At 46.2% G+C, this 72,089-nt stretch overlaps 1 protein-coding gene across 6 annotated transcripts; it reads right to left on the minus strand.

Moving 5' to 3' along the window:
• Positions 1–12,625: 12,625 nt before the first annotated feature.
• Positions 12,626–58,026, minus strand: TNFAIP2 (TNF alpha induced protein 2). Of its 6 annotated transcripts, none has more exons than XM_074996453.1 (12): positions 57,672–58,026; positions 35,116–35,480; positions 30,746–31,385; positions 24,461–24,575; positions 22,631–22,753; positions 21,338–21,438; positions 21,137–21,235; positions 19,505–19,631; positions 18,101–18,223; positions 16,547–16,702; positions 15,317–15,438; positions 12,626–14,532 (listed from the first exon to the last, which is right to left on the minus strand). In XM_074996453.1, the coding sequence occupies exons 2-12, from the start codon at positions 35,465–35,467 to the stop codon at positions 14,391–14,393; spliced, it is 2,100 nt and encodes a 699-aa protein (XP_074852554.1). In that variant the 5' UTR covers positions 35,468–35,480; positions 57,672–58,026; the 3' UTR covers positions 12,626–14,390. The 6 variants fall into 6 exon arrangements, with proteins under 6 accessions (XP_074852554.1, XP_074852552.1, XP_074852553.1 ...); XM_074996451.1 differs by having other exon boundaries at positions 35,116–35,522; positions 57,672–57,691; XM_074996452.1 differs by lacking the exon at positions 57,672–58,026 and adding an exon at positions 46,229–46,274.
• Between the last annotated feature and the right edge of the window lie 14,063 nt (positions 58,027–72,089).

Here is a 72,089-nt window from a genome sequence, read left to right on the forward strand (position 1 = left end):
TTTAATCCTACCCTTAAAAGCATTTATAACCACTCCCAGCTTGGTACTGTCTGTAAACTTAAGTGTCCTCTCTATGCCATTGCCTAAATCACCGATGGAAAATAATGAACAGAACCAGTCCCGGAAATGACCCCTGTGATACTTCAACTTGTTATGCTGCTCCATTTTGATAGGCAACCGGTGATAGCAGTTCTCTGTGAATGTTTTTTGCTCTCAGTTATGCATCCACTTACCATAAATAGCTCCCTAGTTTGTTTATGAGGAGGTCACGGCAATACTGTACCAAAAGCCTTAGGAAAAAAAAGTCAAGATCCACCACAGGTATCAGCAACGCCCATCACTGGTGCCAAGAGTAGCATGCCAGGTGGGAGCTCAGCCCTGCCTCTCTGCCACCATGCGGCTGGGCGTTTGCTCAAAGCCATGCCACCTGTGGGTTAACGAAAGACCAGCTAATGCTACCAGCCACCACCTAAATGGTAAAGTTCTGCATCTTAATTTATTTGTTAATGAGGCTGTTGTAAGTAGGACTATTAGGCTATGTTTAGGCAGTGTCCTAACCTCAAAATATGCTATGCAATTTGCACTCCATAGATTTTGAGTAGATTTCGAAATAGGCTATCTTGGCACGTGATGTTGTTTAAATAAAGCCCTATCCCAACGCATCCCTGCATGCCTCATATGATCAGGCAAACCGGGATGCCGGAAGAGTGTGCCTGTTACCTTGAAAACTGTTTCGAGACAACAGGTGCATTGCACAGACACAGGCAGCTATTCTGGGATACCTTTGTATCCCAAAATAGTGCCCGCTGTGTAAACATAAGCCTTAGTGACTTCAAAACGTATCTCCATTACTTGGACTGTACACAGCGGTCAAAAGGTCAAATTTTGGCACTCTGCCTCGGAAGGGTTGCGGACCCCTTTGCTACCACATCTACCTGTTCAAAAGATTTCTTACCCAGCCAAAGAAAGCTATTAGTGACATTATTTGTTCTTCCCAACTCCATGCTGACTGTTACTTAATACCTTAAAATTTTCCCTGTTAGGGCTCTTTAGCTCCCTGCAGCCCCACTCTGGGTGCTTGCAGTTGCCAGTTCAACTATCGGGAGGAATTTAGTTGCATGTCTGCTCTTGGGTGAGGGGGCTGAGAGGAGCAATTGACAGTCTTTTGTTCCTCGATGTTCCACAATAATTCATCTGTGTCAGAGAGGTAGCTGTGTTAGTCTGTATCTTCGAGAACAAGAAGAAGTCATGCGGCACCTTATAGACTAACAGATATTTTGGAGCATAAGTTTTTGTGGGCAAAGACCTGCTTGCACACAAAAGCTTATGCTCCAAAATATCTGTTAGTCTCTAAGGTGCCACAGGATGACTTCTTGTTCTCGAATAATTCATCATGTTTGATAGGTTTTCATGTCAGACAGGACATAACACCTTCGGTTGGAGACTGGTGTTTCACACTGGTTAATTCTTCTCTCCTGTCTGGTGACTTACAGCCTCAGAGCTTGCCTGTACTGGAGGTTTTTGTGGGAAATCCCCTTTTTGCGGGGAAAACCCTCTTGCGTTCACACTGCAAAGCTTGTTGTTCTGAAATAAAAGGACATTTAACTCAAACAAAACTCACCAAAACAAACAACTTTCTCCAACTTTTGAAATTGACTCTGTGTACTAAGCAGATGTAATTACAACTTGATTGGCCTCCAGGGAGGCATCACATCATTGCTCTTATTTTGAACTTGGGCTCTCTAGATGCCTTAGAGGTTAGGGACAGAAGAGAGCAATGATTCAGTGATCCATCCCCTGTCATCCGTTTCCAGCATCTGGCAGTCAGAAACTAGGAATACCCTGAGCATGGGGTTTCATCCTTGAGCATCTTAACTAACCTCCACTGAGGGACCAACCCTTGTGAATTTCTCTAGTTTTTTCTTTTTTTCAGTTAACCAGTTAATACTTTTGGCCTACCTAATATCCCTTGGCAACCTGTTCCACAGGTTAACTGTTTGTTGTGAGAAGAAATACTTACTTGTTTTAAACCTGCTGCCTTTTAATTTCATGGGGTGAGCCCTGGTTCTTGTGTCATGTGAAAGTGTAAATACCACTTCCTTAATCATTTCCTCTGCATCAGTCATGATTTATAGATTGCTGTTAGATCCCCCCTTCTGTCATCTCTTTTTCAAGCTTCCAAGCTGGAAAGTCAGTCTTTATAATCTCTCTGAATATGGAAGTGGTTCATATACTTAGTCATTTTTCTAGCCCTTCTTTCTATCTTTTCCAGTTCTAATTTTAGACCCCATCAGTTGGTATATGTATAGAGTTTGGTTTATATTTTCCAATCTACATTATTTTGCACTTATCAACATTAAATTTCAGCTACCACTTTGCTGCCCATTCACCCTGTTTTGTAAGGTCTCTTTATATCTGTGTAGTTGGCTTTAGACTATCTTGAGTAACTTAGTATAGTCTGCAAACTTTGTCCACCTCACAGTTTGCCCCCTTTTCCAGGTCATTCATAAATATGTTGAACAGTGTTGATTCCCATATAGATCACTGAGGGCCTCCCCCCACTACTTAACCTCTCTCCATTCTGAAAATGGATCACTCCTACCCTTTATTTTTCATTTTTAACCAATTACTGATTCATAAGAAGACCATTCTTGTGACCCCAGGAACACTTACTTTGCTTAAGAGGCTTTTAAGAGGCAACATGTGGAAGGTTTCCTGAAAGTGATATCAATTGGGTCACCACTGGCCACTGCTCGTTGGCACTGTCAAAGAATTCTGATAGATGGGTGAGATGTGACTTCCTTTTGCAATAACTGTGACTCTTCTCCTAGCGTTTCAGTCAGTTCATCTGGTAGTAAAGTTAGAGTTATGTCCCAATAAATTAGTAGTAGGGTAGTCTGTCGTGTCCGATGCTGTCTTGAGCTTGCACAGGCTCATCGGTTGTGAACTCGCATGTGGCTGAGGAGCCCAAGCTTTGAATGGCATGGGCGTTCACAGTGGGGGCAACGGAATTGTCCTGGCTCTTTTGGTGCGGCTGCTGCTGTTGCTTTCTTCCTCTCACAAGCGTCAATGAGGCGTACACGCCGCGGCTCTTCAAATGCGTCATACGTGTCGTACGAGAGCACGCCAGCCTGTTCGGTCTTTTGCATGCTGCTCTGTCTGATCTGGTTTTAAACCAGCATGAGCAATGTTGGCCTTCACACAGTTTTTGTATCTCTTGCGAGGCCTACTTTGATTCCTTTTGCCCTGGGAGAGCACACTGTAGAGGAGTTGCTGAGGGATGCTTGACTCCTCCATTCTTAAATAGTTTTAAATCAGGCAAGAGAGAATCCTACCAAGGTATAAGGAAGCTTGACAAGATAGTCTGGTCTGGTGATGGAAGAATTCAAAGGTTGACTTCTAACCCTTATTTCTAGGTTCCAGAGTCCATAAGTGCCTTGTCTGGAGCTGACACAGGATTCTTTATTTTCATGCTTTCCCATCAGAAACATATTGCAACAACTCATTATTCATCTGTCCAGGAATCACACACAACAAAATCTTTGATTTCATCACAAACTTCTTAAATTGGGAAGTGACTCCAGCATGCTTGCTGTCTTTCCTTAGCATTGGGGACTTTCTAAGAGTCTGGGACCAACTGGGGCCACAGTCTTTGTGTTAGCAGAATGCCCATTGACTTCACTGAATTCAACTGGTACGTATTTGAAATGTTTCTGCCTATCCTAGTCTCAGCAAGATTGAATTAGGAAGCCATTAGGCTCTGGATGAAGCTTGGTGTTTATAGCTCACTGCTCAGCACCTCCAGAGAACAGGCAGTGGTGTTCACCTCAATCATCCGCACATGATGTATGCTTTTTAACCAGAAATCATTGTAAATGATGCTGTTAACAATGTGGAACAATAAAACTGGCAGTTTCTTTGCCCTCGAGTGTGTCTCAGTGTCTGTCCCCATTTCCCACAAAAGTTGAGGTCTCTCCTTCCCACTCCTCAGTCACTGTGGTGGTATCAGGCACCATGTTTATATGACAATAATGTCTTCCCTCAGCTTTAGCAGACTCTGTGGTATGGGACTACAGTGCCATGTGGCAAGGAACATACTTCTCTCACCCTCGCCTGCCACTCAGGTTTTCTGAAGAGAAATGCCGCTTTAGTTGATCTTAATGATCACTGATGTGCGTAAGTGTGGGCAGGCCGCTGATAGGAGGGTGTAATGCAGTGGGGGGTGGGGGCGTGTCGGGAGTTGCATCAGGGCCTGGAGCTCCCAGCCAGAGCTCCTAGTCACGGTGGTGGCCAAACCTTGGACCCATTGAACTGTCTCCAGAGTGCTGCTTGGTGTTGCTCTGAGCGCTGGCGGGGAGACGGGGGGAAGGCAGGGGTGTGGTCTGGGCAGTGCGAAGGGCTGAGCTCCCCTCCCCATCCTCACACAACTTGCCTCAGGGCTGGCAGCAGTTGTTGTCCCCTCTGAACGTGGGCAGAAGCCAGCATCAATCAAAATCCTATAGCAATTAAACAAGCTACATCACTGGTGACAGAAGCTGATTTTATTCAGTTTATAGGCACACTGGTATTTGTGTTAATCAGGCCATTTATGCCTCCTCATAAGTGGCTTGGCAACGCATATGAAGTATGCCTACATATGAACAACGTCATCCTAAGTGACCGATCAGACAATAAGATTACTAGACTTTTTTTTTGTTCCTCAGCTCACTGAAGCTGAAAAGGAAGGTTTTATAACGGGCTTTGTACAAGTTAATTGCTCATGCCATGTGAAGTGGGTGCAAGAAATCATTGGATCCTTCCCCTCATTTATTTAGATTTGACGCTTTCCTTCAAGCACGTATTTAAGTGGAATAAGGCCAACGTAACAACTGACCTGAACTTTTTCAACATTCTAACAGATTTGTAAATCAGAACGTAGCTTCAAGCGCTGCAAAAATTGCTTACATCAAGTAAAACATAAGTGCGGTATAAACTTTCTTATAATGGCTAATAGATGCGATGAACATTCATGCTTGAATGCTGAAAATACAGTACTGTATCCAGTTTTTAATTTCCAAATACGTAAAGAGAGGTAGGTACACTGGGAATATGATCTCGCTTGCAACCTTAATTTATCTAGCATTTGTGACACACAGATATCTGTCTTGGCAAAGGTTTCTTCTGTTCTTTGCAAATAACTCATCTCAGACCTGATAAACTCATTACACCAAACATATCTTACAAGATATTTATGCCTGAAGAGTAAAATGAAAAGTATTTAAAGGGATCTACATAACTTGTAAAGATTTGTGAATGCATGTATGAGTCATATTTTAAAGAATAATATGTTACATTGAAAGAATGCTTTATGCACTTGGAGTAAAAATTAGTCATCAGAGGATAGCAAGTCTTTGGGTGCGTCTGCAATATGGGGAAGATCACCCCTGTCACAGTCGGTCTTCTGAAGTTTGATTTTTCTCATGTGTGGTGGGGACTCTGAGAACATGAAAGAAAAGGTCCCAGCATGAGACAAAACTGCCTCAATGACCGGACAGAGCAACAACAAGGGAAAGATAACGAATATCAACCAGTCCAACAACATCACCATCACACAGAGAGGGGATGACTTGGAAGATGTGGAGCAGCTCATCTACTTGGGGAGTACTGTGGGCATAGATGGCAGAACAGATATCAGTGCCAGGATAGGGATTCAAGATGCTTTGTCCCATATGGAGTTCACAAATAATATCTGTGAAGATGAAACTGCAGATCTTCAACACAAATGTGAAGTGTGCTCTTGTATGGATACAAGACCTGGTATACTAAAAAGTCTTCTAATCACAAGCTATGGACATTCATAAACAGTTGCCTGAGGTACATCCTTCACATCAAATGGCAAGCCTTTGTCACAAATGAGGAGCTTTGGAACACAGCAGGACAAGAACCAATTGACACTGAAATCAAGAGAAGGAAGTGGGGATGCCTGGGCCACACTCTCAGAAAACCATCATCCAGTATAGTCCGTCAAGCTCTCACATGGAACCCACAGGGAAAACGCAAAAGAGGAAGACCTCATACAATGTGAAGCAGGTCTACTGAGACTGAAGGACAACAACTGGGGTATTGCTGGAGCTGGCTAGAAGTTTTGTCCCAAGACAGTATGAAGTGGAGGAGACTTGTGAATGACCTATGCTCCACGTGGAGTACAAAGGTTAAGTAGTAGTAGTGGGGACACACTAAACCAAATCTACAGGGTGCCTCTGTCATCTGCAGTACTCCTGCTTCCCCCCACCCCAGTAAGGAGAAAGGGAATTTGACGGGCGTGCAGGCTACCATCTACCTCCTCTAGTGGCAATGCCACGGAAGTCCAAATTAAGGTATGTTGACTCTAGCTGCATAATTAACATAGCTGAAACTACATTCCTTAATTTGACCCTTCCTAGTAGTCTAGACATGCCCATTCCAGCAGGGCTTGAGTAATCACCCCTGGTTGGTTAGGGATGCAGTGCCAGGCACAATGATTCACCTTGCACAGTACTAGAACGCTCAGTGGGAGACTACTAGATCAGTGTTTCCCAATTTTATTTCACCACAGAAGCCTCTTAAACTCGAAACAGCAACGAAGGGTCCCGTGGCACTTTATAGACTAACAAAAAAGTTTTGAGCATGAGCTTTCGTGAGCACAGACTCACTTCATCAGATGCTGGTCTTCATCAGAGTCTGTGCTCACAAAAGCTCATGCTCAAAACTTTTCTGTTAGTCTGTAAGGTGCCACAGGACCCTTCGTTGCTGTTACAGATCCAGATTAACATGGCTACCCCTCTGATATTAAACTCGAAAGAATTTTGCAGAACCCTTAATAAGTCTTATATATGGAGCTGAGATAGTAGACCACAAATAAGTAAGAATAATAAATAAATGCTAAACAAGGTCATGAAATCTTCATTTAGTTTAATTGCATATACATTAAAAAATTATATTTAATGTGTACCAAAAAATAATGCTCAAAAACTAACATGCAGTATATTGACAGTTTTCAGTGCAGAGAGTAGCTTCTCTTCTTTTCTTGGCAAATTCTTTTTTCTATTTGGTTTAATACTGGAAAGTTGGATTTGCATATCTGGCGTGGCATTCAGTTGATTTCTGTATTTTGTTTTTGTTGCTGCATGATTCAAGAACCCAGTTTCACACAAGCATGTGCTGGCAAAGCGTAACAACTGAAAAATGTCATGTTTTGATAAAGGTGAATGTCCTTGACATAAGCTGCCCCCAAATGTAATCATAGAAACTTCTTTAAATTTTTGTATTGATTGGTTGTCTGACGTGATTTCAATCAGGTTTCATAATCTTGCGTAGAAAAAATGACTGGCTTTCCTGTTACACTTAATGGATTTTGAATCCAGTTATGGGCGTCATGTATGGCTGGAAAATACTTCATGATGTTTGTGTATAAATTGCGAGGACGATCTGAAATGTCACTGCAAATATCTTCATCAAGTTTACATTAATTTTCTTCAAGGAAATCATTTATGGTTGGGAAACAATCCAAATTATATTGTAGTACAGATGAGGTCCAAAACCAAAGCTTATGTGACAAGGACGAAATTTTATCGTTCACATTAAGAATATTTACATTCTTTCCTTGCAGCGACAGATTTATTTCATTTAGTTTTGTAATGATGTCTGCAAGATATATGCAACTCTTGATAACCACAAAAAGTTTGTTAAATGATCAGACAGGGCATTTGTGATCCATCAAATATGCAGCGAGCTCTTGATGCAACTCAAATAACCTAACAAGCACTTTGCCTTGCAATAGCCACCTGACTTCTATCTGCAGAAGCAGGGCTGTGTGCTGACTACTCATATCTTCAAACATAATTTTGAACAGTTTTGGTAGTAATGATTGAGTTTTGTATAATTAATAATCTGTACTGCTTTATCCAACACATTGTTAAGAGAGGGAGAAATATTCTTAACTACCAGTGTGTGCCTGTGGACAATGCAGTGGCTGCTGGTGCAGTTTGTTGCTACATTTTTTATTCACGTTATCGAGCCAGCCACTGTTCCTACCATTACTTTGGTGCCACCACTACAAATGTCAACACGTTTTTCCCAGCCTGTTCCATGTGTTTTCATAAAGCTATCAATACAATTGAATATATTCTCACCAGTTGTACTGGTCTGCAAAAATTCTCATAAAAGCACGTCTTCTTCAATAGATTTATCAAACACGTAATGGACAAATACAAGCAAAACTGCAAGACCTGCAACCTCAGTGGGCTTGTCTAATTGTAATAAGTATGCACCACATAAATAAGCTCCTTCTCCATGTCAGCAGCAAGATCAAGAATACGACACGACAGTATTGTTTGATAGCAGCACAGCCTCAACTTTTTGACAAGACTTCTCATCCCACATACACATTATAATATCTTTTGAGCATGGTTTTGAGTGATTCTCCAATTGTGTGCATTTCTCCAGCGAGCGATATACAATAGCTAAGTTTGTAAGACGCCTCTATTGTGTTTTTTATTATCTCTTTTGGCAATTTCTGACACGAAAAGTTTACTTTTTTTCAAGTGAGTCAAGCTTCTGCTTAAAAAAACTAATATTTTTATCTTTGTATTCCGAGTGATTTGTTTCAAAATGTCTTTACAATTTAGCAGGTACTAAAGAATGATTTAGAAAATATTTTATTGCATAGTGCACACTGGGCATCTGGAACATCTTTAGTTCCATAGCTTGTGAATCTAAATGACAAATAATCCTTGGCATACCTGTGTTTCTTCTTACTTGATGATAAGTGAGTGAAATTGGGGGGTGCTTGCTTTATTTTGGGGGAAATCACTCCTCCTTTCCATACCTGTGACAACAAAAGGCTGTAATTCTTCTTAATTAGCTTGAGCTGTCTTGGTATCTTCCTGGCTGGTTTCAGTAACAACAGGAGTGTTTAAAGTACTTGCTTTGTTCTTGAAAGCTCTTTATTTTAACCAATGATCCATGGGGGAATTTTGGGATAAAAAATTGTTGGCACAGCCATTTGTGGTGTGACCACGACAGTGTTGCAAGCTGCAGCCTGCACGCACCCTGAGCATGATCAAGGCTTCGCTACCCAATCAGAACTTGGCATTCCAGTGTGCATTCACACCCCCGCCCCGAGGAGCTAAGGGCTTAGCCACATATGAGAAAGCAGGGCCAGCTAAGGGCTTAGTCACATATGCGGAAGCAAGACCACCGCCTCACCAAGCATTAAAAGCTCCTGCAAAGGAAAAACTCCTAAAAAGGGCAAAAGGGCACAATGCACTGACATTGGCCCAGGGGTTGCTTCTGTGTCCAGACCCCGATAAAAAGTTAAACTTCCCCTCTCCCAAATTGGAGATGCATGTACCTTGACAAGCCCATCAGCCAGCCTGAGTCGCATGTTCCTCCTGCCAAAAATCTGGACCCTTTCAGTGAGATATTGGCATGGGCTCTGCTTGCCATCTGCCATTTGTTAACCGCACCATAAGTACAGGCTTTCCCCTGTCCATCACCTGACATTGCTCTGAGATAGATAGCTAGAGCGCGCTAGGTATTCCCCCTTAATTCCCCGCCCCATAACATTGATTAAGCCATTGTTAATAAAGCCTTTTTACGCTCACTGCTTGTCTCGTCTCCGTCCACCGCTTGTCCAGCAAACCCTTTTTACTCCTGGGACAATAATTTAAATTCTCTGTGTAAACACTATTAACTTTTATTTTATTATTATTATTATTATTATTATTATTATTATTGACCAAAGTATTATTAGATATTGTAGCTATGTAGATTAATATATCATAGTTGGGGGTCTGCAACCAAAATAGCAAGAGTTACAGAATCAATACTTCAAGAGCTGCAGAGAATGCGAATATGAGACAGCCCTTAATAAATAACAGCAAACCATACTTTTCGTAACCCCGATTTTAAGATCAGTGCACACAATGAGGTGTAGCTGTTAGAAAGTCTAAATTAGCTTCACCCTTGGATTGGAGAGCAAATGAGGACAAGGAAAACATCACTTGGGGATAGGCTCTTAAACAGGAAGAAACAACATTCACATCATCCCTCCACAACCCCCAGCCCCAGGCTTAATCCCTCTCAGTCCCAAATCCACACACATGCCTCACCTGACATGGCAGATGAACTTACCTATGCTCCTCTGACTCTCTAGTCCTGAGGGCCCGATGCAGGACCTATCTGACTCCCCTACCCATGGCAGCAGGGCGGTGAGCAGCAGGGAGCCACAGAGGAGTCAGCAGTGGCACAGTAGTGAGGGGCACTGAGCTGTGGAAAAGCAGCAGCGGCAGCAGGACAGGGAGCTGCAAATGACTCCTGACCATGGACCCTTTACTTTCACTTTGTGGAGCCCTGGGGTTCTGCAGAACAGCAACTGAGGAAACACGGCATTAGCTGCAAAGGCAACTAACCGAAACCACCTGAAGGAACTTTACAGGAAGAGAAGAGTTTGCCCTGTCTGTACTAAAAACAGCCTTTTGTTTCTAGTCACAGAGCTGGGCGAAGCACTCTTTTTTTTTTTTTGAGAAAACCCCTTTTGAAGGGGTGGTGGTTCACGAATATTTGGCTGCTGTGCTTAGGAAACCAGTCAACTCTGAAAAACGCCTGGCTTTTTTTTTGGGGCGGGGGGCAGCGAGAAGCCCTCTATGAGATAGGAAATAACTTTTGGTAAGAGTAGATCCAGTCTGCACTCTGATTGTTTTCTTGTATTGTAATCATTTGTTTCCATGCTTTTCTCTCATTTCTAGTTTAAGCTTTATGCTGTCTTAAAGAACCATACTTTTGATTTTGTTATGAGTATTTGGTTTACAAGCGTGGAGGTGGTAGGTAAAGATAAAACTGTAAACTGGGCTAAACTGCACCTTTGGGAGTGGAGGAGAGGGTACTTCTGTAAGTAGCTAGGTTCAGGGGCTGGAATTCACAGGGCCATGATTCAAAGAGGTTGAGGGACTCGAGGCAGTTATTGTTAACTTGCAAGATGAAGACAGGATTGGTGTAGCCCAGAGAAGACTGCTTGGGTATCTGAAAGGGTGATGGTGGTAGGTAGCTGACACCCACAGAGGAACATGCCAGATTTCCCCCTCACTGAAGCTAGATAAGACAGTCTGAGCTGGCCTACAAACTAACATTTGAGGGGTTTTTTTGGGTAGTTTTTTCAACCATATTAATGCCATTCAATTATGGTTGGCCGTCCTCTATTGGGCCTGATGCTTCTTAAAATGGATATAATTCTGCACACTTTCAGTTGGACTTGCCTGTGTTCCTGAGAGCACAACTGAGCTGTGGTATTTTCATCCTTTAGGACCAATGAGGCTCTGACCACCAAGTTCCTACATCCTTGGGAGGGGAAGGTTGTAAATTGTGTCTGTGAGATGGTGGCTGATCCCTCCGGCCAAAGTTCTCATCGTTCACTGTCTCTTGTGACAGGAACAACTAGATCCTGCATCCATGGAAATTTTGAAACCTAACTCAGTGACAGCAGGGTTTGGGCCTAGGAACACAGATGTACACTATATGGTGAACTGTGCTGACAGCCACACTAGAATACACACTGGAAACGAGGGTGTGCATGAATAACAAGAATTAATGGCATCCTCAAAAATATAGTGATCTGTCGTAATTATTCAATTACGACAGTTGCACCTAATCTGGGCCCCATTGTGCTAGGTGCTGCACAGATCTATAAGATATGCAAATACCTGCTCCCAAGACTATAGGCAGCCAGCCAGGCTACAGTGTCAGCTGAAAAAGGCAGGATATGCATTCACCATACACACAGAGCATTTGCCTGCACTGTACCAGCTTCTCTTTATTTGGATTCCAGTACTACCTCAATGTAGTAGACCCTTCACTCTAACTTGACTGGGCTGCTAAAAGTCTGGTTGACTGCATCCATGCCTGGCTCTGCCTCGCTCCCAGGAAAAGGCCAGCATGTCCCTCCAGCTCCTAGGCAGAAGGATGGCCAGAGAAGCTCTGTGTGCTTCCCTGAGTGCCAGCTCTACCGGTCCCATTGGCCAGGAATGCCACAGCTGTGGCCAATGAGAGCTGGGAAGTCAGTTCTTGGGGTGACTCCTGTGGATGGAGGCAGCATACAGATGACCCTCAGAGAAGCCCCAGGCCATATGCTGTTCCTAGCAACCACATGGACTTCCCCTGTTCCTTGGGAGATCCCATCATTTCCCAGGTCTGTGCCCTGTGGAGTCTGCTACCAAGCCCCCACCCCACCCCTGAGCCCCCTCTCACACTCAGAACCTCTTGGCCCCAGCCTGAGGCCCCCTCCTGCACCACAAATGCCTCATCCCCAGCCCAGAGCTCCCACTCTCCCCAACTGGAATATTATCACTTCCTACACTTCAACCCCCTCCCCACCCTTTGGCCCCAGTCCAAAGCACCCTCCTGCACCTTAACCCCCTGTCCCAGCCTGATGACAACAAGGGAAAGAGTGAGAAGGGGGAGTTAAGTGAGCAGGAAGGGGACCCTGGAGAAGGAGTGTGGTTTTCTCCAGTTAGGAAGTACAAGGGGAATCAGGTATTTGAAGGAATACTGTAAGATTACCCATATGTATGGTATATGCTGTACACACCCAGGGAACCAAAGATAAGTCAGCTACATTTCCACCATCATTTTAATACTATTTAAATATAAATACTGCATGCAAAGATAACTAGTTACAGAAAATATAAAAACACACCAATGAGCTACATGTGACTCTGGAAATACAATCTTAGGGTTAGAACATAGAAGCTTACATGCAGTATACACAAGATGTGGTCTCATCTATAGTGGTTTTATAGTGACCTTAATGCCACTATGCTTTGCCTGCAAGCACCATTTCACAGTTTTCATAGTCCTTATTCATCCTCCTTGCAGATGGGCTTTCTGTAGAAATGTTTAATACAGAGGGTAAAAGGTTTTTGGATTCAACAAATTAGATATTTTGGCTGTTAATTCTCTGGCCAAAAGATTAGGTCTTAAAAACAAAAGCGTGCTTTCAAACCATACACAAGATTCACATTTCCAGCCCCAGACTAGGCCCACAGCAGCAGGATAAAGGGCAACTAAGAAGAGAGAAACTTTACCACCTCTCCCCCGACCCCAGCACACACATACACAAAATGTGCGTTGGGCTCTTTATGCAGCTAGGCCCCCAAACACTTAAAGCATGTGTTCAAATCCCATTGAAAGCAATAGAACTGAAATGTGTGCTTCACTGAATGCTGTTGCTGTAGGTAAGTGCCTTGCTGAACTGGGACCTTAAACTACAAGAACTATTGCAATGTAGAATTAGCTATCAAAATCCTTAATCTATAGCAGTGGAAATGACTGAATATAAAGAGAAGGAAGTCTGAAATATGAGCATCTAAAATTCCCATCTGATTCTGAGCTCTAATGGGAGCTTTGTCTGCAAACCACTTGCAGAACTGGGTCCTAATTTGCCAAGCAGGGTTAGCAATTCACACCTCATGGAGGTGAACGGGGTGCAGCAGTGGTAAAGTCCCACTTTCTGCAAAGCTAGTTTACTTTAGCAGCAGCAGCCATTAGTTTAACACTCTGCTGGCTGTAGTCTCACCACAGGAAAGTGCAGAAACTTAGATTTAAAAAGAAGTTGCAAAATGCGGAAAGCTCCAGAATTCCCTAGATCTGCAGCTTTCTGTGCTGTGGCTTTTCTCTTGTCCATGAGAAGGTTCTGAAACACACAGTCACAATGAGACCCTTTAAAAAAAACTTTCCTTATCCAAACTGTAAGCCAGACAGAGGGGCAGACTTCTTTCCTTCCTGACCTCTTGGGCACTTAACACAACAGAAAAAGCAGCTTCTTAGCCTTTGGTTAAAGAGAGAACCTAGCAGAGGTCTACTGTACATGCTTTGAAATGATTTTTTTTGCCAAGCACTTTACATTTTCATTTAATTTTTTTCCTTCTAAAAGCATAGCACAGAGCCTCTTCCTCCACAAAGGACAAGCCATGCTTCACAGATCTGATCTATACAATTAGTTTGCGAGGTAATACTTGCAATGCTTCTGGGAAGTAAGTGGAGTGCTGTTGTACCCACAGAGAAACTGAGGCACAGTGGTATATGCATGAGACACATGAGGGAGTCAGCGTCTAAGCTGAGAGCTCTGCTGCTCAGAGAACTTGGCCACAACTCCTCCATCAGAGTCCATCCTTTCCTAGCTAGGCACAAAGCAAATCTCTTTTCCAAGGGGAGCTGTTCTTACAATGACATCAAAGGAGTTCAGAAGAGAAATGCTGCTGCACCTGTTAGCTGCACAGACCAGGCATGAGGCCTGCATAGCCTGGGGCCAGGTTCTGACCTTTACTAGCATAGCAAACAGCCCCATGCAGTGTGAGCGCTGAGTGCAGGGACCAAGCCTAGGAAACCCTTACAGCTGAAAACAATGTCTCAAAGGAAGTGGTAGGCTTTGGGCTGACATCCAGGATGCTCAGGATGCTTTTTGCTTCATTGTTCGGCAAGTTTCCCTTGATGTACAAGATGGCAGCGAGATGTTTTTTGCTAGTGAACAGAAAAGATCCACTGTTAGTGCCTTCCTGTGTGTTTACCTTAGGTTCTTATATGACCCCATCATTTGAGCACCTAAAGGTCTTTAATATCCTCCCAACACCCCTGAGATTCCTAAGCACTAGGTTAATACTAATGATATCTCAAGTCTGTAAATCACAACTGAGACAGGGAGAGGCTAAGTGACTTGCCCAAGGGTGTATCGGACGTATGTGGCAGGGAATATAATCCAGGTTTTCTGCACCCTAAAATAGCACCCTGACCACTGCACTAACCCTGCCGTTAGTTGGAAGAAAGTGGAGAAAACTGGCTCAAAATGTGCAGATTCCAGATGGTGTCTTGGTAACACAACTTGTTTCAGCTGATGGGTCACTGGCCAAACGGTCACAACAAATGCACGTTTGTGGATTTGGGGGACTCCTAATCTGAGCTATACAATTAGTGGTGGGTAGTGGGACAGCTGAATGATGGAAATTGGATCTGTATGTACTTTGGAAGAGAGGTCAGGAACCTTTAGGAAAAAATAAAGCTATCAAGATTGCTGCCCTGTTCCTTGCTAAAAGAGGAGTTGTTGCCCAACATGCAGCTGTGTTACTAGTCACTTGGCATGCACGATGAAATCTCTGCTCTCTTTGTAGCAGGTCTTGAAATGCCTGAACCTGACCCAGAAAAGCTGCTATTCACAAACTAGCTGCTTTTCTTCTAATACTCAAGTGTTGTCATGAAACCACTGTGGACATTCCTATTAAAATGCACTAATATTTTCAGTACCTCTTACCTGATATCTGGATATGCATTAGCCAATGTAGCAACTTCTATTTTAATGGCACTTGAATCCTGAAGTCTGATGATTTCTGCCAGTTTTGGGAGTGCAGAATCCAACCAGGTGGCTTTGGACCCCTATCAGAAATATAACCAGAGTAAACAGTCTGTAATACAGGTCCATCAGGATTACAAAACCTGTCTGAAAGGGGTGGAGACATAATCAAAGAATATGGTTTATAAAGGATTCTAGCAAAGCCAGTTTCTGACACAATTGGATGGGTGAGGGAGGAAGGAACCAAGCAGTGAGTAGAAAGGATGTCTATTTTTCTAAACTGGATTTAGCTCTGCCCAGACTTTGAGAAATTTATTTAGCTGGACATTTGTTTTAAACTCTTATTTGCTCTCGGATGCACACAGTTGATTCTTTCCCAGGTGCTGGTTCACCTGCCACTCATCAATATGATCCATGTCTCAGGTACTTAATCTGCTGGATATATGTAATGACCTAAACTACACAGCAGATGCATGATGCATCCTTGGAGGTGTACCTGATTTTTGACTCCTCTGTTATCTGCTAAGCTCTTTCCCATTCCCCCCGCAGAAAAGAGCCCCACGCAGACCTGCTGGAAACCCTATCCTGACATCCCTTCTACTCCACCTGCTTTTCATAGTCCGTATCCTTCCTGCCAGATGAGTTCACTGCAGTTCAGTGCAGAGCCATGAAAGGAGGACTAGGACTGAGATCAAAGAAGTGCGAGTTGTTCATTAATCCTCCTGACCAAAACCATTCTGAAAATAAAAACTGGGCATTTTCAGATCCAGCCTACAGAAAAAGCAGCAAAAGCTTGGGAAATCAAGGGGAAGTTGCACACAAAGCATACCTAATGTATGTATTTATGCCACAGAAGTGCAACACCTTGATATACAAAAGAAATTTAATTGTGTGAACTAAGCATAACAGCAAAGGCACCAACTGCATGTACTACACAGAAAGTAGCAAATCGGCATTGTACTTATCAAGCCATTTCCTGCTAGACTTGTAACAAACTGTGTCACATTCAATTCTCAAGCATATATTTCAACCAGGCTCACCATTAGCCTTGGAAAATTCCCCTTCCATCTAACATCCACTTAAAAAAAACTAAACAGGATTTGAAGAATTAATGCCAGAGGCTGAAGAAAACTCCTTTCAGAAGGTCACAGGACTAAGTTCAGAGAGGGAGCGTGCAGAGCTGTCGCTAACCTTCTCTTTGCAGAAGCTTTGCAAAAGGGAGGCATGAGCCACAATGAGTTTTGACAAGTTTTGCTGTAGTTCTGGGGTTTTCAAGCTGACTTTCTTCTTCATTAGCCTCACAATGTATTCTCTCACCAAGTGACCATGAGTCTTCTCCACAATGGCCTGTGGGGAGGGGAAAAGGGAGTTAATTCAGTAAGACTGTATGCACGGAACCTGCTGCAAAGGTTACAGAGGGCCCTGATGTCTGGCATAGAGTTGGCACATATCTCAATGGCACTTGCCTACAGGGCCCCATAACCTCCTGTTTCCAGAGGCACCAACAGACAATATGGGCTTGGGCTCTCTTTCACTGGTACCTATCTCAGAACTGGAAAGGACCTTGAGAGGTCATCAAGCCCAGTCCCCTGCCCTCACAGCAGATCCTATCACCATCCCTGATGGATATTTTTAAAAATCTATTTGCTCTGTATCCCCCTCCAGGATTGAGCTCACAACCCTGGTTTTAGCAGACCAATGCTCCAGCCACTGAGCTAGCCCCCCACAGGCAGACCCAAGGGTAGGAGGAGTGGGAAACTATGCTTCAGGCCATCCTGGTCTCCTATTTGACCTCATGTGGTCAACTTTGTTCAGCTTACTAAAGAGACAAAAGCAGAAAACAGAATTCTTACAGGGGGACTGCACATGACCTATCTGAGGCTGGCCATACAACCCAGGCTGCTGATGGAGAGGGTGGGAGGTAAGGTGGTAACTGACCCCAGGCCTAGCATTGCAAAGGCATCCAGAGCTCTGACTGCCACTGCTGGTACTTTGGCAGCAGCAGTGGCTGGAACTCCGCACCCCTTTGAAACATCGTGGCAGCCTTTCTCCGGCAGGGGTGAGGGCCAGCACCACAATACAAACAGTGCTGAGGGCTGTCTGCCCTTCGCCTGCCCCTTCTGGGTGCACAGCTGAGTCCCTCCTCCCACCTTGCTGTGGGTCTTGCATGGTGCCACTGCATATAAACACCAGAAGGATACATTTGGACACTTAAATCACCATAGACATGGCTGAAAACAGAAGCTTGCACTGCAAATCAAACATCTAGGCTTGGCCTGTTCTTGGGATTTGCTCCTGTTGCAACCACCCCGTCAGATATTTAGGTTTATCAAAGCCACCGTAAACTAATTTGCACATGTGCAGCCATGCTGGGGCTTAAGGACCAACAACCCAGGTCCTCAGCGTAGACAAGGCCTTATTCCAAAAAGCTGCCAAAACACTGAAACCTTTCCAATTTTTCTTCCCTATCATACCAAAGAAACAAGGGTCAGAATGAGTGGTGTGCATCTGGCTTTGATGGACAGAAGATGTGTGGTGTGGCTGCACTGGGATGATTTTGGAAATCTGCATGGTAACAAAAAAACTCACTCATTTGAATGGAGTTGAAGCTGGCACTTGCCAACATGGCACCCAGTCCCCTGGTCAAACTGAGATAGGTACCTAGAGCTGAGCATCAGGATGGTCCCCATTGAAAAAATAAGTTTGGGTTTCCTAGAATTCTTCCAGTGTCTGTCTTTGAATTACCTGATAAAAGGGGTCTCGGAGAGTCTCGAATTCTGAAATGTGGCTGCTGGTGGCCTGAAGGATTTCAGTCATCGTTTCACTGCAGGAAAGCCATTTGCTTTGTGTGAGTTTTCTAAAAACAGGCTGAGGAAAAAACACTTTATTCAGCTTCTGCAAAGCCAAATCTAAAGGCAAATATGCACACAGAGATTTAACGTCTTATACAAGAGGCAGGCCTGGTGCTGTACAGAGAAGTTAAAGATGGGAGGGGATGAATCAGGGTTATGCCCTTCTTTGCTTCCTTCTGATGAACAGGAAGATAGACGCTCTGAAAATCTTAAATGAAAAATTATGTTTCCATTGCTTAAATTAGACTGTTGGGTCCTGTCTACACTTTTGGGTCCAACAAGGACGAGGACATAGAGTTCCAAGGCAATGGAAGCAGAGGGAACGGATTTTAATCAGAAACTATCTTTTGTTGGAAGTTAAACGAATAGTTACAAGCCTTCCCCTCCTTGCCCCCAGTAACAACACTGGACAGAGGCTGTCTTCCTTAATAAGATTTTTACCCCCATGGCCCTTTCAGTTAAGGTCTGAGTTCACAGTGAACATCTTTGAGACCTTCCAAAAGGACCTTGAGGAAGAAGGAGGGGAAGATCAGCTTTGAGTCCTGATGTTTCTGAATTAAAAACAATTAGTGGAGAAAAGTCTTTTCTTTCCAACTAAGGAGAAGCCCAGAGTAAGCCAAAAAGTGCATGAGCCCAATTCTAAATGTTTCAGAGATCATCTTCAGATATGTATTCTGCCCTAGAGGCTTAAAGGCAAAGATCCTGCTGCTGCCAACACCTGCGTGTATAAGTAACCTTTCATGTGTGAGGTGTCCCAGTACGTTCAATGGGAGTACTCAACCATGTTAAGTTACTCACACTTATCTGCAGGATTGAGGACTAAATTAATAGGAATCAATGAGTTTTAAATAATGAAGACGAGGCTGAGATTTGAAGTTCAGATCTGGCTTTCCTCATTTCCAAAAGTGAAGTATGATTTGGCTGTAGGATTTGGGTTGGAGCTCCTCTCAAATAGATGACAAAAGATCAGGTTTTGATTTAGACAAACTTGCCACTTAATTAAATCAATCAGACATGTATATTTGTTACTTTGGATAAAGATAGTATGATGATGACCTCCACAAATAATGTAAGCAGCTTCTATGACGTGACACAGCAGTATATACCCTAGAACCTTGGTTGCCATTTGTTTACCCGGGCCCCCTCTCCTCCCCAAAAGTCTGGAAAAATCACATTGAACCTGCCCCTCCCTGAATCAAATCAGTAACATATTAGACTTTTCTCCAAAGAAATACATCACAGATGATAAATGAATAAGTACTAAGCATATAGGACATAATTGTAATAAACAGGTTACCTTTAACTCTGCAATCAAATCCTGAAGCAGTACATCATAACTACTGCTCTCTATTTCACTAAGTGTAGTAAGTATTTTTACTTTCTCATTGTCCTGTGCTGAAGTTGTTGTTTTCTCTGTATGGTCTCTGAAACAAGATGCAGGTATAGATTTGTTACACAAATAGGGAACACTCACGGGAAAAACATTTTAATATGTCAAAAATGCAACATAGCACCAGGACATCAAGTTTTGGTCATTATCCAAAAAGCACACTAGAATTCCGAGTGGCTTCTATGTCTGAGGTACCGCTATGCTAAAGGGGAAGGCTGAATTAAGATACACAACTCCATTTAGCGTAATTATGTAGCTGGAGTCAACATACCTTAATTCAACTATCCATGTGGTCCTCCACTGCAGGACACTCCATTTACTCCTGTCAACTTCCCTTACTCCTTGGCTATGTCTACACTAGCCCCAAACTTTGAAATGGCCATGCAAATGGCCATTTCAAAGTTTACTAATGAAGTGCTGAAATACATATTCAGTGCCTCATTAGCATGCGGGCGGCCGCGGCACTTCGAAATTGACGCGCCTCGCTGCCGTGTGGCTCATCCAGACGGGGCTCCTTTTCGAAAGGAACCTGCCTGCTTCGAAGTCCCCTTATTCCCATCTGCTCATAGGAATAAGGGGACTTCGAAGCAGGCGGGGTCCTTTCGAAAAGGAGCCCCATCTGAATGAGCCGTGCGGCGGCGAGCCGCGTCAATTTCAAAGTGCCGCGGCCTCCCGCATGCTAATGAAGTGCTGAATATGCATTTCAGCGCTTCATTAGTAAACTTCGAAATGGCCATTTACATGGCCATTTCGAAGTTTGGGGCTAGTGTAGACACGGCCCTTGTGTGAAACAGGAGTATCGGTGCTGATGTGGATGTCCGCTGAGTTCGATTTAGCACATCCCTACCAGACACAGTAAATCGAACTCTGGAAGATCAACCGTGGCAGTGTCGATCTTGAACTTAGTGAAGAGGTACCCTTAGAATAGAAGTGATAGTCAGTGTTAGTGATCCCATGATGACGACTTTTTAATTTGTCTCCCTGGCAATTCTTCGGAGATTGTTAGATGTGCATGTAAATTACTAGTGTGCAGAGAAATGTCAAACAGGGCAGAGCCAGCCAGCCACCCTTACCATTGCTCCTCTAAAGGCCAAACTGCAGTGAAAACAACATCCCCTGCTACATGGAGCCAACTGCAGGAGCTCCGTAGTTCTTTGCCAGCTTGGTGGCAGTTCTTGGTACAGGTATGCAGGAATGAAGCTGTGGGTGGTTGGGCTGTAAAAGATTCAAAGAACATACTCTGCAGCTATATGGGCTCAAACCGTCATGGAACGAGAGTGGGAACACCCTTGTGCAGAGGACATCCTTTGAACAGTTTGATACAGGCTCTGACCCTATCGTCTGTCTACTCCAGATCTGAGGAAGTGGGTTTTTCCCACAAAAGCTCATTACCTAGTAAATACATAATACATTTATTATAAATAAATACATTTGTTAGTTTTTAAGGCGCTACAGGACTGCTTGTTATTTTTGAAGCGACAGGCCTCAGCCAGATTGATTACAAAGCAACAAGTTAAACACTTTCATGGTGACTCTTACCGAAAACTCATACAGTTGTTGATATTTGCAATTATCATAGCCTTGAAATAGCTATGCTGCTTGTTTTTCTCTTTAAACTCTTCTAAGACCTTCTTGTAGCTAAAAGAGGGGATTGAAAAAGAAATCATGATCAGTAACTTTGCAAAAGGATATCAATATTGCACTTTGGAAGCTGTTTCTTACAGCAGCTTGTTACTGCACCTTTTCAAAAACGCTGACAGCTCCATCAACAATATGACTGACAGTTGCCCAGCGAGTTCAGGTGTAATTTCTGCAGCTCGTTTTTGTCCTCCATGAATAGTCTAAGACATAAAATTCAACAATTCTTAACTTCAAATTTCCATCCCCTACACCCAAAAAAAAAAAACCCAACAAACATCTCACAGGACAGTTGTTAAAGTAGCTGGTGCTATTTCCGTATTAGTCATTGGAGTTAGCAGAGACTGGGGCTTAATGTGCTAGGCCCGGCACAAAACCAGAGCAAGAGCCTATGGCAGCTGCCTAGAACTAAAAATGGTGGAGAAGTGGGAGAGCTCAGTGACTTGCTCTGTTGTGTGACAGGACTTGTAACTGAACGCAGGTCTCACGAGTCCCAGCATGGGGTCCCAACCACTGGACCACACCACCTACCCCGCGAATAAGCGATGGAATCTGTTCTTATTTTGGACACTACCACATTTTTTTCCATCCTCTGATTTCAATTGGGAACATAACTTGAGAGAGAGGAAACAATAAACAGGACTTCAGAGGAAGAAAAAGAATAAACACACGGCACTTATGTTTTGCCAAGTGTTGAATTATTTTGTATCTAAACACACACTTTTTGAAAAAATATCTTGTCATGATCTCCAGGAATGATGAAGGAGAATACTGTCTGAGAAAAGGTGGTGAGGGATTAGAGCCGACTTCTCTAAGACATCTGGAAACTCAGCAAATAACTGCTATTTTGCTCATATGTGCACAAGATGTTCTGCTTCCCCCATTGTGAATTCCTTCATATCCACTGATGCAGCTTTGATTACAGATGCCTTCCCTCCTACTATGTCAAAAAAGGTCAGGATTTGCGTTCAACATGTTTGAGCTGGGGGGAGCGGGGAGAGAGAAAAGGGACTCTCCCAGGACAGCGGAGCAGTGGGTGTGCTAGTCCCTATGAATAACCATCCACACTGTGTGAGAGCTGAGTTCAGTTCTGTCTGCTGGGATAGCCTCCCTGTATCTCCATTCCCATCTGTTAAGGGGGATAACAGCACTGCCCTACTGCCCGGAGGTGCTGATGATAAAATCCATTGCTAGGCACTGCTGAGATACTTGGTGATGCCAAATACCTACAGAGTTCTTTTTCCCCTAAGCATTATACTATTATTCTTTCATATGGATGGCTGGAGCCTTCTGAATAGACTGTACTTGCTTTCAAACACAAATGCCCACATGACATTTACTTTTAAATATATCCAGGATGAAGCAAAACAAGGCCTTTCCATGCGCGCGTGTTACCTGGATGACATCTATGGCTAATTCACTGTGAAAATGTCCATCCAGTTTCTCTGGTTCTCTCTCTTCTGACCACCTCTTCACTTCCACTTCTAAACTCTTGGCCAGCCAGTTCCTGACAGACGCCTTGACAGAATGAAGGAAAAGAAACAACATTTACCACAACCCACGGACGTCTTTTATAGCGCTCACTGTTTTGGGGTTGCATTACTGACCAATCATGTAATTTATCCAGCCTAGTGGAATGTTACATCAAACCCTGCTAGGAACTTGAAACCCTACTCTATGCCAGTTACATGCTGCAGTCTGAGATACTCATGTATAAACCATATACCTGTAGGGTCTGATCCTCCTCTGATTCAAGACCATACTGTAGCCTCCTGTGCTGAGCTCAGGGGAGGGGATCTGAAGCTCACTTCAGAGTCTCTAGTAGTGTTTCCTCAGGAAGAGGCTTAGAGGGTTTATTTGAGGCCCACAATTCACAGGGGAATAGAAACTCCAGTGCTAGGGATCCTGCTCTGTCTCTTTCAGGATGCCTCTGTCATCCAGAGTGCAGAAGGTAATGCTATAAAGAGCTGCACAGTCTTCTGGGCACACCTCCACCCGACTAGCAGCTGCCAGGTCTGGAGGAGAAACATGCTGAATAAAATGGCTACTTCTCATCACTGACACTTCCTACTCCTGACATGGATAACTGCAAATCCCCACAGCCTATACAGTAACACTGAGAGACAGCCGCTGCCTTCTGATGGCTTGAAAACTTTAAGCTCACACCTGGAAGGGATTATAGAACAGAACCCCAGACTGCACTTCCGCTCTTCTTAGAAATCTCAAAGAATTCTAGCCTGATGCGTTCAAAGCACTGTGAATGTGAATACTAGAATCATCATCATCAATAACCGCGGGCTCAGCACCTGTTGGTGTCTGATGCCTCTCTCACTATTTCCTTCCATCTTTCCCTGTCCAGTGCGGAGTGGCTTAGTTTCTGTAGAGTAGCTCCGCACAAATCTACTATGTTGTCTATCCATTCTCTGTGGGGTCTGCCTCTCCTATTCGAACCATCCATTATGCTGAATACCAGGGTCTTGATTTTTTGTTTGTCGTTCATTCTGCAAATATGCCCAAATAGTTGTAGCTTCCATTTTATAACCTTCTGCGGCAGGTTCTTTTTCGGCTGTAATACTAGAATGGTCACCACTTTTGGTCTTGGGTGTGGGGGAAGCAACTGAGGAGTAACAGCTTCTCTGCCATTTCTGCAAACCTGCTTATACATCACTACTGGAAAGGACGAGATTTTCAATAGCTCAGCCCTGCTCAACTCAGCGGCACGCCTTTGCATGCATGCACACTGCTTCCCTAAATACTTTTTGGGTCATGCAGGTCTCCTCCAACACAGTGGTTAAAGCAGGACTCATGCCACTGGCCCTACATTGGACAAACCTGGCTAGGAGGAAAACTGAGCCCCCTCTGCTTGCTCTGCTTAAACATGGGCCCATAAAAATCTTTGCTTGTTTTTTTTTTTTATTTCCTCTGAGGTTCAGAATTCCAGGGACAGGATAACTGTTTTCCTGTGCAAATAGCAATGCAGCCCCCACGGTTAGTAAGATTGACTGAGAATACAAAACAGCATTTTATTTTGCAGACGCCATTGTACAAGAAAGAACATGACCCATTCCCCATGGGCTTAGAGAGGTTGAACTAGCATGTCTGATCTTGAACGTTATGTAAAACTACACAGGGCGCAGAGCAATGTGCAGTACCTGCCCCAGACAAAATAAAGCTTCACTAAGGTGCGTCACAGAAATAAAGGCAAAGGAATGAACAGATACTCACTGCTTCGTTGCACAGGTATTTAGTTTCAAGCTGTTTGATTGTTTTTGGTGGCAAAAGGCTCCCCAGTTTGGCATCATCCAACTCTTTCACTAAAATGGAATTTTTTCTTATGTCACTGGAATGAAAAAACCAAGCAATCACATTTCCTAAGATCAGCATAATTGAAGACAGTTGGTTTGCATGAATTTAACATTGCGAAAGCAACCAGTGAAAAGCAGATTTAAAAATGTGCATTGCCCTTAACCCAGGCAGGCCATGGAAGAAAGAGGACAACACCCAGTCTTTGCAGCCCAGATCTCCAGTTATAGCTCATTTGTGCCATTAAAACACAGCTGACACAAGCACAGCTATTTGCTATGAATAGTTAAACACTGCAGAAGAGTTCTAGTCTGCATGCAATTACAGTTGGAATTTTGTGCCAGCAGATGAATTCTGGTTGAATAAAACAGGGGTGTGCAAAGCAAGAGTCGGGCCCCCCTTGGGGGAGGCGTGATATTTCCTAAGAGGGGAGCACTATGATTGGCTGCTGGGTGTCCAGCTCATCCTTCTCATTAAAAATGTTGAATGTTACTTTTTACATGTCTGCATAAAAAACATTTATATACCAGATTAATAAAGGTTTTACATTCTACAGACTTACTTTCTTAGACATGCCGAAAGGTGGGTTTTGAATTCCTCCCCCCACATGAACATAACCTAAATTTCTGTCAGTTTGGATTACATTAGACAGGTTGGAGGGGCCTGCTAATTGCAGGCATGAAAAATGGGACCCAACATAAAAAGTTTCCTCACCCCAGAACAGAGGAAATTCAAAGCAACGAACAACAGCTGAATTATGCGAAGTGACTATAGGGATGGCGGACAAGCAGTTGGTTTTAGAATTTCAGTACCTAAAAGGCTGCTTTTGGTGTCTCATATCCTGCTATTCACCTTGGGACAGAGCTAATTAAAGGGGGATTGATAGTTTGATGTGGAGCCAGAAATCAGCGGCTACCATAGTGTATGTATCAAATTACTCCAGCAGCCTCAAAGGAGATGTGCGTGAGGATTGGTCTTACCCTTTTGAACTGCAGTATGTTATGTTAGTGATTACTCAACTTCTGCATTTCTAGGTGAGCCACCTCTTCACAAATACCACATTGTAGTATAGCCATAATGCATGAGCTGCTTTCCGACAAACTTCAGAAATGTGGGGCCAGATCTTGAGCTGTAGCGCTGTGTCAGGCACTCATGAGGGCCACGGGAAGAAAAGATGACAAAGGTTTGGATCTGGCATTTTTGTTGAGGGGGTGGGGGGGGAATCAGTCAAGAACACTGTCAGCCAAATCATTTATCCTTCATATGGTGTTTGTACACAAACTGCCAACAGTGGGAGGGATAGCTCAGTGGTTTGAGCATTGGCCTGCTAAACCCACGGTTGTGAATTCAGTCCGGGGGGGGGGGCGCAAATAGATGTCAGGGATGTTGCTTGGTCCTGCCAAGAGGGCAGGGGACTGGACTAGATGATTGCCTGATGTTCCTTCCAGTTCTAGATGTGTATCTCCAATTATAATTGTAAAAAAAAAAAAAAAACCAGATAATTCTACCCTAACCCAGGGGTCTTGAGCATTGAAATATTTGCTGCTTCTGCCTTCCCCAAATTACCCCCGAAACCACCCAATGAGTTTTCAAAACAAAGACAAATATTTTGCCTTATGTCAGAGCTTTTCCAAATGCAACGTGCTGAGGGAGGCTGACATGGTATGTCACTGAGTTTCCCCCACCGTGTGCTGCACCTTTAAATGCCTAGTGACCAGAGCTGTGCTGCTGCCCAGGTGCAAAGTTGCCCCCTAAAACTTGTGTAGCCAGCTAGAGGAGGATCCACCCAGTGCAAGGGGAGCTGGAGGTAATACAAGTCACCTCTTTACTGCCTGCTGCCAGAGACCTTTCCAGGAATTCTCTCCACATTGCTGTTCCTGGAAGCTGACAAGGCAACTAACTTAAACCTGTTTTGTAAGGGGAACAGCCTAGTGTGTAGAACCATGGTGAAGCACAAGGAGGGAGACACAATTATGGTTTTAAAGCCAACTTCTCTCTCTAGCATCAGCTCAGACTGTGGCCCCAGAAGCCTCTGCCCTGCTGAAGGTGAGTGCTACGTTTCACTCAGGCTGGCTTTTGACTCAGAGGCATGGTTGGAGGAAAATTTTCACAGAAGTGATAAACATTTGTCTGGTTTACATCTACATATACTCAAAGCTACAGGATAGGGAAGGGTTTCTGTGCAGGAGAAAATGGACTTGCTTTCAGAACTTCAAGCCCCTGCAGACAATTCATCCATGGTGAACACATCTGGGGGTGTCCAAATGAAATGCCCAGCAGAAGCATGTATCAGTAGGTTATAGTCTTGAACAATGTACCCTCCCCTCACTGCAGAATGTGTGTCTGACACATGAAAAAGCTTAGGTTGGACATGAAACACTGACATTCTCCAAACTTTTGGGCAAGGTGTCCACAAACTCCCACATCCACATTCAGCAGTACTGAGTTACTTACATGTTGCACACCATCACCGTGTCTACACTATGAGATAAATTCAAATTTAAGGCAGTTAGCTCAATATTACCACGTGACTCTCTTCACTGTAAACACCATTAGCTCAATTTTTTTTTTAAATTGGAGATACACATCTCCTAGAACTGGAAGGGACCTTGGGAGGTCATCTAGTCCAGTCCCCTGTCCTTTTGGCAGGACCAAGCACCATCCTTGACATCCATTTGCCCCAATCCTTAAATGGCCTCCTCAAGGATTGAACTCGCAACCCTGGGTTTAGCAGGCCACCTCGACATTACAAAATTGCAGTTACCTGACAGATATAGTTTCAAGCTCAAATTCAGAAGTTCAAGAAAAGGCCAGTGTGGAAGTGCCATGTCTTAAAAGTCAAATTTATTAGCCTTCACAGGTGTCCCATATGTAACCTACAATGAACCTCAGTGCTCCGCTCTGGCCCCTGCTCTCCAGTAACAGGAAGACTATGAATTTCCAAGTGGGAGCAGCAAGCCTTTAGCTGTGGGCTCATGTTGGTATGAGAATGGGAGAAATGTCTTTCTTTCTTTCCTTGCTATTAGCGCTGTGAGCACATCTGCCCATTCAAATAGCCCCTGCAGGGAGTTCACGGCTCTCTCTCCACACTTGTAATTTTTTTCTGGGTTGTCTGGTGCCAGCCCAGGCCCTACCGTACCACATGTCAACAAGCCTGCGGTGGGGGTCGTGCTTGCACAACATGCCGAGAAACTTCTTCTCAGCGGTTTACATTTTGTACCAACCCACCTCCCCCGCCACAGGTGCCACACAGTCAGGGTCTTTCCTGCACTCAGCCACATCACATGGGTAAGCCCCCAACCCAATAAAAGGATGTGCCTGCTGTTCAGTGCTGACCACGCTGCCAGGCAGCTCCATGATAGATTGCGCATGTTTAGGGCTCCAAGGGCAGGAAAGATATTCAGGGGTTTTGCTGCTGCCATAGGGAAGTCTCCCGCAGCGGCTAAGATATTCGGGGGCTTACAGCCACCGGGGGAAGTCTCTCCCAGTGGCTAATATACTGGGGGTTTTGCTGCCAACATTGGGGGGTAAGTCTCATGAGCTGGGGGGAGGGGCTGGTTCTCCCTAAAGGGACAATGTCAACTGGGCCCTCAGCGCTTGTCCCCCACCAAATCAATGAGATTTGGGGCTTCGACCATCAGCTCATTATACCTACAGTGACATTATTTCAGTGGTGTTGTTCTGTTTCGTTCCAAAACTACCTTGGCAAACATTCTTCTGGGGACATCTTTTACAGAATACACGTTTTAAATTGTCCTCATTGTTATTCTCATTACACATGCAACAGATGCAGCAAGGACTGTCACTCTCATGTGGGCCTTCACAGTTGATGCTGCAAATGATGATCCCAAATGGAACTATGAAGGGCGCGGTCCATAGTCTACGTAGACTGAAGGATGCTACTACTACTACTACATTCTCTAGATTATTTTCTCTCTTATGTAAGCATTTTGCCAGTGGGCCTAATTTTACAGCAGTATAGTGAGGGGGTAAACAATAATTCTTTCTTCCTAGGACTTTTCTATCCTCTTTCTTCTAACTTTAAAATACAGTCTGGGTCCCTGCATTATATTTCAGGGATCACATGCAATGATCCCAGCTGAGAACACAATTGTTGCACAGAAGGCTAACAGTGCACTTGAAAGCCAAAGACTCCCTATCAGAAATGTAATGAGGGAGAAAACAAAAAATTCTTTTTTCTTTCTTCTCACTTCAAAATACAGTCCAGGCCCCTGCATTATTTTTAGGGACCACATTTATGCAATGATCGGAGGTGGGACACTTAGTGGATGGCCAGTTGAGAATACAGTCACTGCACCTGTGCTGGCAATGTAACATGGGGCAGGGGGGAAACCAAAAATCCTTTTGTCCTAGACTTTATCTTCTTCTACCTTTGAGGGTCCCTGCATATTTTCAGGGATCAGGAGGGGAATAAGGAAAATGCAACATGGGAAGATGATGTCAAGACCAGAGTGCATACCCAGAATGCTCTGGGGATGAGGGAACTGTGGGATAGCTTCCCACAATACACTACTGCAACAGTTGCTGTTAGCCAATTTGAGTGTAGCAGCAATGATTCGACTTTGAGGAGCACATGGGAAGTGAGGATGATCAAACTCAAACTTATAAATTCCAGAATTAGAAAATTGATATAAATAAATTCGAATTTACCTCGTAGTGTAGAGGCAGACTATGAAAGTATCTAAAACATGACTAGCCCATCGAGGTTTCCACCCGAAATGCAGCAGCGCTTTTGAAAAAATTAAAAAGCACCCCCACAACCTCATTTCAAATCAATTTTACAGCAAAGCAGCATCTAGGGAACGATTTGTTTTTTCTCTTTTTTAAAAAAGTAACACTGTTTGTATTCACAAATCTGTAGTAAAAACAAGACTTCTTCATAAATAGATCTAGGAGCAGAGCAATTGCAACGGAGTTCAGTTGTGCAAAACATGCAGTGGTCTGGCACACTCACGTCCATTAGCTAATGTGGTGCTGGACTGTGTTTCATGCCTTGGGTCTCCTAACTCAGGGAAAGTCTGCAAAGCAGCTGGGTGATGCAAATCCCAGCTTGGGCAGACATACACAAGCCCAAGCTATCAGGGTAGAAACAGCACAGGGGCCAGTGTGGCCAAAATAGTGGCATGGGCTAGCTGTCCGAGTTGTGACGTGCCCCTTGATTTCCAGGCAGCTCAGTGTACTGCACACTGCCCCCTCCTGCAGGCACCGCCCCTGAAGCTCTCGTTGGTCGTAATTCCCAGCCAATGGAAGCTACAGAGTTAGCGCACAGAGCAAGGGCCAGTGTGTGAAATCCCCAGGGCTCCCTCTGCCTAGAAGCCTGAGGGAAATGTCACCCCCTCCAGAAGCTGCAACGAGCAGTAGGGAGCCTGCCAGTGCCAGTCTCACCAAATGGACTTGTTGCCTGGTCAGCGATGCTGACTGGAACCACTCGGTCCCTTTTTGACTAGTTGTTTTGGTTGAAAACACACAATTGGCAACCCTAGTGCCAGCTCAAGCAGCGCTAGCCCATGTAGGTCTGCCCAAGCTGGGAATGACACCTGCCACTGCTGCAAAGAAAGAAATACCCTCTGAGATACACAGGGACCATGGGTAATGCCGCAGCAACATGCTGCATCCTCTCAGATGGCTGCACATCATGCTTCTCATGTGCACAGCTTGCAGCTGAACGAGAGACCACAAGGAAAAAAAGCTCCTTAACTGCCCCAACAGCAGGTAACTTGGCTAGAGAAGGAGAATTGGAAGAGTCCAGTCGCAGAGGTGGAGAGGGAAGATCAGGAAAAGGAGCCCAACCTGATACAGGGATGTATCTGATTAATGAGTGGCAGCTGTAGATGTGGCTCCCTTCTAGCCCTTCGGGAAGGATTCTCTTATTAAGATGCACTTTGCTCAGACACCACCTCTGAACATTTAAAGCAAGAGATCACATGCACTGCCTCCTCTCACAGACACCACCCCTGCAGCGCTCATTGGTTGTGGTTCCTAGCCAATGGCAATTATGGAGCTAGTGCGTGGAACACCCCCGACTGTTTCTGGAATCTGCTATTCAAAATCTGGGATTGTCAAAACCACCAAAGAGAACCATCAGACTAAGTGATGATAGCTCTCACCCACGTATGGTATGGGGAATACAGGAATGCAGATCAGACAGCTCTAGTGGAAAACACGCAGATAAAAATCACCACTTACTTTGGATAAATGTTCTGCACCCAGGTGAGGAGGAGATATGTGTCCTTATCTCCCAGTTCAAAGTCTGCTATCAGCTGCAGCTGAGAAGAGAAATAGTTGTGGTAGCATTCTGCATATGTTCTGCACACATGAAACTGCGGTGGATAACATTGCTTAATGTGTCGCACCACTATTATCATATCTTCTTTCATCGTCTTCCCCATGTGCAGGAAGCATAGAGCAGTTGCAGAGAGATTCTCAGCACAACTAGTATGCTGGGTGTCTTTCATACGGTCAGTGATGGACTGCTTCACTGTATCCAACCAAATCTCCCTCCATTTTCTGGGTCTGTGAGTCACAATCTTGTCAGGTGACTTCTCTGACTTGTACTTCTCATCCTCCTCTTCCTGCTCGACTATTGTGTCCACAGCATGCACCAGTAAACTGGGATTAGCTGGTGCTAGGCCTATCGAATTCTTTATGATATTGAAGACTTTATTTTTCAGGAATTCATAGAGTAATTCCACTTTGCTTTGATCCCTTGACAATTCTTCGTCATTCTTGCCATCCAAGTTGCTGTAAAGTGCCCTCTCCAAAGCAATGAGGTGTCGAGTGGCCTGAAAGAATTTATCACCATCCAGGTGCTCTCTGATTTGTTCAACTGTCAAAAGGAGAAGGACAACTTTTGTTCCCAACTGCTTTACAGGACTTAGGCTCCCACCTTCTCTACAAAAATGGCCCCATGAGAATGTAGTGTATTCGGTTATGTAGCCTTTTTTTCATGCAGATTCTCGTACGCTTTATTGCAAAACCTTATTCAGATGACTTTTAAAGATCTCTAAGTATTCCTGCACCTTCTTTTGCTAGAGACTCACGTAGTCCCAAGGTATTACAAACTCGGCTGTTAGTGCGCTGCCAACGATTTTATGCTAAAATATTAGAGGATCTACTAAGGGCTTTTATATATATAGTTCACCTGAGTTTTGAAGCTGTTTTTAACCTCTGCCATTCTTCTGGCAGTAAGAAAGATCTAGGCTGCCCAACTAGCATTTTCTCAGCAACTGAGCAGTACCTCTATCTTTATGGCAAGAACATTGAAAATCACAGGAAAGTGCACGTAGACACCCTAAAAGCTCGGCTGCTTTTGCTCTTTATTGTAAAGTGTGTGTTAGTGATGGGGAGGAGTGGAAATGAGACAATGCATCCTCAGATCTCACTTGTGTCCACTTGCTCCTCAAAGATCACATGGATGGGGTAGGAAACACATGGCAAAACGATAGTCACCAGAATGACCACAAGTCACTGAAAGGCTATTAACAGCACCACTGAGCACCAGTGAAGACAATCTGCTTGTTCCAGTCATGACACACCCACTGACACCACTGTGAATTGGACACGTGGCTCAAGGGCACACTAAAGCTATGTCCAAAGCAGGCAAAGTAAGTTGACTGCAGATATGCAATTCTAGCTATGGATGAATGATTTTGTATGTAAACCTCAGGCAATTACCCAGCTGGAATCAACGTTTCTGTGCTCGGCCTACTTGGCCATCCCTACTGAAGAAGGCCGATGGGTGAGTTTCTTCCATTGACCTCCCTTACTTCTCACATCTTGCGAGGACGATAGGACTACGACCCCTGAGATGCTGATTTCATGCATCCCTACCAGATGCCTGATATCGAGTCCCAGAAGCTGGACCCTGAGTGGTTTGATCTTCTGGGCTAGTGTAGACATAGCCTAAGATGCTGAAGAATGGGCACAAGAAAACACTACAAGACTAACTAAAAAACATGACCCATTAAATTCCAGTATTAGAGAAAATTCAAACAGATGTTGCTCCTGAACTTGGATTTCTGCTAGAACCCTGGAACAGAATGACAGAAACAGTGGGCATGTCCTGATAAGCCACAAGCCAGGATGCTTTGTGCGGTACTAGACTGGACACGAGAACAAAAAGACTTGGGGAAAACTGATTCTTCATCCTATGCCATGTCTGAAGGCTTGTCTACAAGCACACGTAGCACGTACATAAGGGTTTTCCTGCCATGCACTAAAAATTCCATTAGATGCTTTAAATCGACACTCATCCCAAAGTGGGATAAGTCAAAATGCATATGCATTAAAGGAATTTATAGCACACACAGAGAAGGGTCCACCCAGGCAGGCACTTCTTGCATGGCAGACCTCTGTGGGATAGATTTACATCCCAATTCACTACAAACTAAGTGTTCAAATAACTAAATCCTGAGAGGTTGTCCAGACTATAACTACTCAGTGCTACTAGGTAAGCAAGTGTCCAATTCTCCTGCAGGCACTATAGACTGGAGAGGCTGTTATGTTAGGATACCACTCCCAGAAAAGGCCAGTTACATTAACTAGAGCTACCCCATCCATTAGAGATGACTGGCTTTGTGAATGGCATGACTTCAAGGAACTGACAACAGTTTCTAGCTAACCTCAAGGTGGCATGGATGCTGAAATGGCCAGCCTACCTACTCAGCCTGCAGACAGCCTGTTTGTTATCAGTACCAGGGTTGGATATTTGCATTGGATACAGGCTACACAACACTAACTGCTTAGAAAAAGGAACAAAGCATCTAATGGAGTTGGGAGACCTGGGTCTAAATCCCACCTCAGCCAGAGACATCATAAGAACATAAGAATGGCCATACTGGGTCAGACCAAAAGGTCCATCTAGCCCAGTATCCTATCTGCCAACAGTAGCCAATGCCAGGTGCCCAAGAGGAGGTGAACCGAAGACAATGATCAAGCAATTTGTCTCCTGCTATCCATCTCCCGCCTTTGACAAAAGGTTAGGCACCCCTTGCTAATAGCCATCTATGGACCTAACCTCCAAATATTTATCAAGCTCTTTTTTAAACTGTTAGGACGTGTCTATACTAGCCAAAAACTTTGAAATGGCCATAATGGCCATGCAAATGGCCATTTCAAAGTTTACTAATGAAGCACTGAAATACATATTCAGAGCCTCATTAGCATGCGGGTGGCCGTGGCACTTCGAAATTGATGTGGCTCGCCGCCATGCGGCTCATCCAGACGGGGCTCCTTTTTGAAAGGACCCCGCCTACTTCCAAGTCCCCTTATTCCCATCTGCTCATAGGAATAAGGGGACTTCGAAGTAGGCAGGGTCCTTTAGAAAAGGAGCCCCGTCTGGACGAGCCACGTCAATTTCGAAGTGCTGCAGCCACCCGCACACTAATGAGGTGCTGAATATGTATTTCAGCGCTTCATTAGTAAACTTTGAAATGGCCATTTGCATGGCCATTTCGAAGTTTTTGGCTAGTGTAGACATAGCCTTAGAGTCCTGGCCTTCACAGCGATGGCTGGTAAGGAGTTCCACAGGTTGACTGTGCGCTGTGTGAAGAAAAACTTTCTTTTATTAGTTTTGAACCTGCTACCCATTAATTTCACTTGGTGTCCTCTAGTTCTTATATTAAGGGAACAAGTAAATAACTTTTCTGTATTCACTTTCTCCACACCCTTCATGATTTTATATACCTCTATCATATCGCCCCTCAGTCTCCTCTTTTCTAGACTGAAAAGTTGCAGTCTCTCTAGCCTCTCCTCATATGGGACCCGTTCCAAACCCTTAATCATTTTAGTTGCCCTTTTCTGAACCTTTTCTAATGCCAATATATCTTTTTTGAGTTGAGGAGACCACATCTGCACGCAGTACTCAAGATGTGGGCGTGCCATAGTTTTATACAGGGGAAGTAAGATATTCTTCATCTTATTTTCTATCCCTTTTTTAATTATTCCTAACATCCTATTTGCTTTACTGACTGCCGCTGCACACTGTGTGGATGTTTTCAGAGAACTATCCACTATAATTCCAAGATCCCTTTCCTGATCTGTTGCAGCTAAATTTGCCCCCCATCATATTGTATGTATAATTGGGGTTATTTTTCCCCAATGCGCATTACCTTACACTTACCCACATTAAATTTCGTTTGCCATATTGTTGCCCAATCACTCAGTTTGCTGAGATCTTTTTGAAGTTCTTCATAGTCTGTTTTGGTTTTGACTATCCTGAACAGTTTGGTGTCTTCTGCAAACTTTGCCACCTCACTGCTTACCCCTTTCTCTAGATCATTGACGAATAAGTTGAACAAGATTGGTCCCAGGACTGACCCTTGGGGAACGCTACTAGTTACCCCCTTCCATTGTGAAAATTTACCATTTATTCCTACCCTTTGTTCCTCTCATTGTCTCCTCTACTCCTTTGTTTCCACTGACTTAGTGGAAGTCATTTAATTTAACCTATGTCTCCATTCCTCTTCCTCACCTCGAGGGGCACTGGGGAGATAAAACCCAACAAGGACCACGGGGTGGCCAGACATGCATAGACAGACAGAACTGATTTACTGTACCTGTCAGTGGCTTGTTGTTTGTCTCTGCTCTGTCATTTTCTGCTAGACTCAATTTCTTCTTGCCACCCGGAAAATTGGAAAAGACATCTATTAGTTTGCCCTTGATCCCTTTCTTTTTTTTTGGGAGGTTCTCTCTGCACTCTGATGGATGAGGACAACTCCCATTGGTTTCAGTAGAAGGTGCATGTAAATCTCTGAGACCAGAATCTTGACCTCCTTGGCTTTCAATTTTCATCTGGGTCTTTTCAGTAGTTGATTCAATAAACACAAAATCAGTCGCAGGTTCTGATGATGTAGAAGGTTCTCCAGGTGGCTCTACTCTGGTGATGCAGTGATTAGAAGTCTTATCCATACCAAAAGGACTGCTGTTGAAAAGGGACATCATTTTTATCATATTTCTTTTAAGACTGTAAATTAAGAATGAGAAGTTGTCAGGTCCAAATGCATTTAAAACATGCAAACAAAACCCACGTCAGTGGCACAAAGTTGAAGGCTTGTCCAGGTAAATGAAAATCACTACTGTAATCTCCTGTTAAACACGTGTGGGCTGCACTGAGTAGGTTGGAGCACTGAGCCTAAGAGCATGAGTCAATTAGAGGGAACATTCAAAGCAAGTGATCTGCAGAACATCAGAGAAGGTCCAAGATCTCACTGTGTGGCTATGAATGTCAAGATGGGCAGATGTAATCCTGTGAAATCTGAAAATGCTGACTCAGTTCCTCTCTATTGGAAATCTTCGGGTGTTTGTATAAATACCTATCTATGTGTTTTTCTGCCAGAATATGGTGGGAACAAGGAACTCAGGCAGGTGACTGCCCACAGTCTGTAATGCATGGACACCTAAGGCCCATTCCTGCTTCTAATCCCTGTGAGCACTGACATGCATGCACAACTGCACTTGATGGTACATGCCAGTTGCACAGTCATACAAAATCAGACCGGTTAGGGGTGCAAATGTAGTTGTTGAAGGAAACCCAAGGTTGGGTTTAACATGCTCCCGATAAAGTCAGTAATAAAACTGACTTCAGCCAATGCTGAGAGCTTTTTGAAAATCCCATTTATAATGTTTAGGACGATCAGGCACATATGGGGCAGAAACCTGACTATGAAATAAAAAGGCAGTTCAGTAGCACTTTAAAGACTACTTTATTAGGTGGTGAGCTTTCGTGGATAGACTCACTTTGAAAGCTCACCACCTAATAAATTTTTTTTTTTTAGTCTTTGAAGTGCTACTGGACTGCCTTTTTGTTTTGATAGAATATAGACTAACACAGCTATCTCTCTGTTACTGTGAAATAGAATGTGATATCAATGCCCACAGGGGGCAAATTCTCCTGCACTAATACAATGATGTTTCTTACTAATCTCCCTGAAACACCAAAGACCCTGCTTGAGGCCCTTTGTACTCCACACTGTCCAAGCAAAAGAGGATACATCCCTGACATCTGCTGCACTCTAGCCTATTTTGGATGCTTTTAAACGTATTGTGGAATGTAAGAGAACTCCATTCCAGAAGGCTGTTAGCGCAGCTACATCATCTAAAAACATACAGCCTGACTGCTGTCACATTCCCATACAAATAAACCAATTCTCTGAGGAGAGATGGGGCTTAGGTAACAAAAATGTTGACCTTCCAGGCACTAACTTGAAATAACATGAGAAACGAATGCAACTCAAATTTTCTACAGTGAGAGCACCCCCCTGTGGCAGGGAAAAGGGGCAGTGTCTTGAGATAGGCAGGCCTCTCACCATATAGCAATGTCCATTTGTACTGGAATCAGCACTATATTGTCCAGTACTATAGAACAGCCAGGACTTGAAAAATTCTTTCCCTACTGTTGAGTGAAGCATCAAACCACCACCTTACTGTACAGCACGTTGTCCCTGCCTGGGGCGCCTAGGCACTACGGCAATGCAAACCATTTTAAAGCAAACTAGGGCTAAATTTTCTGCGCCTGCTGCCAATCTCACTGTTTCGCGTTCATGCAGCTCTTATTTAATGCATTGCTCTATGTACACGGACCACTCTTCAGCATCTGCTATGAAACTTCAGCATCAAAACCGTGCAGCTGCATGGTTAGAAATGGGAGAAGAATTAGGCAATGACCGCACCCCTAGCAAATGAACTTAGCACGTCAAATGAACTTGGCGCAAATACTCTTCTACATTTTATGTTGCAAGACTCAGTGCCATGGACGAGGTTACATGTTTGTTCGTCCCTCCAAATTCAGCTTCTATGGATACAAGCATTGACGTGTCAGGGTGGCAACTGGAAAAATAAGGCTCTTTGTTTTGATTCAGATCACCAGCATTGTCATTATCCAAAATGCACTGTTCCAGCACGTCATGTTGATTGCTCTGACAATACGACATGAGCTTCTGACTCACAGGCACCAAAGAAAGGGCAGCTTTACATTATTCTGTTTTACATAGTAGTATTCCTGCATCTCACCCCATAGGGCAAAGCAGAGCAGGATTTGAAATATATAGAGCAGGCTGCTTTGACAGCATGAGAGCGACATGATGTTTTATTAATGAAAAAGCCTGGTGGTGATATTCAGGGCCTCTGCCAGCCTACAGACACAGAAATCAGCCCAAAGTAATTGGCTTATGAAAATTACACGGCACACCTTGTTTGACAGGCTCATTCATTTGCAAGCGATCACAGAGGTTTGGTAAAAGTTAAAACCGGATGAGCGGCTTTCCAGATGAAGAACTGGTGGATCACTCTGACAAGTGCTAAATGAAAACATACTGATGCCTCTGCCAGAAGGGAGGTCACCTGAATGGTCAGAGGGCTAGAATGGGCGTTCTTTCAAAGCACTCATCATGGCAGTTGTGGCACCACGTATGCAAGAGGAGACAATGAGAGGGCCGATGCTCAGGCTCTTAAGGATGTTTCCATTATCTCTAATGTGCTGCTAATTATTTCTTTAAACAATGAATATAATTTCCCCTCCTGGAATCTTACAAAAGAAATTTGGGGATTTTTTTTTTTTGAGTGGGAGGGACAAACAATGCAATTTGCTACTGCAAGATATATCAGCTCAGTTTTTAATGGTTCTTACAATGTAATATAATTTCCCTTTCCATTTGGCCTTTGCTTCAAAGGATCCATTGTAACAGAAAGTCTAGACAGAAGCTTAGTGATTATATATCAGAAGGCTATTGTCCTAGTCTCAGTTTTCCAGAACAACAACATTGTATCTGGGCCAGATTAATACTTCCTATGAGTTGTTGAATGAATACAGCCCCTGTGTGTGTACACACACACACACACACACACACTTTACTGTTTAAATAGTGACAGCCATATTAGTTTGTATTATATCAAAACAAAAAGCAGTCATATAGCACTTTAAAGATTAGCAAAATAATTAATTAGGTGATGTGCTTTCATGGGAGAGACCCACTTCTTCAGATCATAGCCTTACCAGAACAGACTCATTATATAAAGCACAGAGGTCCAAAAATTGCTATCAAGGTTGGCAAATCAGAAGATAACAACCAATCTTGATAATTTTTCTGATTTGCCAACCTTGATAGCAATTTTTGGACCTCTGTGCTTTATATATTGAGTCTGTTCTGGTAAGGCTATGATCTGAGGAAGTGGGTCTGTCCCACGAAAGCTCATCACCTAATAAATTATTTTGTTAGTCTTTAAAGTGATACATGACTGCTTTTTATTTTATTGTTTGTCTGGAACTCTAAGCAAGCTGTCCTATTATTCTAAACAAATAAATACATTTTTCCATTTGCTGTCCTCAGAGATGACAAGCAAAGAAAAGAAATTGAACTTATGCTTTTATTGTTTTGATGAAGGCTAGGCAGGTAGGTTTTAAACAGAATTGTTCTTGTTCTAACAGCAGTAAACCCTTTCTCTTGTCTACCCCAGGGAAAACTGTGAGGACTGAACTAGCAAAACAACACTACAAAGATGAGTGAGGCTGCAGTAAGAATGACAAGCTTTGTTCAATTTGAATGACACATCAGCATTTTGCATAAAGGATGGGCTTGTGAAAACATTTAGCACATCTCCGCTCCTTCCGTTAAAGTACTTGGTCTAAGATATTTATTGTCAGATCATTCAGTAAGTCCTCCAGAGAGAACTGGACTTGGCATTCTTCATATTTCTAAGTTTAATAAAAAGCAAAGTTAAAACACCCAATCAACAACTCATAAACAAACATAAAAGGGCAAGGGCCCAAGTTAAAAAAAACAACACTGAAAAGTCCTTTCGCTCCAGCCTTCTTTCTCAAAACTCCACATTTCAGCAACAGGCTACACCCATTTTGGATAAAGCCTCCTGCTTAACCTTTAACATACCTACCACAGAGCCAGTTACCTCATCGGAGAAGGCAAACAGGGTGCTCAGGCATGACTTGCCCTTGTTGAATTCCTGATCACTTTCTTCTCCTCCAAGCACTTCAAAACCTTCACCTGGCTGCACTTGCTTCCAGGGAAGCAGTGAGGACTAATGGCTACATCACTTGGGTCTATGCATCCAGAAACTTAGGTTCTGTTCCGGGCTCTGCCACTGGTTTATGAGCTACCTAGGGTAAGTTGGTTTGCTTTCTGTCCTTCAGTTTCCATTTAGCATAGCAGTTTGAGGGCTACTGATGAGACGCATTGTCTAAGAGGTAGGCAGCCTTGTTACTAAAGCTCCTCCTGGTTAAAGCCACTGAACTATAAAAATTCTGCTGTACAGACTCATATTCTGGAGAGATTCCAGAAGACTGGAAAAGGGCAAATATAGTGCCCATCTATAAAAAGGGGAATAAGAATAACCCAGGACACTATAGGCCAGTCAGTTTAACTTCTGTGCCAGGAAAGATAATGGAGCAGGTAATTAAAGAAATCATCTGCAAGCACTTGGAAGGTGGTAAGGTGATAGGGAACAGCCAGCATGGATTTGTAAAGAACAAATCATGTCAAACCAATCGGATAGCTTTCTTTGATAGGATAGCGAGCCTTGTGGATAGGGGAGAAGTGGTGGATGTAGTATACCTAGACTTTAGTAAAGCATTTGATATGGTCTCACATGATATTCTTATTAAAGAAACTAGGCAAATACAACTTAGATGAGACTACTATAAGGTGGGTGCATAACTGGCTGGATAACCGTACTCAGAGAGTAGTTCTTAATGGTTCTCAATCCTGCTGGAAAAGTATAACAAATGAGGTTCCACAGGGGTCTGTTTTAGGACCAGTTCTGTTCAATGACTTCGTCAACAATTTAGATATTGGCATAGAAAGTATGCTTATTAAGTTTGCAGATGATACCAAGCTGGGAGGGGTTACAACTGTGTTGGAGCAGAGGGTCATAATTACAAATGATCTGGATAAATTGGAGAAATGGTCTGAAGTAAACAGGATGAAGTTTAATAAGGACAAATGCAAAGTGCTCCACTTGGGAAGGAACAATCAGTGTCACACATACAGAATGGGGAAAGACTGTCTAGGAATGACTACAGCAGAAAGGGATCTAGGGGTTATAGTGGACCACAAGCTAAATATGAGTCAACAGTGTGATGCTGTTGCAAAAAAAAAGCAAACATGATTCTGGGATGCATTAACAGGTGTGTTGTGAACAAGGCACGAGAAGTCATTCTCCTGCTTTACTCTGCGCTGGTTAGGCCTCAGCTGCAGTATTGTGTCCAGTTCTGGGCACCACAGTTCAAGAAAGTGTGGGGAAATTAGAGAGGGTCCAGAAAAGAGCAACAAGAATGATTAAATTTCTAGAGAATGTGACCTATGAAGAAAGGCTGAAAGAATTGGGCTTGTTTAGTTTGGAAAAGAGAAGATTGAGGGGGGACATGATAGCAGTTTTCAGTTATCTAGAAAGGTGTCATAAGGAGGAGGGAGAAAACTTGTTCTTTTTGGCCTCTGAGGATAGAACAAAAGGCAATGGACTTAAACCGCAGCAAGGGAGGTTTAGGTTGGACATTAGGAAAAAGTTCCTAATGGTCAGGGTAGTCAAACAGTGGAATAAATTGCCAAGGGAGGTTGTGGAATCTCCATCACTGGAGATATTTAAGAACAGGTTAGACAGATGTCTGTCAGGGATGGTTTAGACAGTACTTGGTCCTGCCATTAGGGCAGGGGGCTGGACTCGATGGCCTCTCGAGGTCCCTTCCAGTCACAGTATTCTGTGATTCTATGATCTCCCTGAAATGGACTAAACTCCTCTCACATCCCAGGAGTCAGCAGACAATGCCACTTTCCTCAGAAGCATGCAACCTAGAAAAAGTCCACTTAATTAATTGCAGAGATCTCCAAGTGACACCATTTCACAAGATGCATGCATGAAGCACAGACACATTGATGGGCACAGTTATTTCCAACTTATGCCATTGGAGCCAGAATCACTGTTGGGAGTGTCATTCCAATATTAAGTACCAACAAGATGAGGATCAACATTGCTACTGACTGGTTGGATTCTCTGGATCAGGCAACTAGCTTCGTGTCCCTCAGAATTCCCAGCCCCTGAAATGTTGCAACATAGTTGTTTTTGGGAGTGTGTGTGTGGGGGGGAGGGTGCTGTGAAATGGAGCAATATTTTCTCTCATTTATCCTATCCATGGGTAGAATAAATTTTGTTATGTGCACCACCAATAGAAACACATGCTGCTGGCTATGGGTGCTGGAGGAGTCCTGCCGATCAGCTGGGCAGCATGTGAATCTCTGCTGGGCGGCTGCCTAAGCAGACGGGTCACAGGAAACACTGGTGCAGAGAGCAAAGGAAATGCTTGAAAGAGATCTCCGATGACAGCCCCTTAAGATCTGGATACCACACGGAAAAGGATCTTCAATCACCATTTTTTGTCTTGCCTCAAAAAACAAAAAACAGAACTCTCAGAGCTATTGATTTATCTCCTGCCACATGAAGATGAGGCTGAGCCTTGGCAAACCAGAGAAAGATGCTAGTAAGCAGGAAAATAAGCTTGCTACATTTGTTTCCTTATCAGTTTGTTAGCTGGCTTTTCCTCCTTCCTCCCTATGCTGGAGCCTAAAATTGTCAGAAATGTTTCAGCTTCTTGTTTTCTTCCAGCCTATTGCTGGTACAGAGCAGGCTTTATGATAACAGAGAGAGAGCTGTGTTAGTCTCTATTCTACCAAAACCAAGAAGCAGTCCAGTACCACTTTAAAGACCAACAGAATAATTTATTGGGTCTGTCCCACGAAACCTCATCACCTAATAAATTATTTTGTTAGTCTTTAAAGTGTTACTGGACTGCTTTTTTGAGATTTATGGTGTCCCTGTTGTCTAAGGAATTCCATTTACATCTATACCTCAAGAATTCAGAAACCCAAGATAAGTTACTCAGCAGAGCTTACTGTTACATTTTACTTGCAAAAAAACAGCAAGAAGTCCTGTGGCACCTTATAAACTAACAGATATTTTGGAGCATAAGCTTTCGTGAGCAAAGACCCGCTTCGTCAAGGTCTTTGCCCACGAATGCTTATGCTCCAAAATACCTGTTAGTCTATAAGGTGTCACGGGACCTCTTGTTGTTTTTGAAGATACAGACGAACTCAGCTACTTCTCTGATATTTGCCACCATGCGTTTTACTTGAAGGAATTCATGTCAAGGACTGGTGCAAAAACTGAATACTGACTAGCGTAACTCAATCAGCAGCAAATCCAATTACAGCAGCGCAGTCCCCTAGTGTGGACGCAGTCACTAAGAATATTGAGATGAATATAACTCGTTTCCGCTCAAACCAGCTGAGGTCTTGCTGCACGAGAAAATTGCACCAGTTTAACTACATTGATTTAAAAACTAATTGGTACACAGGGCAGTGCAGATGTTCTTATTTACTGGCACACCGGTTGAGCAGCACTGAGTTAGTGCACGCAAAATAGCCTTGTGCAAGAGATGGATAATGACAAAGCTTTGGAGCTGTGGCTCTTGCAGAGACTCAGGCTCACCGCCTATACTCAGATCCAAGAGCTCAGGTAATCTCAAGAGTCAGAGCTGCTGCTGCCTCAACCACTACATCTGCACAGCTACTTTTAGCATGCCGCTAAAGGCCTGCTAGCGTGCCTTTTTTGGCCTGTGCCGGGAGGCTTACCATGCTGCAGCGTCGACAGGCCCTGATCTTAGAAACACTTGCACATGTAAGTTTTAGCATGCGAGTACTCGTCAACTTTCATTGGGGGGCTCCCTGAGAGACAGGGGCTGTTAGCCTTTGTGTAACTCCCCTCTCCCCCTCCCCCAGGACAGTGTGTGTTACAGGTTCCCCTCTGATGATCCACAGAGGAGCACAGCTGGGTGACACTTTTTCCCAGCGTGTAGTAGGAACATCACTACTATTTGCAAATCCAGGTCAAACTCGGCAAATAGTTTCAGCCGAATTAAAAACGGGGAGAGAAAAAAGAAGAAAAAGTTGCAATGGTTCATTTGAACACTGTCTAATCAAATGGTCATTTCAAAAATGTCACTTCAGTGAGAAACAGGAAGATAGAAATATCTGGTTTTGGTTTGAAATAAATCTATAATAATTTTTCCAGGACTTTTGGAGCCGCTATGGCTATGCTTTAGCTTGGGCAGTCCTCATGTCATCCGCTTATGTCAAAAAGACAGCTGTCATCTAGACATAACTCATTGCAGAATTGGAGCCAGTGGGTAAAAAGTGCTTATGTCCTGTCTTCAAAAGTGAATTAAGCACCTAGGAAAGTCACAGTGATTTGGGCTCCTAAGCCACTTTTGAAAATAGAATTTAACCACTTTTGAAAATTATCCCCTACATGACTGAATCATCTCTGTCACTTTCTCTTATTTCAAAAAGGATCAGTGGCAAAAAAAAAAACGTAAAAAAAATTAATCACAAAATCTGCCACAGGACTCGGGAAACCCAAGTACCTGAAAATTCTTCCACATCTCTTTGAAACTGGGCTTCAGGTTGGTTTAAATGTAAACAATTGTCTCTTGCCATCACAGACAGTGAAATCAGCATCCTGAGACTCTAGGACTCCATTTCAACACAGTCTTCCAAGGGTCAAACTGTACTCTCCGACCAGAACACAATTCTTTGGACATTAGTGAGAATTGCCCATGTTTATCAGTAAGCATGATAGTCTAGCCCCAGGACACTGAACAACTGGCTAGCTATTTAAAAACTGGTTTCTGTAATGGATTTACTCTTTGATTTGCCAGACCTCTCTCCATGATATGTATAAAAAGCATGTATGACCGCAGAAATTAAATTATGACTCATTTTATTTTCCCACACAACTTCCTTAATATATCTGCACGACCATTCTTCAGTACTGTGATGGCGGGGGGGAACCTACAACAAGAAATCTGGTGGCATTTTAAAAACTAACAATTTTATTATGGCATAAGCTTTCTTGAGTTGCAATTCGTGAAAGCTTATGCCATAATAAAATTGTTAGCCTTTAAGGTGCCACTGGACCCCTTGTTGTTTTTGCTGAAACAAACTCACACAGCTACCTCTCTGAAACCTGTGCTTAGAAACCTTGTCTAAACTCATTAGAGAACACAAACAAGAGAATGGGAGAAGGACACAAGCAACTTCCATTACAGACAAGGAGTTCTAACAGTGTTTTATACTTATGCAACATCTTCCTGGCCAGGATCACTCAGCCTGTTGCAAACACATTTAGCTCTGAAAAGCCCTGGGAAGCAGCTACTATCCCTGTTTGACTGCTGAGTATAGTGAAGCATGGAGAAATTAAGGGGCAGATTTTCAACAGGGCTCCACTGCCAGGTGGTCATGTACCCAGAGGACAGTCTTTCAAAAGAGCTGAGCGCTTCATTGAGAATCACACAGGAGCTGCTGGGTGACGAATGTTTAACATCTGACCATAAAATGAGCGCCCCACTTCTCCACGGATAAGATGGAAACAGAATCAGATCTGACTTTTGGTCATACACAGGATCCTGAGATTAATTTTTCCTCACTCTGCACTGGAAACCCTTAATACAAACATTAAAAAGACAAAAAACAGTCCCTATAGCACATGAGAGACTAACAATAATTCATTAGGTGATGAGCCTTAATGGGACACACCTGCTTCTTCAGATCAGAATTTCCGGATCTGAAGAAGTGGGTCTGTTCCACAAAAACTCATCACCTAATAAATTATTTTGTTAGTCTTTAAAGTGCTACAGGACTGCTTGTTTGTTTTGTAAAGATACAGACTAACACAGCTACCTCTCTGTGACTATCAAAAGGATAATTAACTCCGGAGTCAAAAGTATTACGGCCCTGATGGCCATTGCAGGGCTAAGGGGCTCACTTCCTCTGTATATGGGGAGATTCCACAATAGGTAGCAGAGTTTTTGGGGTGAGAGGGGCTCTCCAGGAAGAGAGAGAGTTATCTTTGCATCATGGAGTTATGCTCTTAAGGGAACAAGCAAAAAAGGGGCTGTAACATCAGCAGATAGATTCAAGGTGTTGCTGTGTGTCCAGCAGAACAGACAGCAATACAAGAACTGGCCAGTGCAATTAAAAACAGACAGAATCAAGGCTCCTGGGGTCTTTCCAATGTTACTCGGCTGGGGTGTGTCAGGGTCCAATACGAGAAATTTTCTTCTCCTTAACAGGATTTGGGACCCAAAGGGCTAAAATCCAGCTGGCTCCCCATGTTGATGCCTGTTTTTGCAGCACTTTTGCACATTGAGGTCTGGATGATGGAGGAGCAGCTACTCCTGTTCTCCATGTGATGGAATTCAGGGGGTGAACACTGAAAAGCTGGGGCGGGGGGAGGCTCTCCCGAGAGCCAAGCGTGGGAACTGGGCTGGCACAGTGCTGCTGCAGTGGGATTTCTTGGGAGGGGGCGGGGGGGGTAGTTTTCCAGTGGCCCAGGCGCAGCCAGACTCATGAAGCTTTCCAATTTGGGGGCTAGCAGGGCCAAAAATCTGAGGGGCTCCAGCAGAGCCCCGGGGCCAGCCCCAGGAATCAGGCGGCCAGGGCGCAGGTTAGGAGAGCAGAAGTTACCTCCCTCTTCCCAGGGGCGACAGAGCAAGGAGACAGAGCCAGGTGACAAGCTGTGGGTTCCCTGAGGGGGCTCCCTGCCTGATGCACACCCCCAGCCCCCCCACCCGCTGCGGGAGCCCAGCTGGGCGGCATCAGGCTGACTTACGCTGTCCTGCTGCCCCAGCCGGCCGCGACCACTGCTGTAGCGCCACTCAGCTCCACTGCGGCGGGGGAGCGCAGCGCCGCGCTTATATAGCAGCCGCGATGTGGGGCGGGGAGCGGTGCGGACCAGCGGGAAACTCCCTCCGCAGCCGGGCCGGAGAGGGGGCTGTGGGAAAGGGGCGCCCGGAATTCCCCGGGCCAGGAGATGCCGAAGCAGAGGGGCTGGGCGGCGGCTGCCCGAAGAAGTCATCCTCAGTTAGGGGGCACCCGGGAATAATACACAGGGCACCTGATTGGTCAATAATCCCCCTGGCCATCGGCTCGGAACGTCCAAAGCCGAACGCTGATTGGCCGGCTGGTCAAGTGATAGTGATGTCATAGGCACAATGATGTCATAGGCCGGTGTAAATTCCCACCCAAGACCCACTCTGTGTTTTCACTGTGCCCTTAATTTGAAATAAGACCCGCAGTTTGTGCTATGCAAGTTCCTTAGCCTATTTTGAAATTGACTCGAAATGGGTTATTTCAGGATTTGGCACAGTGTACACAGTGACAAATTTTGAAATGCTGCACTAATCCGAGGCAACCCTTACCCACCGCCAAGGCTGCATCTACACGAGCATGTTCTTTCAAACAAACAAAAGAGACCTTTTCCGAAAGAACCCGTGGAGCATCTACACACAAAATGCATTCTTTTGGTCTGAAATTGGAACAATGAAGCACTTTTTCTGGCAGCCCTCTTCCTGCCCACAGATAAGGCAGACAGCCTTTTTCCAAAGGATTCTTTTGGGGAAAAAAAGTATAGACAGACAGGGGGCCCCTTTTTTTTTTTTTTTTTGAAAGGCCTGTTCTCATGGCTCTGGATTTTTCAGTCTGCAGCCCCTTCTTTCAAAAAGTGGAGGCTGGGTGGCTGCCCTTATGGAAAAAGCAGATCGATTTTTTGATCTGCTTTTTTGTGTGTGGATGCACTCATTCTGAATAAGCTTTTTCAGAAGAGATCTTCCAGAAGAACTTCTTTCGAAAGATCACGGTAGCAGAGCTGTAGCCTTTAAAGGGGTAGAGGGATGCTGCAATAGCACACCCTGTATTTTGAAAAATATTTCCAAATACCAGGCGTGGTTCCTAGATGTGCAGTTACTATCTCAGGATACCATGGTATCCTGAAATAGCTCTGCAGCGTAAACATAGCTTAAGATGGCGTGACCCCATGGTGAAAGGCTACTTCCTGCTTGCCCTAAGAGCAGCACATTCTTTATCTCCAGGATCTGTTCCTTTGGAAAGATATCCAGTAACTTCTAGTAGTGGCTGTTCTTGTTCCATGGCTCCCTTCCTGGATATTAACGTAAAATACAGCTATACTGTACCCATAACATGAAAGAACTTATGTAATTTGCACAATGCACAAATTATTTTGAGTTAACTTATTTTGAACTTGGTACCTTCCAAACAGCTCCAACGTTCAAAATAAGTGGCTATTTTGACGTTTCTGTACCCCTTGCATGATGAGGGGAACTGGAAGCGAAACACCACCCTCAAGATAGCCCTGCTATTTTGAGGGCAGAGTTTAGTCACACATTTGCTATTTTGGGATACGTTTGTATGCAGGAATAGCAACTATAGCGTAGCCATAGGCACAATAATTTGAAAACAAAAGAACCCCCCTGCAAAAGGAACAAAGTGGAAGCATGTTGTCCATGCCTACAGGCTGGTCTGCTGAAATGCTGTACTTTTTCTTGGGAAGTGCTGAGTCTGCCTAATCTCTGGGCAACACTGCTGCTGGGCCAGTGGCCTCCAGGTGCCCTCAGTTGCCTGCCATCACCTCCAAAGGTAACAAGTAGAAAAACTTTCAAAAACATTCAAATGGATTTGTTTTGGTTCATCCCATTCCATGTAAAACTCACACTGAAGGTTTCATAAATAAGAAATTTCCCCAGGTATGAAAATTCCACTGCAGTACTGGTCTAAAAATAACCCATCAATGCAGGAAACAATGAGTTTGCATCATCCTTCCCCTCTCACACCCAGCCCCTTCCATCTGTAAAAGTCCTTCCATGGCCTCAGTCTCAGGGTTCTGCATTGTTGGGATAAATAAGCATCAGTCGGTGGCACCAAATTTGTACATGAAAACACAGAAATGGGTCAGACCAATGGCCCCCAGCCCACTATCTGCTGTCCAGGAGGGGCCAGTGCCAGATGCTTCAGTGGGAATGAACAGAACAGGGCAATTAATGAGAAATCTGTTCCCTGTTGTCATTGGTGAGCCATGGAGTTGTACAGGGGACCACAAACACCCCAGCATCTTCTCCCCCCCACACCCCATCAGGGCCTCACTACTTCCAATGGGAGGGGTGGAGTTTGGCCCCATTGCAAGAGCTGGGTGGCCTGAAAGCAGCTAGCTTGTGTTACTCCCAGGCTCTGCTGCTCGCAGGGGGCCGGGGGGGAGTGGGCAGGACTACCCTGCTCATGCTGGAAGCAGCACGGCACTTCTGTGAGAAGAGACAGGTGGAGGCAGAGCAGGGACAGGGTATAGGCAGAGCAGGGGTGGAATGGGGAGATGCACATGTCAGGAAGGGGTGGGGTGTGGGTGAAGCAAGGGCAGGAGGGGAAGGGCCAGGACATGTGGCCAGTACCCCTCCTAGAATTCCCATGCAGGTTCTCTCTGCCTGTTATCTAGTCTCAGCTTCTGGAAGTCAGAGACAGGTCTGCCCCGGGGGGTGGTGCCCAGTGACCCCCCCGCCATCATGCTGCAGGCTCCCTTCCTTCCTTGTTCTGCCATCCATCCTGGCCTCTTTCCTGACCAGTCAGGCCAGGACAGCAGGAGCAGCCCCAGGGGCTCACCTCCCCCAGGCCAGCTTGTGGCATGACTCCCCTTCACACTAAGGATGGAACCACATATCTGAAGGACAAAGCAGTCATCAATTTTCAACACTTTGAAGACTTCTTGACTAGAAATCCCTGGTTGCAGATGAAGTCCTTGAGTGAATCCCCCAGTGACCTCCTCTGGATGAGCTTGGAGACTTCCCAATTTGTATGAGGGACGCAATTCCATTAAGCAGATGAAGAGCAGCAAGGCAAGCAGGCTAAAGATCCCTACTGCAATCTTTATTGGCAGTGGACCAGAACTAAATTTGGCAGGTTTACCTGCTCATCCTTAAAAGCTGGATAAAGAAAACGATACCCAGTGAAATGATGAATGTCATGTTGCACCCTCCTCCAGTAAGGGGATAAAGTGGACTATGGAAACTATCATGGTGCTTCTCTCTCTCTCCTTGTCACTGCAGGCAAAGTTGTGGGTGGATCCTTGCAACTTGTCATCTGCCCTTGTCAGAAGAAAGTTTACCAGAGTGACAGACTGGTTTCCAACCATGTCAGAGAACTGCAGCTAGGATCTTCTCAGCCTCGCAGCTGCAAGAAAAATGTCAGGAGTAAAGCTGACCACTGTATATGGCTTTCATTGATCTACCTAGTGCTCCTGATTCGGTGAATTGCCATGCCCTCTGGATTGTGCTTTCCAAGATTGGATGTCCTGATAAATGTATCAGTGTCTGAAAGTTGCTTCACAACAACACGAAAGCAACTGTTCTGGTATCACTGGCTCCCAGAGTGAATCTTTCAAAATACAAACAGAACTGCATCATCACCCCAGCCCTGTTTGTGGTTTTTATTCCTGTCATTTTTTACGTACTTGCTCGGAAGCTTCCAGCTGGCATAGAAATAATTTATAGAATGGATGGAAAGCTGTTCAGGCTTAGCAGGCTGAAAGCTAAGAGTAAGATTTCCACCATAGCTATTGTGGAACTTTAGTATGCCGATGATGCAATTTTTGCCCCACTCTAAGAAAGATCTTCAAACTATCCCGAGTGCGTTTGCCGCTGCTTACATATGTCTTGGTGTCATGCTCAACCTCAAGAACACTGAAATGCTCCATCTGCCTTCTCCAAGTGAGGTACCACACACTCCATCTATTGAAGTCAATGAAGTAGTAATGGAGAAAGTTGACAGTTTCCTCTAGTTAGGAACTCATCTCTCATCCGAGGCAGATATTGACACAGAAATCCAACACAGTCTCAGTTGTGCCAGTGCAGCCTTCGCTCATTTATGGTACAGGGTTTTTGAAGATCATGACATTTGAACAGCCACCGAGCCTGTGTAGTTTCTCACTCCTTTTACCACCGTCTCCCATTCATTTGTTCTGTACCCAGCTGGTGCATTCATTGGAGTGCCATTAGGCAGCTGCAGTGGTATGCAATTTTGGGTATGTCTACACTGCAGTAAATGACTCATGGCACAGTTACGCTGGTCCAGGCCTGCTTAATTGGACTCAGGGGCTTGGGGGCTATAAAAGATATTCAGGTTGGCTTGGAACCAGTACCCTTCTTCCTGCCATGCCAGCTCTAAGAGTTGGGATGGCTAGGGTGTAAAGTACAGCTTTGCTGGCCACAAGCTCTTGTCAGCTGCCCTGGACCAGTCATGGGTGTTGCAGCGTAGAGATGCCTTTAAAGGCTCCAGTTTTGAGCATTAACAGCAGGTGGGCTATGGTGTGCAGTTGATGAATTTGGATGTGGAGTGAGCCTCCAAATATGTTGTTCTTTCCATTTCTGCCCATTTGCCACCTGCCACTGTCCAGTGCCATGTGCCCACCGTCGTGGATAATGCTTCCCTTGAAGGGGTGTACATGCAAGATGAGAGGTGTATTCCCACTTGGGGCTTGTGCAGATACTGAGGTTGAAAGCACTGCCTGAGGAATATGAAGTCATGTAGTCCAGGGCTCGGAAGTCTTGCATCAATGTCCCTTACTCCATGCAATGGTGTTGAGTACAGGGATTGATGGCCGAGCCCAGACAGGTCAGTTTTGCCGCATCCTAACAGATGCGGCAAAATTGAACTCTGGAAGATCCATCTCCCCATGTCAATCTTCTCATAAGTATAGATCAGCCCTTATCTACCTTCTAAGCACGGCCAAGATCATACAAATTTGACGTGTGCTGTAATGAATGTATGAGTGATTATTTTTTGCACTTTGAGCAAGCGGATGAACCGCTTCTTCAAAAACAAGGAAAATGCAATATAACCTCTCTATCTTTATAGCCAATCATCCTTCTGATACCTAGTATGGTATAGGCAACAAAATGGTACACTTACTGTAGAGGTATGATCAGGTACATTATGAAGTTCCTCTTATGACATTCCTGAGTCAATAAGATAATTACAGTGTAAAACAATAAGTGGTTTCTTATCTGAATATACTTATTCATTGGGATGTGCCTGAGATTTCTAGTTAAGCACTTTTAATTAACTAGATTACCAGTAATGGGTAATTTTATTTTGACACTGGGGTTTTCCAAGCACTGAGTTAATTTAAATCTGTATGAATCCAGCTCCCCATGAACAAATTCTAGGAGGCCAATACACGTACAGTCAGAGTGGTTTTTTTTTTAATTGTGCCTGAAAAACCATGAGCTATCACCTCACTAGGCACACTTTCTATTTCAGAGATCCTAGAATCCTACTGGAAAAACACACACACACACTTTCAGAGTCTTAAATAACTGAAGGGGCTTAACTGCAGCCCTGTGGCTTAGTCTATGAAATAGTTCCAAAAGCTGGCTGAACTGGAAAAACTATTATACAACAAAACAGCTTTGCCATAGAGAGCATAGGGAGCTGAGTTAATGAAGTAGGCTTTTTCCTCCAGAAATGCAGACTATTCTTATCACAAACATAAAATATGTAATCAATTTAACCCACATAGGAATTTGCTTGTGTGACCAAACTCATCATAGAATGGCTCTAATTTGCTCAGAAGGGGTGATTAGGTTGCTTGGTGGGTACACAGAAAGACACCCATTCCCTTACTAGGTTTTGAATGTCACCTGACATCCACCAGAATCTCTCCACTGTCAAGGGGACAGCCATACAGTCCCTGAAATCTACCCACAAGACAGAGCTCAAACAAGCGGAGAAAGGTGGCACCATTGTAGTCCTCAACTGTGATGACTACATTAACAAAGCTAACCACCAACTCTCAGGTGCCACCATCTGTAAATAACTCAGATGACTCTGCACCACAATTTACCCAGGAACTTAAGATAATGCCAAGATAAATTCTACAAACACAATCCCAGTGAATCCATCCCAGGGGCCTTCTCTATGCTTCCAAAGCCACATGAACAAGAAAACCCAGGCAGACCCATCATATCTGGCCATGGCACTGAAGGAATATTGGGATTTGTAGAAACCACCCTCAGCTATTCACCACACAAAGGGCCACCTTTTTCCATGACACAACTGACTTCCTTCACAAATCCCAGAACATCAACAATCTCTCGTTGAACATCACCTCCTTATATACCAGCTTGCATCTCAATGATCATGTCAGGGCTGATCCTCATTCTGACACTGAATTCCTTAAACCTTTTTAGGATTAAAGCTCTCTCTCTCTCACTCCTCCATCCACATAAAAGAATGTATGCCATCAGCAGCCTCAGAAACAACTCTGACATTGTCATCCAAGAGGCCAACAAGGAAGGTGCTGTTGTCATCATGAATAGGACAGACTACCAAAAGGAAGCTGCCAGGCAACTCTCCAATGCCCCACTCTACAAAAGCCTCTGTTTGAGGATCCCACTAAGGAATACACAAAAAAAAACTATAGCATCTGTTCAAGACCCTCCCTATAAACACAGAAACAGATTTACACAGACACACCCTTTGAACCCAAACCAGGTTTATTCTACCTTCTACCGAGGATCCATAAATCTGGGAATCCCGGATGCCCCATCATCTCAGGCATTGGCACCCTCACCACAGGATTGCCTGGATATGTGGACACTCTACTTAGACCCTATGCTACCATCACCCCCAGCTTTCTTCAAGATACCACCAACTTCTTCAGGAAACTACAATCCATTGGTGACCTTCCTGAGAACACCATCCTGGCCACCATGGATGTAGAGGCCCTTTACATCAATAACCCACATGAAGATGGACTCCAAGTTGTTAGGAACATTATCCCTGATGAGACCGAGGCACAAATGGTGGTGGAGCTTTGTGAGTTTGTCCTCACCCACAACTATTTCAGATTTGAGGACAAATTATACCTTCAAATCAGTGGCACTGCTATGGGTACCTGCGTGGCCCCACAGTATGCCAACATTTTTATGGCTGACCTGGAACAACGCTTTCTCAGATCTTGCCCCCCTCCTCTACCTGCATTACATTGATGACATCATCATCTGGACCCAGGGGAAGAAGGCTCTTAAAGAGTTCCACTGTGATTTCAACAGTTTCTACCCCATCATCAACCTTGGCTTGGACCAGTCCACACAAGAGATTCACTTCCTGGACACTACTGTGCAGATAAGCAATGGTCACAAATACCACCCTATACCAAAAACCCACAGACTGCTATGCTTATCTACACATCTCCAGCTTCCATCCAGGGCATACTACATGATCCATTGTTTACAGCCAGGCACTAAAGGTACAACCGTATTTGCTCTGATCCACCAGACAGAGACAAACATCTACAAAACCTTTACCAAGCTTTCCTCAAACTACAATACCCACCCAAGGAAGTGAGGAAACTGACTGACAGAGCCAGATGGGTACCCAGAAGCCACCTGCTACAAGACAGGCCTTGCAAGGAAAACAAGAGACCACCACTGACTATCACATACAGCCCCCAACTAAGGCCTCTCCAAAGCACCATCAGTTATCTGCAACCCATCCTGAACAGACCTTGGGAGGCAAGCCTGTCCTTGCCTACAGACAGCCTGCCAACCTTAAACAAATCCTCACCAGCCACTACAGATCACAAAACCAGTGCTCTAGGCCTGGAACCAGCCCCTGCAATGGTCCTCACTGCCAACTCTGCTCATATCTACACCAGTCACATCACAGGACTTAATATCAACCATACCACCAGGGGCTCATTAACCTGCACATCTACTAATATAATATATACTATCATGTGCCAGCAATGCCCCACTGCAATATACATTGGCCAAACTAGACAGTCTGTACATAAAAGAATAAATGGACATAATCAGACATCAGGAATGGTAATGTACAGAAACCTGTGGGGGAACACTTCAATCTCCCTGGACACTCAATAAGCAGATTTAAGGGTGGCAGTCCTGAAACAAAGAAATTTCAAAACATCAAATGGAGAGGGAAATCTCTGAGCTGCAATTTATTTGCAAATTTGACTCCATTAACCAAGGATTAAACAGAGACTGGGAGTGGATTGCAGGTTACAAAAACAGCTTCTCTGCCCTGGGTATTAATATCTCCCCATTAGACTCTGACAAAGGCTCATATCCCCCTGTTCAATCCGACTTGTTTTTTCCTCTTTTGATACGTACTGTTGATAATGGGCCATTTCCACCTTGCTGAATAGACCTTGTCAGCTCTGGCCCTCCTTTTTACTGGGACCCCATTCTTTAAATACCCCTCTGAAGCCACCCCACCACTCATGCATCTGATGAAGCAGGTCTTTGCCCACAAAAACTTATGCTCCAAGATATGTTAGTCTATAAGGTGCCACAAGACTTCTTGTTGTTCTCGAAGCTACAGACTAACACAGCTACCTCTCTGATATTTGTTTTAAATAAAAAAAAATCCCTCTTCTTACCATTGGTTCACCTGGCTCTTTGCCAACATAGAACCCACTGTCTCTGGGAGTATGGCTATAGTTACTGGGAGATCGACCTAGTCCGACTTCATGCACCTAGCAGAGACATGCGAAATTGAACTATCAGGGCTTGACAGTCAATCCTGGTACTCCTCATTATCACAAGGAGTAAGGGAGGTCAATGGGAGAGTTTCGCCCATCAATCTCCCTCTGTGAGGATGGCCAGAGAAGTCAATCCTAGGTACGTCGATTCCAGTTACGTAACTGTCATAGCTGAAATTGCACATCTAGGATTGACTGTCAGGTATAACGTATACTTGGCCTTTGTTTAACCCTTTTCGGAGATGGCATCGCTGCCTGCCTCAGATACTTATAAGATAACGGAGAAGCCTCAGATGTCCACCCCAAGCACATTGCCAAGCATCCATTTCATCCTTCCCATAATAACTTTTCATTCAACAGCCATTTGACCAAACCATAGGGACAGCCATAGGTACTATGGTGGTTCCCCCACATGCTATCCTCTTCATGGGTCATTATGAAGGGATTCGGCCTCACACTAGACTGGAGGAAGCTAATGAGCTCCCAACGGTCTGTTCAAAACTCACTACATACATCTGCAAGGTTTGTTCAGTGTGGAAAGGGCAGAGCTTAACACTGACCACAGGAAGGGGTGGTGGAGATGAAGACAGAGATGCTGGGAACAGTAGTGAGACAGATTACCTCTGAATTGTGACATGGCTAATGATAAAAAAACATCTCACAGATGCAAGTGAAATAGAAGGTAAATCAGATGGGGAGCTACGCGTGGAGATGAGAGCCATTGCTGTGAGCGCTCCCTCCCTGACACTGCCCCTTTCAAGTCAGCAGAAGTGCTCCTGGTGAAGACATGCACTGTCAACCGAAGAAGGGTAGTGTAGACATGAAACATCACTGTAATTACTGTGTTATCTGTAATGTCACCCAAGGTCAACCCCAGTTTATAGTAAAGACACGCCTTAAGAGTCCCTTGAGAGGACCAGCTGCCAAATGTTGCATCTGTGAGAAATTAGCTCAGGTGCCCCAGTTTACCATACCCCTTACATTCCTCCCCACACTACCAAAGAGCAAAAAGGACAAGCAGAAAAGGCAGTGTTTGTATCTCACACTATTACAGTTAGGCTGGTGTTTGGGTTAAAGGACTAATTTGGGTGAGGATGCTGGCTTGAAGGTTGAGAGATCTTGACCAGGTCTTTAAGTTCTTGGCCTCACATGACACAAATCTCTCCCAATCAGCTGTTCACACATTTGTGCCATCTTGAGCTATATTTGTTCAGGATTGTCAATGTAGTGCTCATCTGCTTTTACCCCATCCAACACTGAAACTGAAAGGTGGGCTTGGGACCAGCAATGCAAATCTGACAGCAGCACTCTGAAATGTCGGTTAGAGGTGGGGTTCATTTTTGTGGCTGGTCTGACACTCTCACCCTGATAGTTACTGGAGGAGGGCCCATAGCTGAGGTTTCAGTTTGGACCCAGCTGTCATTGGTATGTTTTAAATGTACAGGAGTTAGTAAAGTTAGCAGTGTGCTCCAGCAGTTTGGGCATGGGGCCGGGAGTCAAGGAACTTGTGTGCTTGTTCTGGTTCTGCCACCAAACCATTTTATGACCTTGGGCAAATCACTAAGCATGCTGTGCCTCAGTTTCCCCATCTATAGACTGGGGGCTGTAATACTTTAGTCAAGTGTTATTGAGGTCTAAGCAGTACCTGTTTGTTAAAAAGAGGGGCTGGTACTCAGCCAGCTCCCCAGCCCACACACTCACTCCAGCCCCAGCCAATACTGTGGCTGGGGCTGCCACGTTGCCGGTACTCAGTACTGGCAAGTACCAGCCAAAAAAAAAAACCACTGGATCTAAGTAATATTATTGTTAAATACACTTAATGGTGAATATTATGGAATAATATATGAGAACATTCTAATTCTATTGCAACCCTTTAGGCAAGAAGTCCAATGACAGAGGGATTCTCGCCTATTTCAATGATTCTTGTGGCTACTTTTTAGATATTACTTTAGCAGAGTCAGTGGAGGGAGTGGTGTAAACAGTACCATTCAGTACAGGAACTATCCTCACTTCCCATCTGAAAGAGGCTTTTGGTTGAAACATCTTTTACCAAGAACTCAGTGGGGCTCGAGATATCTATGCCTGGAGATCTGCCAAGAAAAATATTTGTTTTCTCCTCTACGCTGGTGCTGACAGGCTCTCAAGGGGGCAGACATGAGGTTATGTAGCTGTGGCACACCTGACAAAGCGTCAATGCGACCCAGCAGTTTCTATTCCCACAGCTACCTTTTCAATAGAGGGAGCATTGATTAGTGGTTAGAGCAGAAGACAGGAGATTTGAATTTTATCCTTGGCTCTTCCATTGCCTGCATGATTTTGAGCAATTCACTTAAAATCTGTGCTTTGTTTTCTTGTCTGTTTTGGGATGGCAGTAGCAGTAATTACCTATATCACAAGAAGGGCATGAGGCATAATAGTATGCGTTAAATACTTTGAGATTATGGAACAGACAGCTATATGAAAACACTGCCCTATTGCTGTCGTATGGCCTCACCTTCTTACCTTTCATGCTCTTTATTTATATAAGATTGCCATTCTGAAAGCACACATATGTGGCATTTACATAATTACACAGCAGTTAACCCCATGCAATACAAAACAAGGTGGGGACATGTAACTGAATATTTTTTTTCAAATACTTAAGCAAGTGGTTCTCTCCAGAGAATCCCAGTGTTCCAAGTATTGCTCAGAAAAACTGCACGTTACTCACTCATTCTGCAGAATTTCAGATTTATTCTTCCTCTTCTGACTCCAGTTCCTCCAGGTGAGTGCCCTAATGAGTGCCGGTAGGCAAGTGTTCTCCTCAGGTTCTCATGTAATGAGCAATACAACATCTTCTGAAAGAGTTTCCAAGAATGGATATTTAAAATCACTTGTTGCACTTGCAAGTCAAGTAGTTTAACAGCTTTCTAAAAGAAAAGTTTACTCTGCTACACGCTGGCTGCTAGCAGGCAGCACAGCTGTTACCTAAAACCCTTTGACATCAGCTCATGAAAACAGTTTTGGAACCGTCAGTTTCTCAGTGGATATGGACCATTTTTATAGGTAATCTCCTCTATGTAGGCAGGAATGCATATACTCTTAAAACATAGTATGTATGTGAATTTCTTTCCTCACTAAAGTTCAGATTTGTCTTTGACTTCCCTGAACCAGTCTCTCAAATGAAGGCCATTATGTATAGGGTAGCTTCTATGTTGTAGATAAGGAGCCTAATTTTAGATCAGGAGGAATGAAGTGCTGCTTCAAAAGGTCATTGCAGCCTACCAAATCCTGTCTCGGTTACAGTTTATAATAGGGGAGTCCTGTCTGAGGATAGCAGGCTCAGGATGTATGGGAGCTACTATTGACTGTGCTCCTGAAATCATTTACAAAGACATAGGAGCAGAGGAGAGGGTTTCTAGAAAAAGGGAGAGAGGGTGGGTAAAGATTAGTGATGGGAGGAAGGCTCAAGGGAGCCTCATAAGGACCACACACTAAGTCAAAAAAATTATAAAGTGTCCATCTTATGCCCTGAGTCAAAGCACTTACACAAGTGCTTAGCTCTTGCCATGCGTGTGGTCACTTATGTGATTAGAGTTCAGCACATGCTTAAGTGTTCTGCTGCATCAGGACTTTAATCCTTATCAGGAAAGAGTATTACTGACCATATGGGTTTTTTTTTTAAAAAAAAAAAACATACAGTAAGGAAGCAAGCAGAGACTCTGCCCCACTTCTGCCCTCTCTTGTACAGCTGCACTGTGGCAGTAACTCAGACCATCTTAAGACATACCATCCCATATTTTTACATCTTTCCACCCAGGAAGTTCAGCTGAATGGGGCTGATCTGCCGCTTGTAGAAGAGGTGGCACTGCTCTGCTCCTCCTGTCTCAGAGAAGATGGTAACAGGTCTTCAGCAGAAGCACATTTGTAGGGAAATAAGGTCCCTGCTTCCCACTTTAATTACATGGCAGATCTCCTCCTAACCCTGAACCTTCCTGTGCATCCCACATCTGTGATTAGGAACCTGCCTCTGTTGTCAGCCGGCCCTGAAGAACGATGGGATGATCTCCATTGCTGTCTATTCCGTTAGGTAAACTATGGCTGCAGTGCAGTTTGAGAATCCCATCCTCTGAAAGCTAGTGAATATTTCAGGCACATTTCTTGTGCCAATTCTGTGTGTACATCACAGGGTCAATTGCTCACAAGCCTTCCCTTCCATGGCCCCAACAGTGGATCTGCCAGCACCAAAGCGGCTTGCTACTATGACAATGAGGATGTGGGTGGTCTGACCTCATGGTCAGAGCAGGGCTCAGCTGTTAGTCTGAGCCAGATAACAAGAGCTCAGATATTTAGTCATTTGTGTGGAGAAACTTGAGAGTCACATGTCAGACTGGGTCAGATTACCAGGATATTTGCAGAAGGAACAGCTATTTCAGGGGAAGCAGTCCTCAGCAGGGAGAATCAAGTTGTGTGGACAATTACCTGTTTCTACGATTGGTTCACACTTTCCATTTAAGCCAGTCTGGGCCCTCAGTGTTCCACCTATCAGCTCCCAGGACTGCGCTCCTCTGTCAGGGTTCAGCTCCTCCTCTGACAATTGGTAGCAGGTTACTGGGTGGCAGGTTGGAACTTGGTAGAGCTCAAAACCCCTCTAGAGTGGGATTCAAGTAGAGTCTATCAGCTTTGGGCTTGAAGCTGTCCTGGGTAGCCCATGTGACAGCAGCCCAGTTCCATACTGAGAATGGGTCCCTCAGTTCAGTGTTCTGGCACCACAGGCTTAGTGCAAGCTCCTCATGCCCATCCATGAAGGTTGTGTCCTCATGCCAAGGTTCTGGAGCTGCTACTCATAATCCTGAGTCTGCAGGATGATGTGACCCCCCCCACCACCACACTGTGCTAGTTCTCCTGCACCAGCATTGATGGTGGACCCAGGGGTATTCCAAGGCCATAACAGCATTCATCCTGTCTGTTGTGAATGAATGATCCTCACCACCCAGCTCTTGCTGCCTTCAACACCTCAGGAAATATTCCTGAAATGCAACCCCATGTCTCGCCAAGCTCCCACCTCACTACACACACCTCTCACCTAGGGTCAGCTCATTCTGTAGATCCATGGTGGTGACCCAGTTTTGAATGCACAGAACTGAAGAGAGACCTGATCTGAAAGAGTCGCTGGTCAAAGTGAGTGTGGGGAAGACTCACTTCTGCACAGGGGTTCAGAAAGGACAGGAGTGTGCTACCAACACCACACCACACCCCAGTTCCTAGGGAGGCTCCATCTGACACCACAAACTCTAGGGTGCATCTCCTGGCATCATAGCCCCAAAACTGCATATTTGGGCCAGCAGTGTAGACACAGAACACAAAGTTCTGTGCAGGACAAGCATAACAAGTGTGGACTCTTGAGTTGGGTTTGCCTGGCTTGTGGCAGCCTGGACACAATCCACAATGGGGGCACATGCACTAGTGTAGACTTACCTATAATGGGGGACAGCCCAAGGGCTAAGTCACTAGATGGACACTGATGTTCAAAGGAGCAGGGGGAAGGCACAGGGCTGCAATGCTGGGTCTTGCTGTTCAGAGGCAGGTGATTATGTTACTGTTACTTTAGTAAGTGGCAAGACACCTTTGGAACTGGATACTTACAATACATATTTTAACACAAATACTTGCAGATACTCCTCTGATAATGAAAGAGCCATTCCAAATAACAAGTCAGCAGTAGATTAGGGAATAACTAATAATGAAGCTGGATTAGTGTCATTATCTGAACACTAATTGCACTGGAAATTCTTAGTTGGCTCTGTAATATCTTATGGGGTATGTGGATTTGTTTTAAACCCTTGTACTCTGAGTGGAGCATAGATCATCTATGAGCCTCTTCCACTTCAATCTGTCTTTGGACAAAACTTATAGCTGACTTCACGAGTACCCCAGTTGTTGTTTTTCAGTCTCAGTAGACCTTCTCCACATTGTACGAGGTCTTCCTCTTTTGTGTTTTCCTTGTGGGTTCCACGTGAGAGCTTGACAGACTATACTGGATGATGGTATTCAAATCAAGAGAGGAAAGTGGGGATGGCTGGGCCACACTCTCCGAAAACCAAGTGGTTCTTATCCTGCTCTGTTCCAAAGCTCCTGATTTGTGACAAAGTCTTGCCATTTGATGTGAAGGATGTACCTCAGGCATCTGTTTATGAAAGTCTGTAGCTTGTGATTTGAAGACTTTTTAGTATACCAAGCATCCCATCTATACAAAAGCACACTTCACATTTGTGTTGAAGAGCCACAGTTTCATCTTCACAGATGTTATATGTGATCTCCATATGGGATGAAGGGTCTTGAATGCAGCTGTTGCTTTCCCTATCCTGGCACTGATATCCTTGTCTGTTCCTCTGTCTCTGCCCATAATACTACCCACATAGGTGAACTGCTCCACATCTTCCAGGTCATCCCCTCCCAGCGTGATGGTGGTGTTGATGAACTGGTTGATTCAGCCACAGGAAAAGCTAGGCCAAGGTTCAGAAGCTGATTTGAATGATCCAGAGATATATGACCAGGGTTGCATGTAATTGCAGGGACCAGGACTGGATTTCAGTCCTGTCTCTTACCTACATGATGGAAATGAAGCAACTGTGAGACTTAAATATGTGGCTACACTGAAGGCCATATGTACTATGGGAGATCAAGGTATCTCCTCACTTGAGTGCTCCTGCCATGGCCAGAAGTGCTTTCTGTGTTGCATTTCACTACTGTCGTGGCATATCTGATGAGAGATGAAATCAGAGACCTCCTCTGAGCTATTAGCAGGGGTTTTGCCGCAAGGTTAATAGCTTTGCTTCACTTAATTTGTAAGGGAAAAATACCCATTACACAGCCTCAGAGGGCCCACAAACTTTGCTGGGCCCCCTGAGCAAGGTGGCAGTGGGAAGTTTGGCTCCATGCTCTCAGAAGAGGCAGGGCCTCGGGGGTGGGGGGAGGGAGGGGCAGGGCTGGGGGCAGCCAGCCCTCAGCAACACTTGGAGCATGCTGCCCCACAGTCTCTCCCCACTCCAAGATCTGACCACCACTGCTCCCATAGTAGTGGTGAGTGGCAGCTAGGGGCCCCAAGCCCTTTTGAATTGCCAGACCACAGGGCAACTTTCCTTCTGCCACCCCCTATTGGCAGGCCTGCACTGCCCCCTTCAATCCCAGGTACTTCTGACATGGATCATTGGCTTTAAAATGTATGATTGGCTCCAAATGTGCCTTGGGGGGCATCAGTAGGGGCAGGTGGATAAACAAGTGTAGGACTTAGCACAATGCCATGATGTTCAGTCTGTGAATACACTTACAGGCGAAATACACCCAGTTGGTTGATAGCAGTTAAGTTAGCCTGCTGAGGTTTCCAGGCTGTAAAACTTGAATTAATTATATTTATGATTGGTAGTGGAGGAGTCCCACTCATTGTCTGGGACCTCACTGTGTTCAGCCCTGTGCAAACAGATATACTTTTCTTTGAAGGTTTCAAAACTGCAGCACAAAGGAGAAAGTGAAAGGTTGGGATATTTGTACATTACATCTTTATTTTTGCTAGATTTCACATCTGGCATTTCTGCAGGCCTTTCCTCCAGCTGTGATCTCCTCACATATTCTAAAGCCAAGAGTGCTTGGTTAATACTTCTATCAAATCTTCCCAAGAAAATCCCACAAGGGGTGTGGATTCAATAGCTGATGTCAGTGGGGATTTTACTGTTGACTGCAGAGAGTAAGAGAAGGCCTCAGTCTTCTACCATAACACAAGATGTTTTAGAATGAGAAACTTGAAAGCCCTGACTTTCTGCAGGCAATAAAATTCCCTGGCCTTCAGAGAGAGCAGTAAATGTAAGTAACAAATTAGAGTAACTTCATACTGTTTCCCAGAAACTCCCACTGCTTTGTCAGTTTAACATTTTCCTTTTTAACTCTGCTCTCTTATGCACTGTTTGCAAAGATGAATGAGGTGAGTCACATATAGGGATCCATGCCAGCACTCATGCAAATTGTTCCATTAACTTTAAAGAGCGCCTCTGTCTGTGACAACATCGTCACATTATCATCAGCATTTCTTACCAGCAGCATGGGCAATATGTTGACAAAGGCAAAATGCCCACTTTTTACACAGGTGATCACTAGATTTGCATGCCCTCATGTTACTTGTGTGAAAAAGGCATTGCCAGAATAGGCTTCATTTATAAGGCTTGCAGCACTAATGTCTCTTTAAACACGTACTCAGTTTCCTTTACTTAACATTCCTGGAGCTGAGATGTATGTTGGGAAACTCCCTGGCTACTTTTGGCTCCTGTCACTTCCAGGAAAAACTTGTGTTAAATAAATTCATAACAGATGGAGATACACATCTCAGACCCGGAAGGGACCTCAGGAGATCATCTAGTCCAGTCCCCTGCCCTCTTGGCAGGACCAAGCCTCATCCCCTTTTTGAATCTATTGGCTCCAGTTCCTAAATGGCCCCCCTCAAGGACTGAGCTCACAACCTAGATGGGACCAGGAAGCTACAGAAGGAATTTAAAACTGCAAGAATGAATATAAACCTACCTACTAAGCACTGACTCACTGATTAACCAGGAAGAGTAAAAAAAGTCAATCAGTCAGTAGCTACATGAGAATAAATAACTCTGAAACTGTAGCATACACCACAATGGCTTTTGCTTACAACCAGCAAGCAGCTAGCTGTTCCATTAGCCTTGCTGCCGTCTCTGCACTGGGTGCTTCATCGAGCAAAAACCATGCACCTGCTGAAAATTAACTCCTATTCCTACTAGCAAAAGGGGCTTCTTAATGTTAATCCAGGAGAAGAAATGTGCAACTATGGGCTTGTTTAAATAAGAGATTGTGAGAAGAAACAAACTACTGCTTGAGCTGCATCCTGAGGAGCCACGTACCAGGGGGCCCAGTGTGGTAGAAATGCTCCATTTGCACTCTGAAAGGTAGGCAACAGAGGTATGCAACTGACAAACAGCTGTCTCAGCTCTGCACAGCACAGCTCTGCACTATCAATTCAAGGCATCACATGCTGGGCACCGTAACAATCCAGTCAATAGCAGACATGAGATCTGCCACATCTCACTGTGCAACCTGTTACCTGCAATGCACCAGGGAGACTTTGGTAAATTGTGACCTCAGAGGAGACTGCTCCAGACATCAGTCATTATTTACTTGGCCTCGGTACAGTGGCTAAGCTTCCTCAGCTGGAGCCTGGCTCAGTAGCTAAAAGGATTAGCACAGTGGTCTTGGGGCTGCAGGTCCAAATTTCACAGGTGGCTGGGTAGCTGTCTCAGTCCTGCCTCATTCCTTATCTGTCCCCCTGCTTCCCAATTTCTGCCTTCCATTTAGCAACAGCTTTATAAGAAGTTTTCAAACTGTGGAGGATCACAGGGGAAGTATTTATATGGGGCAGGGGAGCAGCAATGCCAGTCAGCTCAGCTCAGCCCAGCCCAGCCTTGTGTGTCAGGCTTCAGGAAGGAACCATCACTTCCATGCCAACTCACCTCAGCAGGCCAGGCAGTCTTTCTGGGTGCGCGGGTGGGGGTGCGCAACCACAAGGGCATTTTTCAGACCTTCGAGTTACAATTTTTAGTTGTGTCTTCTCCCTGTCCTCATCTCCCCTCAGCCTTCAAACATCTGAGACAGGATGTGTGTCCCACTGCGGTCAGCCAGGGGAGGGCCACAGGGAAAAGAGGGGGTTGTCCCTCCATGGGCCACCTGGTGTCACCTTTTGCTCTCCTCTCTGCACCAGTGTGTAGCTCTCTATAATGGACCCAGAGGCGACATCTGGGAAGGTCATGAGCCCCTCAGAACCTTTAAATTGTGTTACCACATGACCAACAATTATACGTGGCCACTGGCACCATTAAATAGTGCACCAGTGGCAGGCCTGTCTGTAGGAACATGGAAGCACCAAACTATTAAGCCTTGTCAACACTTAAGTTTGAGGTGGAACCGCGACGCCGCTTTATGCTGAACACATGACCACAGCAGGAGCGCTGGGAAAGAGCGCTCCCAGTGCTCTACATAAACCACATCCATGAGGGAAGCAGCCAGCAGCATTGGGAACACAGCTCCCAGCACAGCAGCCTGGTTTGCGCTGGCACTTTACAGCATTGCAACATGTGTTCAGGGGTTGGGGGTGTATTTTTTCACACCCCTGAGCCAGAGAGTTACAGCACAGTAAAGTGGCAGGGCACACTGAGCCTCATTTGATAATCCAGTTGTGTTTAAAGAGCAATTTGCCTCCAACAAGCTTTAAACTGCTATTGAAGCTCTTTGGGCCAAGCCAGGAATGCAATTACATTAATGGCAAGGGAACTGTGCCCACTTATTCCAGGGCTGGTATCAGCTCCATGGCTCTTGCTGAGCAAGAAATAAACAGAAGGAATTCAGTAACCAAGGGAATACTTGAAGCGCTTTTCTGCAAGTACGTGGCTTTGAGTCCATGTACTATAGTGCAAAGGTTGAAAATTTGAGTGTTTCCAGGCCTGGGATCCAGGGGAGCATGGCAAAGTCAGTCTCACTCCTGAGCCCCATCATATGAATCCTGTTACACTTGCTGGGGTGGGGGCAGCCTAGAGGGAACCCAGTCCCCACCCACTCATTCTAGGTTCCAGCCTATGGACCCTGGATGGCCACTACCAGGAAGGGCTGACTCATTTCACTCGTGCCCCTACAGCTCCTCTCCCTGAGCTACTTCCCCCAGACAGTTCCCTCTAGTACCTCCTTCCTTTGTTTGGCTCCTCCAGCTGACCAGTTCCTCACAGTCTCTGGTAGAGCTTCAAGCCCCAGGCCCCCAGACTGCTAAGGCTCCTCCTCCTCCTCTTTCATGGTCTCTGGTGTTCCTCAAAGTCTTTTTCCTTCCTCTCACTCACCTTCAAAGTCTCCTTGATTACCCTCCCCTACGCTCTGTGGAGAAGGACTTATAAAGGTATCTCTGCATAGGCTCAGCTGACTCTAATTGATTTAGAGTGGCCTACTCCTCAGCTGCTCCCACTTTGATTGCCAGCTCTGTCCCTGCTCTCTTTTCACTCCCATCTCCCCTTGTGCTGGGGCTCCTGCAGGGCTGCTGTGGGACCCCACGGTTGGGGGGTGGGTAGCCCTTGGCTGCTTAGTCAAGCCCTCACAGAGCTCTCCTCCTTTTGACCCCCTTCTTGGGCCAGCTTCCCTCCTGCCTCTAGCAGGCTGTTCCTTCTCCCCCCACTCCACCCTTTCCAGCTAGTTTCCCCTAAAGCTGCTAGGTGGGTGGAGTGTGGGGGACACTTGCCCCCTGCCCCCTGGCAGGAAGGCCCCACCCTTTGGGTGGGGGGGAGACTGCTGGCCCCCTATTTGGGCCCACCTCCTTCCACCTAACAGCTGCTGCATCCTCACCACTCTGGAGGAGGCAAGGGGTTTCTACAGTGGTGGTTGGGCTCCCTCCACAGCCTCCTGTGGAGTGACGAGTTTGGGTGGGGCCCCTCTCCACCAGGGCTCCAGAGGGATGGCTGCCCAGCCGGGCATGGAGAGATAGGGCATAGTCCCTGCCCCACCCCTGCAGCCACCGCCTCCCCCACTGCCCTCCCCACACCTAGCCACCGCTGGGCCCCCCTCAACCATCTGCCCCTTCCTCTCCCTCTGCCTACTTCAGGCTCTGCAGCAGCTGCCGTGGGCCCCCCCCAAGCACCCGTGGGCACAACTTCTCCCCTCTGTTCGGCTCGGCCCCCTCCCCCTTCTTCCACGTGCCCGTGCCCCCCCCCCCCAGCTTTTTTTGTTCTACTAGGAGCTTGAGCCCCACACGCACTCACTTTGATATCCCCTCACACCCCAGCGCAGAAGCAGGAGCCGTTCTTTCCATCTTGTGCTGGGAGTAGTGGCCATCTTTGCTCCCCCCATTCCCTGAGCTCACCTCCCTTCCCTGCCCTTCCCCCACCTGGCCAGGTCCTCAGCCCGGCCAGTGGGGGAGGGGCAACTATTCTTTCCTCCTTCCCTTTTCCCCTCTCCTCCCTCTTCCTCCGATCCTTCTTAAAGGCCCCCACCTTCAATAATTTCCTCCCTCCTATATCCCCTCATCATGGCCTCTGTGCCCACTGGGGGGTCATCCGGTGATGCCCCCCTCCCTGCCACTGGTCCCCCTCCCACTTCCGAAATGGCGGCCTGCTCGTCCATGGCCGCCGGGGTCCTTGCCATCACATCGGCTGAGGGCACAGGCGCAGGCTCTGGAGCTCCTGCCATCCCCGCCGCAGTGTCCTCTGGCGACCCCGCCCCAAACCCAACCCCCTGAAAGGGTACAAAGGGCCAAGGGAAAAAGAAAGGCAAGAGCCCCGCCCGGAAGGTCAAACCGCCCGTGGCGGAGGCTCTTACCCCAGGTGCTGAAGCACCCACTGCAGCCCCCACTTCCTCCTGTTCCCTCCACCACCCCTGGGGGTTCTGACTCCTTGGCCCCCAGGTCGTATGCCCAGGTGGCGGCCGCCGCCTTGCACCCTGCTCCCTCCGCCTCCGCCAGGACTACCACCCCCGACAGTTGCGGCTGCTTCCCTGCACTCACCAGGAGGCACGGAGTCCGCTGCCTCGCCCCACGTAGAAACCTATGTGTGGGCGCTGGCACAGGTGGTGGGGCCCGCGGACGTGGTGGCAGCCTCCCGGATGTTCGGGAAGATCATCTTCTTCCTGGCATCAGAGGCCGCCGCCTAGGAGGCGGTGGAGAGGGGCTTGGTGGTCGGGGGCGTGCACGTGCCCCTGGAGCCACTCAAAGACCTGGGCGTACGGGTGGTGTTTTCCTCTGTCCTGCCCTTCCTCCCCAACTCCGCCCTTCCTCACTGCCCTGGGTCGGCCTCCGTCGGTCCTGAGCCCCCTCCCCTTAGGCTGCAAGGACCCCGCCCTACAGCACGTGCTTTCCTTCCGCCGGCAGGCCCATATCCAACTGCCGCCGGAGGCAGCACAGGGCGGGGTAGCCCAGAAGGGGGCTATACTGGTGCCCTATCAAGGGGCCCAGTACTCGGTCTTCTACACCCTGGGGGAGGCCTGGTGCTTTGCGTGCTGGGCGGCGAGGCACGTCCAGAGGGCTTGCCCTCTGGCCTGGCATGAAGAGGAGCCCAGGACCTCCTCCGACCGGGGGGGCGCCAGCCACGAGACCAGCAGCGCCCCGACCATGACAGGCCCTGGAACTGCCTCTCCTCCTCCTGCCCCTGACGGATCCATCGCTGCTCGGGCATCAGAGGACACCCAAACGCTTGGTGAGGGGCAAGAAGAAGCAGGTGCTGGTGCCCGAGCAGGCACTAGAGCCGGGCCTGTGGAGGAGAGGGAGGCAGGGCTGGCGGCAGGACCAGGACAGGGCCCACCCCAGGGTGGGTCGCGCCCTTCCCTTGCCACCATGCCCTCTCTTTCACTCCCTCCCTCCTCGTTGTCTCTGTCCCCTGGCCCTTCCTCCTCTACCGCCCAGCCCGCCTTTTTGGAGGGCTGGGTGCTGGTGGGCGGGAAATGAAAAAAAGGAGTGCGCGCGCCCAGCACTCCATCCTGTCAGAGAACTGGGTGGATGTGCCACGCAAGGCACTCAAGACAGCCACTAGCCCCAATCCACCTGCTGAACCCCCAGCTGCTGACCACCCACCGGGGGGTAACCGAGGCTGCCATGGCGGCAACGAGAGACGCCACCCCCTCTGCCCCGGAGCTGGAGCCCAAAGAGGCAGGGACAGCCCTCTCTGTGCCCTCGCCCTCCTCCAACACCCCTCCGGCCGCTACCCAGACTGTTGCTGTGGAGCGCCTGGAGGAGGTGAGCCTTGGCCTCACCCTCCTCTCGCAGGAGGTCTAGGCCCTGGGCCTTACCCCAGCAGCCCTGGACGCAGACGGCCTACTATTGGAGGCCCGCGGGCCATCCATTCACTCCCCACCACTCCCCTCATTTCCCTTTTCCCTACCCACCAGCGAACCCCCAACCGCCACTCCCCCTTGCTCCGGGACGTCGCAGGGTGCAACCCCCGACCCCCCAACCAGGGATGACCTCCCAGCAGGGGTCGGCCAGCCCCTGGATGCCCTGGAGGAATTAGTGTTCTTCCTGTACCCCACTTCCCCTCCTGGACCCGAAAACCCTGACACCCACCCCTCTACCTTGTTGGTGCCTGCCGCTGAGTACACTGGCACCTTGCCCTTAACCCCTCCTCCTCTCCCACCACCTGAGGAAGCCCCCCCTCCCAAGACCCCTTCCGTTCACATCATCACCCCCACTCCCACCTTAGCCCCCCTCACTCCCACCCCTACTCCTTCCTCCAATCAATGTCCCGCTCCAGACCCCGCAATTTTACCCCCTCCAGACCCCCCAATCCCTCCTCTTCCTCCCCTCCCACCTCCCCCCACGACCCTCCCCCTCCCCTTATAATCTCCATCCTCCCTGCCCCTACCCTTCCTTTCCCCACCCCTCCCCCAGACCCTAGCCTATCGATAACTGCCCCCGAGGCTGTGACTCCTTGGGAGGACCCCCTTGCATTGCCCTCTCCCAGCACTTCTGGGGCTGCTCTCCCCCCGCCGCCCCCATCCCTCCCAAAATTAAATCCCAGCCCCCGCCTAGATCTCTTTTCTGGCTGTGGGGCCCAGAAGAACATGAGGCCAACGGGCACCCAGGGCCCCGAGGCCTCGGCACCCCACGCACTGGTGGGCAAGATGTGCCTGTTCTTGGAGGACATTCACAGCTCCAAGAACAAGGTAGCTCTCTCCCTCCAGTGCTGGGACAACTTCCACTCCATCCTAGAGTCCCTGAGGGCCCTTCTGAAGGAGGGCAAGGGGACTGGGAAGAGGGATGCCACGGCCTACCAACAGGCCCGCAGTTTCTGTGACGCCCTAATTGCCTTTGGGGTTGGTCACGGTTTGCTGCGTGGCCACATGGGGACCGTCGGTACTCCCTCTGGCGAGGATCCTCCCCAGCCTTCCAAACGGCGCCGATCATCTTTGTCACACTATCTCCGCAGGTGCTGAGTGCTCTCCTTCCTCCTGGTGGGGGTAGTCAGTCACCTTTCTGCAGGAGACCACACTATCCCAGCCACCGAAGCCAAGTGGTGGCTGGAGTGGGGAGACGGGGTCTATTTTAGCCATCTCTTGGCCCACCGGGCCGGGGTAGTGACCCTGTTCTCCCCAGACCTGCAGCCCGAGGTGCTGGGGAGCATCAAGGTCATGCCAGGCCACCTGCTGTATCTCCAGGTGCAGGTGGAGGGGCTGCCCCTTCACCTTCTCAACGTCTATGCCCCGACACTCCCCGCGGAGAGAACACCCTTCTTCCAGCAGGTGGCGGCCTTCCTTGACACTATTGATCCTCGCAAGTGCCTGGTCCTCGGCGGGTATTTCAATTGCACCCTCGAGGAACGGGACCGCACGGGGACTGAGCAGTGCCAGGCCACTGCGGACGTCCTCAGGGAGCTCATCAACCATCGCTCCCTGGTGGATGTCTGGCGCAGCCACCACCCAGACGAAGACACCGTCTTCACCTACGTCCGGGTGGTAGGCCATAAATCTGTACACTCCCGGTTGGACCGCATTTACATCTCTCGGCACCATCTCTCTTGGGCCCACTCCTCCAGCGTGCGGCCGGCCCCCTTCTCGGACCACCATCTGGTGGTCGTGAAGGCTTCCCTTTCTCCGGGGAAGCGGGGGTCAGCCTACTGGCATTTCAACAACAGCCTGCTGGAGGATATGGGCTTTGTTGCGTCCTTCCGGGAGTTCTGGCTGGCCTGGCACGGGCAACGACACGCCTTTCCCTCAGCACAGCGGTGGTGGGTTCTGGGAAAGGTGAGCACGTGGCTCTTTTGCCGTGACTATACCCGGGGGGGCCAGCCGGTGGCGGGATGCATTGATAGGGCATCTGGAGTGGGAGGTTCTTGAGCTGGAGAGGCGTCTAGCCGCCAGCCCTGGAGATCCATCCCTCTGTGGCATGTACCAGGAGAAGAGGGACGAGCTCAGGGCCCTTGACGCCCTTCAGGCACAGGGGGCCTTGGTGAGGTCGCGAATCCAACTCTTTCGGGAGATGGACTGCGGCTCCTGCTTCTTCTACGCCCTGGAGAAAAAGAGGGGTGCCAAGAAACATATCTTCTGCCTTCTTGCGGAGGATGGCACCCCTCTTACGGGTCCGGTGGAGATGCGCGAGAGGGCCCACGCCTTCTACGCCACCCTTTTCTCCCCGGATCCGACCATCGCCGACGCCTGCAGGGTGCTTTGGGACCAACTCCCTTCGGTCAGCGTGGGCGACCAGGACCAGCTGGAGCTTCCTCTCACTCTAGGCTGAGCTCTCGGAAGCCCTCCGTCTCATGCCCACCAATAAATCCCCGGGCATGGATGGGCTGACTGTGGAGTTTTACTGCGTGTTTTGGGACTTCCTCAGCCCAGACTGCTCAGCATCTGGGCCGAGTCCTTGCAAAGCGGGGTCCTCCCCCTATCGTGCAGGCAAGCCATCTTCGCTCTGCTGCCCAAGAAGGTGGACCCCCGTGACCTTAGGAACTGGCGTCCCATCTCGCTCCTCAGCACGGACTACAAGATCATCGCTAAAGCCATCTCCCGCTGCTTGGGGTCCGTGCTGCAGGACGTGGTCCACCCTGACCAGACCTACACCGTTCTGGGCTGTACCATCCTCCATAAGCTGTATTTGGTCCAGGATCTCCTAGAGCTTGGGTGTAGGGATGGCCTGTCGTTCGCCCTCCTGTCCTTGGACCAGGAGAAGACGTTCGACAGGGTGGACCACGGGTATCTCCTGGGCACCCTGCGGGCTTTCGGCTTCAGGCCCCACTTCGTCGGGTTTCTCCGGATGCTGTATGCTGCCTCAGAGTGCATGGTCAAGCTCAACTGGACCCTGACCACCCCAGTCAGCTTCGGATGGGGAGTACGACAAGGCTGCCCGCTCTCAGGACAGTTCTATGCCCTGACCATCGAGTCCTTCCTCTGTCTACTTCACCAAAGGTTGACTGGGATGGTGCTTCAGGAGCCGAGGCTGCAGCTGGTCCTGTCAGCGTACACTGACGATGTGCTCCTCGTGGTTCAGGACCCGGGAGACCTGGCACGGCTGGAGGCCTGCCAAGCTGTTTACTCCGCAGCCTCCTCTGTCCGGGTCAACTGGGTCAAGAGCTCTGGCCTAGTGGTCGGGGCTGGATGGCAGGCGGGCCGCCTCCCACCT

Source organism: Carettochelys insculpta, chromosome 6 (assembly GCF_033958435.1).
Source record: "Carettochelys insculpta isolate YL-2023 chromosome 6, ASM3395843v1, whole genome shotgun sequence".
NCBI lineage: Eukaryota > Metazoa > Chordata > Testudines > Carettochelyidae > Carettochelys > Carettochelys insculpta.

Bases quoted from the DNA above. Each gene is read 5' to 3' on its own strand.
- TNFAIP2 (XM_074996451.1), bottom strand. From the start codon at position 35,509: ATGATAAAAATGATGTCCCTTTTCAACAGCAGTCCTTTTGGTATGGAT. The intron at 24,576-30,745 runs GTAAGTGGTGAT...TTTTCATTCCAG, and splicing joins GTGCAGAACATTTATCCAAA to TGACATAAGAAAAAATTCCA. The intron at 19,632-21,136 runs GTAAGAGTCACC...ATCTTGTTTCAG, and splicing joins AACAACTGTATGAGTTTTCG to AGACCATACAGAGAAAACAA.